At 37.8% G+C, this 72089-nt stretch overlaps 1 long non-coding RNA gene across 1 annotated transcript; it reads left to right on the forward strand.

Annotated features, from left to right (window-relative positions):
* Positions 1 to 41705: 41705 nt before the first annotated feature.
* Positions 41706 to 48367, forward strand: LOC121376964. The gene is made up of 3 exons (XR_005958561.1): positions 41706 to 41799; positions 42521 to 42619; positions 48220 to 48367. It is a non-coding gene; the product is annotated as an uncharacterized LOC121376964 (long non-coding RNA).
* Positions 48368 to 72089: the final 23722 nt, after the last annotated feature.

Here is a 72089-nt window from a genome sequence, read left to right on the forward strand (position 1 = left end):
CTCAACAAAAAAACCCACCTCACCCCCCCCCCCCCCCCCACCCCACCCCCCAAAACACAACCAACCATAAAATCCCCAAAGAAAATCAAACAAACAAATATTTAAATATTAATAGGCGAACTACAACACTGTTATTTCAATTCAGATCAATACATCTGATATAGACTATCTTACTTAGAACACGATAGAGTTTAAATAGTCCAGCGATCCATAATCATAGTTTTCATAATCCGCGGCCGTCTGTCATGCAATATATATATATATATGATGGGGAAAGAAGACAAGTGTTTGATAACCTTCAATTAAACACAATACCTTCTGCAAGTCAATGTCAGTGTTTACGAAATGTATTAACGAATAACGACAAATCGTACAACAGCAAATCGACGTTATTAACAAATCTGAGAAAGGCAATTTAAGTGCGCGAAAGATCGCTGATCATTAAGGTGTAGGACGTTATCAGATTAATTCTATTCTAAGGAAAGCTGGCCGATATATATATATATATATATATATATATATATATATATATATATATATATATATATATATATATATATATATATTGTATATTACTTTCAGAGACTGGCTGAAGAGTGTCAGGTCGCGGGATCTGAAGAGAGCTCGGAGTGTTTAGTAGATCGCAGAGATCAGCTGCGGTGTATCAAACAGGGTTAGTTTTTTACTTTCATTTTAACTCATTGATTAAGCCCCCCCCCCCCCAACACACACACACACACACACACACGCACACACACACACACATTTATTACCCCTGATCATACTGACCATGTCAAGTTTTGGGAGGTTTCAGTCATTAGCTTACAATGCATATGATGTATTTAACGTTGATATAAAATGTTCTTTAATATTGAAACATCTATTTCCAATGTTCTGCTATAGATCAGTAGATGTGCATCGCATATGTTTGAACGTTTTAATTTTCTTCAGATTATTGTGGTAGTGAAAAAAAGGATTACATTAATTTAATTAATCATATATGCCAAAAAAAGATAGAAAAACAAATAGAAGAAAGATTAATATGCATGGCTTAAACCTGAATGTAGATAAGCACAGAACTAGATTGAATTGATACGAAACCTATCTGTTGTCAGGGGCTGGATTTAGTTCAGTCAGTCGAGTGTTTGCTTGAAGTGATTGCGTCGCAGGATGGAATCACCTCGGTGGATCTATCCACCAGATCAAAATCCGTGGTATGTGCTTTCCTGTCTATAGGAAAGTGCATTAAATGAAACCTTGCTGCATTACGAAAAAATGTAGCGGGTTTCCTCTGATGACTACGAGTCAATATTACCAAATGTTTGACATTCAATAGGCAATGTGTTCCAGTGGTATCGTTAAAAAATCTCCTTTTTTAAATTGAAACTAAGTTAAACGAAATGAAATGAAACCTCTCTATTGTCAGTTCAACCCGTTTCAAGATCTGAAGATGAGAGTTCAGACAGCGGTCCGTGTACGTTACCAGGGAAACAGAATACCGACTACAAGTTGTCCAGGTGTAAGCTGGGCTATAGCAAACAGATCAAAGATCAAAAAGCAACGTGTCACAAGTATGTGTGTGTGTATGTATGTATGTATGTAAGTATGTAAGTATGTAAGTATTAATGTAAGCATTGATCATGAATATATATTTATTGTACGTATGTCGACGTTGAGTGTATGTATGTATGTATGTATGTATGTATGTATGTATGTATGTATGTGGAGGTTGACTGTTACATGCATATATATTATCGCACGGGCGCAGGGGATAATCAAATCCTTTCTGGCCTCACAAATTGTCCCGTGCCGTTGCTGGGACTCGAACCTATGGGACTTGCCACGATACCCTGTGAGACGGCTATTATTCATGAGTGAGAAAAACACGTACACAACGTGTACTGGTCGTCTGGGTTGTAGCAAACAGGTCAGATGTCACCAGGCAATGTGTCACAGAAGTATGTATGTATGTATGTATTTAAGAATGAATGAACGCACTGGTTCAGGAATTTTTTAAAAACTAAACAAATATTATTTTCTAATTTTGCCCCAGGGATTCGAAATTGATTTTAAATTGACCGTTGTGATATACAAAATATAACTGTTTTTCGGTCAGTCTTGTTTTAAATTTATTTGGCTAGTACTATCAGACGGATACGATGCATTTAAAAAAAATAAAAATAATAATATTAGGAAAAGGGATAACAACAAACCAACTGCTGAAAAATGGACTGATTTAGAGGCTTAGACGCAGGCTTAGGCGGCGGGTACTCGTGTGGAGACTAAGATATCCCTGGGACTTGGATTTTTTCTGTATGCAATAACCGGACGTGCTGTAATAGGGTTTTTCATAACAGTATGCAGATTTAAAACCTCCTCCTTCATAAGTTTACCAATATCAACGCTACGTCGACTGTAAATTATTGGAAACATTATGTTGTCTCTTTCTACGGATTTACCAGATTAAACGTTGATTCCAAATGTATGTTTTGTCTGTAATGTACGAATCCAGAAGACCTTCTCGTTCAAGTCTCAAGAAGTCTGTTTCGTCTTTTGAACCAAGTATTAGGGGTTGTTCAACTGGAAGTATTTCAAAATGTTTATCAAACGAATGGTCAGGTAGATTGAAGTGATTGGAGACAGGGGTGTCAACTCCATGCCGAATATCATACTTGTGACAAACTGCTCTAATTCTCAGTTGGTTTTGCGTTTGTCCTACGTATTGTTTTTTTTTACATAAATTACAGGTGATTAGATATACTACATTTTACGAATCACAGTTCATATCTGGTCGAATTTGATATTCAATATTGGCTGTTGACTTTTGAAAGTCGACTGCGTTTTAAGTAAGTTGTGGAGTCCACACCTGGTTTTGTCACAAGTAGTAGAGGAGCCAGTGCTTATTTGAGGTGATTGGTTATGCTGGAGTTTGTGTTTTTTATAGTCTTCGGTTGTCCTAAGGGGATTTTCTAATTATCGAACAGTTTCAGATTTAATTTTTCTTAAAAACCGTTTTGAATATCCCCTAAGTTTTAAAGAACTAAATAAAGCCTCATTGAAATTCTGTTTGTTACTCGAATTTCTGTGAAATCTAATAATCTGAGATTTAACAATGCTGTTAAAGGTGTGGCGTGGGTGAAAAGACTTGCAGTGAAGAAGTTGGTGTGTGTCTGTGGGTTTGAAAAAACACTTTGTAGTCTAGGTAACCTGATGTTTCAAACTGTGAACCTTTATAAATTTACGTCCAAAAAGTCAACTGATGTATCTGATATGGTGGCCATCAGTTTCATATTGTCATCCTGTTGAGTTAATAGCTCAAAAAAGTTCCAAAATTCTCGTTTAGAATGTGTATCGTCGATATATCTGAGGTAAAAAAAAGAGAGGTGTTGTACTCGACTTCTTTAAAGCAGACTCGTCCCATTCGGCGACATAGATAGATGCAAAATTTGGACTACAACATTTGTCCATAGCACAACCACACATTTGCTGATACATTTCTCCATCAAACTCAAAACTCATTTCCTTTTAGGCTTAATTCTAACTGCTCAATACTGTTTTTATCTGATCTGTTTGGATATGGGTACTTAACAAATGCTTTCTGAACTGAATCAATGCCCGCATCAATACCTAAGTTGGTGCACATGGAGTCAATATCAAGAGTAACCAAAAATGAATCTTTTGGGATTTTGGTCTATTTGCAATTGGTTTTAAGTGAATGTCTATGTATTCTGAAACATTGTACGATTCTGATCCACAGTTTGAAATGATTGGACGACCGGGTGGAGTGTTAATATCGGTCCATGTATCGACTGGCTTGTGGATCTTTGGAAGTAGATCAAATTTCCGGGTTTGTTATTGTGACCTGGCTTCTAAATGTTTTACTTGTTTTGTATTAATATGTCCCTTATCTTTTAGACATTGAATAATTGCATTGAACGTTTTACAATGCTCAGGCCAAATAGCTTTGTCTAATTGTTTGTAGTACTTTGAAATATTAAGCCGTCCTTGGGCTTCCCGGATGTAGTTCTCCCTTGATAGAATGACAGTGGCTGACCCGTAGTTTGGTGAGAGCACGACGTTCCATGACAGAAAGATTTTGCTGATTTGTGTAGACTGTCATATCACCCACTTTTTCTACTATCCGAGCTTTAATAGATTTCAGGATCTACACTAAAGTTTTGAGGTAACCAGCCGGAGGTTTCTGTGAATGGGATTTTTTCTCCAGCTGAATGCCGAAAATAGTCGGCCAATTTAATTTTGTGGTCAAAATCTGCCGTATCCATTACACTATTGTCAAGTTTAGCCTCTATGCCTGTTTTTGTTGGGTGTGGGAACAAAATTCAGACCCCTGTCCAGAAATGATCTTTCGGCGCATGTTAGAAGATTAGTGTCACCAGTTAGGTTAACAATGTTAGTTCCTAGTCCTAAATCAGGGTGGACATTGCCCTTTCCCGGCCTTAGTTTAAATTTAAGTACCTCATCCAACTGCGATAAAGTTTATTGGCAGTTGTGTCTGTCCAGTGAATGTTGTCCTGTCCAACCTCAAAATCACACCCGTGAAACACAAGTATAATGTTGATGTCCCTCATTGTTTTTGCAGCCAAATTTATTTGGTTGAGGCAGATTTCTTGCTTAGCCAAAAGTTTGTCCGAAAAGTTAAGATCGATAAAAAGTATTTTTGACCTAGGGAAACGTTTCCGAATCGAGCTTATCATGTTTCGCAACTGATTTATTGCACTGGTTGGAGTTTGATCTTTTGAGTTTATTCCAATGTTAAGAACAATAGTTTCAGGTTGAGACTTGCCCTTATAATTTGAGGCCATAGTCTGAAAGTGATTAAAATTGGCGCCTGGGTAACATTCTACTTGCACCTCAGGATGCTTGTGCAAATTAATTCTGGAGAGATTTGATGAGCCCAAAAGAAGAGGTTTTTTTTTTTTAATTCCAGGAAGGTGCCATTGAGATTTGTCTGAAACTTTGCTTGTTGAAAATATGTATCCCGCCCTGAGTTGCGATTCGGGGCGGTGGGAGACTTTAATGCGTCAGCAAAAGACGTTCCCAGACGAGGTACTGAACTACATGAATTAGATGAGATAGGTGGGTGGGTGATGAGTTTGGTAGTGGTGTTAGGTGAGGTACAGTGGACCGTTTGGCAATGGTCGGTGTTGTCTTAAGGTGAGGACGTTTGGAAGGCATGTTAACACGTGGGGATCGTGCTTGTTTTTGTCTTTGTCACAGAGGAGTAGTAGTTTGAGAAGAACTACCCACACTATTCTTTATTTTGGGGAGAAGGTCCGAAAGATAAGGGCAAAATCAGTTAATTTAGTTTTTTCTTCCCCACTTGAAAGCGGTAAATTGAGCAGGATCGATGTCTAAATTTTTAGATGACATGGCCGTAATAATCTTAGACTTCAGTAGTTTTAGAGAGTTAGCATAATACTTATATGTACACGTCCATGGTTTGATTGGCCCAATTCTGATTTGTCAAGTTCAAGTCGAATGTAATATCTAAATTTGGACGTGCTGGTTTGATGAAGGAGTTACGGTCGAGTGCTTGTTTGAAGTGCTTCCGCCGCAGGATCGAATCAACTCGGTGGATCTATTCACTAGATCAAAATCCGTGGTATGTACTTTCCTGTCTATGGGAAAGTGCATCAAATGATACCTTGGAGCCTTACGAAAACATGTAGCGGGTTTCCTCTGATGATTACGAGTCAGTATTACCAAATGTCTCACATTCAGTAGGCAATGATTAATTACTCAATGTGTTCCAGTGGTGTCGTAAACAATTTTTGTTTTAAATTGAAACTAAATTAAACGAAATGCAATGAAACCTCTCTGTTGTCAGTTCAAACCGTTTCAAGATCTGAAGATGAGATGTTCGACTGTGGTCAGTGCAAGTCACCAGGGAAACAGAATACCAACCACAAGTCGTGCAGGTGTAAGCTGGGCTGTAGCAAAAAGATCAAAGATCAAAAGGCAACGTGTCACAGAAGTATGTATGTATGTATGTATGTATGTATGTATGTATGTAAGTATTGATGTACGAATATCTATATATTGTACGTATGTCGAGGTTGACTGTTACATACATAGATATTAACGCACTGGCACAGGGGATAATTAAATCCTTTCTGGCCTCACAAATTGTCCCATGCCGTTGCTGGGACTTGAACCTGTGGCACCGAATCGCCCGCAAATTGCGAGACTAACCACGATGCGCTCTGAGTTATCGAGGCATCCATATTAAAGGATTCTCTTTAACTCAACCACATGCATGGGGCCTACAGTCCGTCACTGACCATGTTGACTATACTACAGTGTTTGAAATAATACATTTTATATACAAACCGCAATTAGCCTACATTTGCTATTCGGCACCGGGTACTAGTGGCTAACCTCTTGTTATTAGCAATTAGATGCACCGTTTATCAGTGTTGGTAGTAGTAGTGGTGGTAGTGGTAGTACAGTCTGTAGGAACCAGCGGTGGGGAGGCACTTCCCATCCCCAGGACGAAAATGTAAGAGGTTTTTTTTGTGTCCTACTCTATTTAAATAAAAGTAACAATATAGCTTGTGCCCCCAAACCCACCCCACAAGGTTGTATTCCCTCTCCAGATATCGTAAGACGTAGCAAAATTATTGGTTTTAAGACTTTTTTAACGTTTTGTATTGAGACACTTACTTGTCTGAACTTTATTGTTAATGAAAATGTTCACGAACTGAAGAAAAACCTCACAAATGAACGATAACAAATCGGATGTTGATTGCGCGAACCGTGCACGAGAAAACAAACCGAACCAAAATGATAACGGTCACGTGGTATACCAACGTCTGTGAGGTAGAGACGGGAAGATCCCTTCTAAAAATAGATTAGACCTTGTCTGCTCAACGGTTTTTTTCTCAGACGCGCATGCGTTGTTAAGAAATACAAAAAGTGCAATTTTACTTCTGAGAAAATGGGTTTAATAGCGAAAAAACAACGGCGTAATGGTTAAAAACTAGGGCGTGTCCCTTTAATATCTTTCGCTTAGCATATTGAGAACACGAGATGCTTAACTTCCTATAATATTTTTACCACCTTGGTGTATTACACCATCTAAAAGTGCGTTTGATCTTGCGCATTTGAAGAAAGATCGTACAGATGATGAGTATACACAGTTTTTCATGGAAATTCAAGACAGGTACCGTGATTACATTCCTGTTTATACAGACGGATCACGGGATGGGAATTATATGGCTTGTGCAACAGTTTTTCCTTGAAATACAATACCTTCCATGAGACTGCCTGACTCTGCACCAATCTTTTGTGCTGAAGTTTGGGCAGTCATTAAAGCCTTAGAAGAAATCAAGGATTCGAATGTATCCAAATTTATTATTTTTACCGACTCACCTTAGTGTCTTCAAGGTTTTCGCAATATGAAGCTGGACCATCCCTTAATTGGGATGGTGATACGAAAGTGTGTATTTTTATCCATTGCCAATAAAGATGTTATATTGTGTTAGGTGCCCAGCCATGTTGGCATCAGGGGTAATGACAAGGCAGATTCAGCTGCCAAGTCTGCTTTGGATTTGCGTCATGCCAGGGTTCGTGTGTCTTATACTGATTTTATAGTATCATCCGATTTATCGTTTTGACTTGGCAACATGATTGGGACGGTGCGGTTGCTATCAAACAAGTCTTGTGAGAGTGGCAGTCATCATATAGGCAGTGCAGGAAGGATGAAATAGTATTGTGTCGTCCTCGCATCGGTTATACTTACTTGACCCATTCATTTATCTTGAAGAAAGATCCTCCACCTAAGTGTGAGTACTGTCAGTGTCTTATGACTGCGTGCCACACTTTGATGGATTGTAGGCATTTCAAAGAAACTAAAAAAAGATATATTTGGACACAGAAATGTGATGGAATCCTTTCGATTCCATCCAGAACCTATCTTACAGTTTACGTGATACCGACTTTTATTCTAAATTTTAATATTATCCACCTGTGATATTTGTATTTTTGGCACAGTTCTTTACACTGTGTTTTTATTTAACTTTTGAATTTTTATATTGCTGTTTCTCATCACATTATTGTTGCATTTACCAAAGTTTGACACCCATATAATATGTCAGCTAGCATATCCAGTGTAATCAAAGTATATACTATTTTTCAGATCACATACCTTCAGAATTTTATAACGTTGCACAACGTTTATTGACATTTGTTAAGCAAATGTACTACAGTGACACTCCATAACTGACATATGCATTCATAGTTATCATTCAAACACATTTTAATAGCAAACTTACACTGAAAGTTCTCCAGCGTTCAGAACAAACAAAACAAAAAACACCGTTTATTTTTAAATACGGATATCCAAAATGATGTCATTCAATGTTGACATCATTTCCATTCAAAAAGATACCGCGTCACATATTCTTACGTCATTTGAATATCTAGTAATGGTAGAAGTTGCGTATGCAGTTTGCAAAACCATTAAGCCTGAGATTATATGGTAAAGAGATTATTACCCTCGTGTGTTTCGGTATCGTCAGTAATATATATTAGGAATAAATATATTTCACTTTTTATTAATATCTTTCGCTTAGCCTATTGAGAACACGTGATGCTTAACTTCCTATAATATTTTGTATTAGCAAAGATAAAATATCAATTATTTAACTACAATAAAACAAACAAACAAACCCACCACACTTAATTATGAGGCCGAAGACCATGTACATTTTTGTATTTCTGTATCAGAAAATATTTTAATATTAAAGGGACATTCCTGAGTTTGCTGCAATGTTTTAAGATGTTATCGACTAATAAAATATTTCTATAACATTTGAACTACAACATTCTTATTTTTACAACTAAATCAATAAGTATATCCGATATAGGCCTATCATAAATCTCGAAGGAACACGATACAGTTTTTGTTACATTTTTGTTCTCCTAATACGTCCAACGGTCCATAATGAGCGTTTTAATAATTCACGGCCGCCTTCTCTCCAGATTATGTTTGGATACTTTTCAGATTTGGTTTTTTTCCTGTGTTCAGGATGGTATTGCCAGTCTTCAGGAGTATTCCAGTATGTAAGTATGACATTGTTTGTGTAGTGAAACTTTGTTACCTCGATTTTTAAGACGTTATTGTTTGTTTTGTTCGACGACATCGCTATATCAGATCGATTTATTAATCACCGGCTTGTGGATGTGAAACGTTTAATAATTCTGAAATGTAGTCTTCAAGAACAACCGCTACATTTTGTTTTTCATTAAGACCAAGTGATTTCGGTGTTGCAGACTCCAAACAATATTTGATCGATATAAACATTGTGCATGTTGGTGGTGGAAAATATATCGGTAGCGTGAGATAAATGTAATTATGGTACATTTTCTAAAATGGAGATATAGATAGTTCGAGATAAACATAATAACTGTAAAACATATATCGTGGCATAATTGTTCGATCTCGGGATATCGGCAGTTCGAGACGAACGTAATGATGGTGAAAAGTATGTCACGTGACAATTGCTCGACCTCGAGATAAGCTGCATTTGCGAGATAACAGAGTTCGAGATAGCGTGCGTGACCATAGTTACATTTTAGATTACTTACATCCGTATGTTGTCAGAGCGTTACCTAATAGGGAGGGGGAATATGCGGAGAGAAAGATACGAAAAATGCCATGTTTAGTGTCATATCCGTTTCTCTGGAAAAGACCCTTTGTCACCGTGCCTTGGTTCGTTTTGTGCTGCCATTGTTTCTATTTTAGTCCAAGTAGTGCGCTGCTACATGTTGGTGCCACAAGCAGTATATACGGAGCCGCAAATGACACACTGATTTGTTTTCAGTTCTGAATAATAGATTTTATACGTTGATTACAGATAAATGTGTAGCTAGAATAACTTTTATTGTATAGTTGTTTGTTATGCATCGCTAGAACAATAGAACAGTATCACATTATCTGGGCTCCGTTTTGAGAAGCAATCTTAACGCAAAGGTTACCTTAAATGCATAGCTACTGTATGCACTTAAGGTGATCGTAATGCTAAGATCGTTTCATGAAACGGGGACAAAGGCCATATATTCGCACAATGCAGAGTCGAATGGGCATTTGGCAAAATAGTGAATGTTTCCATGGATGTCTATCCAGTGCCTCGTCTATAGAAGCACAGCCATTTCCAAGGAAATCCTTTACTGGAAATGCTATCCCTCTTGCACCGCCACAAAGAGGACTGCCACGCCACGACTACTTTACTAATTCAAAACTAGCACCGGGCAGAGTTCATTAGAATACGCACATTTAAACTAAACTTGCTCGTGTAGTCTCCACGTTTGTCTAGACTGCACTGTGTTGTACGATCTGCATATTTCGTCGAGCTGTCAGTGGAAGTCCATGTGCTAATTTGACCGTTGCAATCAACTGTGACATAATTACTCCCAACTCATGTGATAAGCATTTTGAAACCCAACACTTTATTTAAAATCTTCTCGTTTCACTTTGTTCGTTACTTTTGACATTAAAATCTTTTCCCATCATCAGCATTTTTTAGTTTGTTGGTTATATTATTTTCAGTGTTTTAATTTCTTGAATTTGTAAGGTTATCAGCTCAAGAAGTCTGTGCCCACACACCAGTCCCATAATGAAACCTCAGCATGTCGTACTAAACAACAAAATATCTGTAGATTAAGGTAAATGCTAAATTCATAAACAATGTACTATTCCTGTGCTAGATTGATAGGATATTGAACGAGCTTCCGTGTCGTATCATGTTTATGTCCCGAGTGACATAATTTTCAATAGTCATGACCTTTAGCGAGTGACAATGAAAATGATTTCTCGACAGACATAAATATGATACGAAATGGTAGCGAGTTACCCACATTCGATCTTAATTTACATCACTCGACTCGTTTGGTTGACATTTCTGTACTGGTTTCTGTGTTGTAGTGCGCCAATCGATGACGTCGAAGTGTTATGTCTCACGTGGCGTCCTGGTGAGACGTATCACTTTGATATGTACCAAGATAGTTTTAACCATATGGTTAATAATTCGTTTTCTTCTTTTCAGAAGAGATCACTACGGTAGAATATTAACAATGGAACAATGGTGGACAGCGCTTGTGACGATACTGTGTCTAACACTACCAAGAGCATGTTACAAAGAGACAGACGTTCTGACTGAGTACCAGCCAACTGGTCCTAATATGTGTCAGCTGAAATGTCAACTTAATAAGAATTGCGCTGACGTCGATTTTAACCCCCAGACTCTCAAATGCGTCTTGTACAAGAAATCTCGGACCGAAAATGAGGAAAATACAAATGGCGGCGGCAAAAGTAGTCCCGGAAGCAAGAAAGAAATCCACAAACAAATGGAACAAAATATTCCAGCAAATCTCAAGGTATGAATACGAATTACATCACTGCATGTACTATTTGACATACCTGCATGTGAAATTGCTATTGCTACTAAATAGGTGAAGTAGTTCGTGTAATGGAAGTGTGTTCGCTTTTACAGATTGACCTATTAAAATAGCATATCCTAGTTCATCTACACTACGACGCATTTTTGTTTTCACTAATAGAGCCGTTTAGATAATTTATATCATAATTTACATCAATTTTATTCTTTAGAACTCTTACTAGTCATCATGGTGTATGTAATACCAAGAAATACTTTGTTTTCATAATTCTAAAAACGCACGTACCTCCGGGAAGTAACGATTATCGAGCCAAGCTCTTGTCTATTCTTAGCCGGTGTTTTCCCGTTAATGTGCCACAGACTCAGACCTTGCCTTTTAAGGTGCGCGAGTGCGATCGCGCTCGTACAGCGCACGTAATTTCAATCTGGCGAGTGTGAAAAATAACGCATGTTACACTTAACAAACAGCGCACGTAAGATAATTTTGTATATTGATTGCCACTAGTTACCGTATGTAGCTGATAGAAAGTTCCGTTTAATAATAGCAGAAAAAAATGTTAAGAGAACGGTAGCGTCCATGTAAGATTTTACTATATGACTGGTACTTACCGTTGCTATACAAATCGGAAACATAGGTTTAATAGACATCTTCGAAGACGTACCAATCCGATCAAAACTTCTTTGCCTTTTATGATTATTATTAATTAGAAATAATCCAATTTTGTAAGGTAATAGAGCACAACGTCTGATAAGGATAACTCATTTATACTGTTCATATAGTTATGACAAAAAGAGAATTAAAAATAGTGGTTTTTATAGCCTACACAAATGGACTCGTTACAGGTATCGGCGAAGTCGGTAAAATTGTCTCAATTAGTTCATAACTGTTAGCCTACAAAGCTTACGTGAGGACCCGAAGATATCAATCGTGTAATTTTATATACATATATTACATTATATATTATTTTTTTAAAGAAATCAAATTTAGACGGAATAATAAAAAGAAGGAAAAGAAATGATAATAAGTATGTAGCAATAAGCCTAGATATATTTTTACGTCTATTATTTTTCTTTTTTATCTTTAAAAAAATCAAATAAAACTTCATTTAAATATGTGTATTTCAGCCAGAGGTTAATGAATGTGCATATGTTATTTATATATGTACACACTATAGTAACAGTAAGCAATGATCATTGCCGGCTATATAATTTTTGTTTCGTTTGTAAGAAAGTCACAAACCATGTGACTGGAACAGGATTTGATGCGCAGTACTCTGTGGCATATTGACCAATCTGAGCTATCGGGATCAGATTATTTTTACTCTTGGAATTCTGCACGCACTCGCTAGTCTACTTGACAACTTATTACGCATTGATGATGGTGTCTAAAAGTATGTTTTTTAAATTATCTTTATTAGGCATCCCACGTTTGGAATAAAATCCTTTGCAATGACAGATTTTGTCAGACTTTGTATATTTTTTATCAACAACACTGGCGCCGTTCTAAATCAATGACGTAACGCTGTCAGAGCAGTTCGTGACTTGTAGCGGTAGGTCAAATGACGTGTTACAAAATGTTGAGCGAGGAAGACTGGTTGCGTGATTGTTGAATTAAAAATGCCACGTGAATGTCAATGTCCCAACCAACACTATCAATTGAAGTAATTGTAGGCCTACGTTTCACGAGTTATTTAAAAAAAATTTTTTTAATAATATGAGTCGGTAGTACACACCTGAGATCCTTCGGTCGTCCATGAACCACCTCCTTGGAACCAGTGGGGTTTTTCCCATCCCAACTATCCTAATCATGTTCGTTGTACATAATAATGAGATTCAAGACAAGTTGATTCCTACATATGTTTAGCTGCACGTTCATCAAACCATCTAACACTAAAAGGTATATATATATATATATATATATATATATATATATATATATATATATATATATATATATATATATATATATAGATATATAATTGTGTACATCAAATTATCTGAATATTACATATTGTAATTAAAAAATCCAATTTTCTACATCAGTGTATACATGTCATAATTATATTTCTATAGTTTTCAGGGGCAGAATATGGGGGGTTTCCCAGGTTAACGGACCCCCCCCCCCCCCCCCCCCCCCAAGGACTGCAGACTTTAGTTTCACTCTATGGTAACTTCATCCAGATTTGTTACAAGCTTGTAGACTAACCAAACCATTTAGCAGTTCCGTAGTGCACTTCTAGTTGAAATTTAGTTTATTGATTTGAATATCCATTACTGAATATCCGGCGAGTTCTTGGTTGCCCAAATATCTACAAAAACTCAAGACCTTATTGTTTCCTATTGTACCCTATCCTGTGAACCCTTAAACTGAATACGGAATTGACTAAGAGGTATGGGGACTGTAATTCAATATTTCACACTCATTACTAAATGGATATTTGCCACGTTTAGTGAACATTGTAGGCTCATTGGTGAACTATTGTTAAAAATATGCGAAGTCAAAAGCTAAGTGACAGTTTTATCTAACTGTGTGTCTGGCACGGATAATGAAGTAAAGGACAAAATAAGACAGATTTTAAGAAATCGCGTTGGCAGAAATGACACAATTGATTTCCTCGCGGTAAAATCATGTTTGAGGGCAGTCTACGAGGAAGACTGTGGACATATTGTCCTCCTTTTCAAGTAGTAATATGTGTAAAGTTAGTACTAAACTAAACAACATCCGGCTGGGTCAAAGATCGAGGTGCATCTAACTTTTGATAGATCAGTTAATACCACACGTCCTGTCATTGGTGATAAATGTGAGAATGATTGTGGTGATAAAATGTTGGTTCATTTAGCCAGTACTGAACTAGTGTCAGTGTACCAACCACCATTCCCCGTCGGTGGGCCCATTGGGCTATTTCTCGTTCCAGCCAGTGCACCACAACTGGTATATCAAAGGCCGTGATTTGTACCACCCTGTCTGTGGGATGGTGCATATAAAAGATACCTTGTTGCTAATCGAAAGGTGTAGCCCATGAAGTGGCGACAGCGAGTTTCCTCCCTCAATATCTGTGTGGTCCTTAGCCATATGTTTGACGTCATATAACCGTAAATAAAATGTGTTGGGTGCGTCGTTAGATAAAACATTTCTTTCTTTCTTTCCAACTACCATTGTGCTTGAAATATATGCGGGGTCCTACTGAAAATAGCGTGATGAATGTTGTGCAGAACTAGAGTAGTCATAGATGCTTCCACTTATCTCTGAAATGAGGTGCTTACCCCCCCCCCCCCCCCCCCACCCCCATTTTTTATTTATTTACTTTAAGGGTGAGGGATGGTATTTATATACATGGTGTATATGTCGGTAAATACGCTGCATGTAGGAGTTTTAGCGACATATTTTACTATTGTCGTCTATGGGATTTGATCTGGTGGTATGCACCCTAAAATATAGTAATGAGTGTAAAATACTAAAATTGCAGTCCACATACTTTTCAGACAATGCCATATTCAGTAGAGTTATCGTTGCGGTTTTTCGTTGGGGGGGGGGGGGGTTGCGGGTTTTGGCGTCGTATTTTGTGACTAACAATTTTTAATATGTTGCTTTTTTAATAACATTTGACTTGTGAGCCTATTCGTTTCACTGAAACTCTCAATTATCCGTCTAATAATGGTTATGAAATATCAAAGTTACAGTACCCATACGTTTGAAATAATACTATATTCAGTAGGGCTATTGGTGTTTCTTACACACCCGTTGGTGAGAACACCATTCGTTATTTTTGATAAGACACAGTTGTTTATACATGTATCTGTGTTAACAATTTCAAGACGTATGACCGGCCGCCCTTAGGGGATGGCCCGGTCACCGATTCCATGCAGTCAATGAAAAACCAGCACGATCGAAATCGATTACCCTGTGACGTATAGCTAACCTGACAATAATTTGTCTGTGACGCGTAAGATGTTAAAATTTACTTAAAACCTTTTTTTTTTAGGATATGTAAGAAATGTCCGTTAAATAACATTCGCTCGTTACACACGTTTTAAAACAACTCGTTGTAAGATAAATAGTATCTAACAGTGCTCATATATTATTATTATTATTATTATTATTATTATATATATATATATATATATATATATATATATATATATATATATATATATATATATATACACACACACACACACACACACACACACACACTTATTTTGTTTGTTTTTTGTTGTTGTTGATTAAGAGGCTGGCTGAAGCGTGCGAGGCCGCGGGATCTAAAGACAGCTCCGAGTGTTTAGCAAATCGCAGAAGCCAGTTGCGGTGTATCAAACCTGGTTAGTTCTTCACTTTCATTTTCCTTCTTTGCTTACACTCAGATAAGATTCAAGACGAGCCACAGTGGCGTTGAGACTAAGCTACCAGTTTTATTGTTGATAGATACTGGGTTCGTTTCCCTGTCGCTGCACCCGCCTAAAGTGAGTATTAACGCTTAATTTGGGGAGATGTAAAGTCCAGTGCACTAGCTGAGGTATTTGCCCAGAACGGCGTACTTGAAACCTGATACATGGACCAAAATAAATTGAAATCAAGTCAAATGAAACCTCTCTATTGTCACTTCAACCCGTTACAAGATCTGAAGATGAGATGTTCGACTGTGGTCAGTGCACGTCACCAGGAAAACAGAATACCAACTACACGTCGTGCAGGTGTAAGCTGGGCTGTAGCAAAAAGATCACAGGTCACAAGGCGACGTGTCACAGAAGTATGTATAGGTATATGCGTGTATGTGTGTGTGTGCGTGCGTGTTTGTGTATGTATGCATGTTGTACTATGTGGAGCGTACAAACAAGACAGATCTTAAAGTGGTATATTATTTGACATCACATTATGATATATTTTACAAAAATCTTGCAGTTTTTCCATCACAACCAGGTTTTCCACATCTCGTATGTAAACAACTGGTATGTGCTGTCCTGTTTATAGGAAAACACATATAAATGATTGCTTTTTGCTAACTGAAAAATAAATGTCGGGGACTTCCTTTGAGGATTACATATCAGCGTCATCAAATGTCTGACATTCAATAACTGATGATTATTTTGCCAAAAGAGCTCAACAGGTGCTCTTCAAACAAAACGTTTTGTATTATGTTTATATGTGTTTTTTGTATCGTTTTTTTGTTGTTGTTTTTTTGCAGTGTTTGTGTGTATCCCCCCACCCCCACTAAATGGATTTATTTTCAATGTTTGATAAAATAGTTTTATTACAGTGCTGTAAAAGACATATCCGTGCAATAGTTATCGTTTCTTAACATTGTCCAATATGCCTTTCGAGAGGTCATGACCTCTGATCAGGCGATCAGCTGTGTCACAGAGTACAACTCAGCATAGATGTTCAATGCAAATAGTATCCCATGGTTCTTGCGATTCATAGTTTTAAATCGTAAAAAAAAACCTTCCTGTCCATTCTTATAATTAATGTTAGCGGCATAATTTAACACAATATATTTTTAGTCATTTGATTTAGTCTTGAATATGTCTGTAACATAGTTTGTCATTGATAGATGTGTGGCGTATGAATACAAAGTATTATTGATACATAGCTGAACGAAGTGACTACAACATACTAAGCGAAGTGATTTTCCCGGTCTTTTATCTCTACATTTTCATGTCACGTCTAGTTATTTTGGAAATCATTGTGTGCGACTGATGTGCGGTGTAATAAATAACATACTATACTAGTTCCCATGTGAGACGGCTTTGGCTTGTGATGTACAACTGAAAACATATTCGTTGTAGTTGTAAACGGTCTCACACGGAAACTCGTTTAGTATTCTCTATGTATTTGGTATTTGTGTGGGGCGGGACGTAGCTCAGTGGTACAGGGCTCGTCTGATACGCGATCGACCTGGGATCGATTCCTGTCGGTGGACCCATTGGGCTATTCCTCGTTCCAGCCACTGTTGCAACAATGGCCGTGGTATGTACTGTCCTGTGTGTGGGCTGGTGCATATTAAAAGATACCTTGCTGCTAGTCGAAACGTGTAATCCATGAAGTGGCGACAGCGGGTTTCCTTTTTCAGTATCTGTGTGGTCCTTAAACATATATCCGAAGCCGTATAAAATGTGGGGAGTGCGTCGTTAAATAAGATATTGTCTTCGTGTTATTTATCTGCAGGACGTGATACGTATGGCACGTCGTTCACGATGATCCGACATAAGGGCATCAAGGAAAACAACGCGATGTCGATGAGAAGCAAACTTGAATCCTGTAAAAAACGCTGCATTAGTGAGACGAGTTTCAAATGTTTGTCGATCGAATACCCGGTAGTAGAAGACACTGACGTCTGGACCTGTTATCTACAGAACGTCAGCTGGTTTGACGTGCATGAGGAATATAGGGTTTCCAACGATTATGGATGGAAATTGTATCACAGAAACTGCAACTGAGTCTGACACTGTATACAGCACCGGTGAAGCCCGAGTGGACGATATGTGGACTGTCTGTAAACCGGACAGCCATGGGACCAAGGTTTTTTTTCCGGTATTCAGAGGTGTCCGGGTCTCAGGGGTTTGCACTGATACAAAAGCTTTTGTTGTACTCTCTAGAGCCCTTTTCATATTCGCCCTTATATATGTATCGAAGATGTGTCCAACAGATACTAATCCAATAAAGAACCTTTCACTTAAGATATTTAACGTTTGCTTATATACTTTAAAACGTTTAATGACATCATCTAGTTTATCATCTAGTGAGATATCAAGACGGCGAAGTTTAGTATCTTGCATGTTGAAAATTGATATGTTGATGAAACGCGACTGACATCTTTTCCACACAGCAAAGCCAATATTAAATTTACCTACTCTTTATTTTCCTAAATGGGGGCGGGACGTAGCCCAGTGGTAAAACAGTCGCTTGATGCGCGGTCGGTCTGGGATCGATCCCCGTCGGTGGGCCCATGGTTCTATTTCTCGTTCCAGCCAGGGCACCACGACTGGTATATTAAAGGCCGTGGTATGTGTTATCCTGTCTGTGGGATGGCACATATAAAGTAGTTGTGTCATTAAACAAAACAAACTTTAACTTTTATCTTGGTAAATAAATGGTTTTAAAACAAAATAACATTCAAACAGTAGGATAACAGTGGATTAAATTCATTATTGTTTTGTCGATCTTTGAATTAAACTATAAACATGTTTGAGAAGAATATCAAGGCGGCCTCTTTCACTTTAATTGCATTCTTATCATTTGCCAACCCTACCCAGTCATATGTAACGGTGATTACACATATAATTATTGTACCAAAATAGATGCTGGATAAATAAATTGCGTACGTCAAATGTAAGATTACCAATCTAAACTGGCAGATGGTTTAACGTTCCTAGAGAAAATAGAATATGCAAACATTGTAATACTAATATTGGAGATTAATATCATTATTTATTCAATTTTAAAAATAATAATATTGAAAACATTAGAAGAAAATGTATGAAACAATATTATAGAATTGAACCTAGCGTTTTTTAAAAATGAAAGGTATGCTGCCATTATGTAATGCACCATTATTAAAAGACCTAGTTACATTTACTAACATATTATCTAGCCTTGTCAACTGACGTTTCGCCGCACACTATAGCTATTTTGATTTCGTATCTTGTGTTCTATGTTAACTATAGATACCTCTATGTTGACACCTGGTCTTGTGTATTTTAATTATGTATTTGAATTGTTCTCTTGTTACACATTGTAATGTGTCTGAGTGCTGTTTAATAAATCTTGAAATTTTGACATGGCTAACCTGAGCATTTGCATATTGCACTAGCTGTGTTCTCAGGCAGGTAACACGGCTGCAGTCCTCGAAGTGGCAATAAATGCAACAATTAGTGGTCCCATTATGATTGATAATGTTCTGATCGTCCGGTTTTCAGAGCAACAATTTGCTCTAAATAAAGCGTGTACGACTGAATTATTTGTCCGGCGTTCAGGTTCTAGGGGTTTCCGGTTTAGACAATTAAATATTAGTGTTAAAAGATGCGCGAATCACTGAATCGTGGAAAACGTCCGTCTTGTAGAGAATTCCGGTTTAGACAGGGTCCGGTCCTGGGGGGGGGGGGGGGGGGGGGGGGGGGGGGGGGGGTGTCAATGTGTATATACATATATCGACAAAAAACCGATAACCCTATTGAATATGGATTTTTATTAAAATATGGGCCTATAGCGTTTCTACATCTCACCGGCCACACTCGGTGAAAATTATACCCCACAGGTTAAATATGGTTTAAATAGCAACATATTCAAGATTGTAAGTACAACAAAATCATACGGGTGCGTGGCCGTATGTGGCTACTGGAATGTCACTTTAGTTCTGGTTGTTGTGTGAACCTTAGGTCAGTTATGGACAACGAAAACTGTAAGGGGAATACCGCTATGGGCGCTATTAATATGACCGCTATATTAGGAGCCACGGATTTCAGCTATCGTTTATATTTGTCATATTGTATCCATCTAAATTTGTGAACCTAGTCAAATAACGAAGTTTTATTAGTTCCCAGTCAGTCAAACAAGAAGGGACTATAGGATTAGTCCATGTCTGCCCGTCCGCCCGTCTGTCTGTCTGTCCATGTGCCTGTCATATGTTTTTCTAAACTTTTTTTTTTTTTTCCGAATACTGAGCTGGAATTGTATGTGCATTTTTAACATATAGAGTTAAGATCAAGTTTCTATCGTGGGCATTTACCCATTGATGGTCTTTGAACATAGGATACATTAGAACTGTCCCACATATGGTTTTCCAGACGTGTTTTTCGCAGTGCTTCAAGATACTGAATTTTGATTGCGCATTAACTATATTATGTAGAAATGTAAATCAGTTTGAGTTCCGTGCGTGTTTGTCCATTTCTACAGAGTTATGGCCCGTGAATTAAAAACTATAACCATTACTGTTTTCTGGACATTTCTTGTTAATGTGTCAATATATTGGCCTGAAATTGTGCACACAAATTAGCTATGTAGACGTTTTGACAATTTTGACAGAGTTATGGCCCTTGAACGTAGCAGATATTACAACAGTGACAATACTACACTACCGGCCTCGATGGCACAGTGGGTAAGCCATCGGACTACAGGCTGGTAGACACAGGGTTCGCAGCCCGGTACCGGCTCCAATTTCTTAAGGGCTCAATGGGTAGGTGTAAGGCCACTGCACCCTCATCTCTCTCACTAGCCACTAACCAACTAACAACTAACCCACTGCTGATTGCTTTCGACTACATTCTGCCATCTATTAAAATAGTGAACATACACGCAAAAGGTTACAGGTAAGAAATCATTCTACATTAGCAAAAGGGTCAGTTTGTTAATGTCTAATGGCTGAACAAACATCCTGCCATACTGTCGTAAACGGCCTTGGTGGCGCATTGGTTAACCATCGGACATAAGGCTGGTAGGTACAGGGTTCCCAACACGCTGTCCTGGGCACGCACGACAGCTATCTGGGCTGTCTGTCCAGGACAGTGGGTTAGTTGTTAGTTAGAGAGAAGAGGGTGTAGTGGTCTTGCACCTAACCATTGATTCGTTAAAATTTGCTCTGGGTGGGATCCGGTACAGAGGTGTGAACCCTGTACCTACCAGCCTTATGTCCGCTGGCTTAACCACAACACCGCCGAAGCCGATGTACTCTCCGAATGCTTGTTCCATGAAACAATTTTTAAATAATTAATATACTTTACTGAAACATTTTTACACGTAAACATTGAACAGTCATGAAATGATAACCAGCTTATTATAAACATGGGAAGTGATAGTGTATAGAAATTATGACACATTCCGTAAAGTAATTTGTTCGCCAAAAATGTATGAGCATGGCTTGTTACTTGTGTCTGCATACAATTGTCGACTTGTTTGTGGTTGTAAACGAGTGCATGCTTTCTACTTAGGGTTGTACTAAACCAAATACCTTCCGACCGGGTCATAGTGCCAGGTGCACCGAACGTTTGATAGAGAATTTAACATCACAATTCCTGTCATTGGTTACAAATACGAGTGTGTTGGTTGTAAAATATAGTTTCATCTGGGCTAAAAACGTATGCAATGTTATTTCATATAGTACCGCTGTGCCAAGTAGCCTTGTGCTTGAAAATGTATGGGCTACATGTAAAAAAAATACTAAAATTTTGTAAGGTATCATTTTCCTCAGTTAATACTTTGAGGATGGGATTGCAGTACTGATATTTATGGGTCATAGTTTGATTGATATATTGCATATGTGAAGTACGTGTGTGTGTGTGTGTGTATGTGTGTGTGTGTGTGTGTGTGTGTGTGTGTGTGTGTGTTGGGGAGGGGCACAATATTGGTGAAGCCAGGCTGGACAATATGTAAAGTATGTGTGTGAGGAGGGGTGGGTGGCACAACTCTGGCGAAGCCAGGGTGGACAATATGTGAAATCTGGAAAATAAATTGAAAATAGAATAGAATTGTAGATGACAGAAATATTTGATCTTAAAGATCCATGGAGAGAACATAACCGAAATTTACTTAGAGACTGACTACTCCCATGAAACAGACATGCAACGTTTAGACTGCATTCTGGTATCATATAATCTGTTATCATCAGTTGTCTCTTTAAATATTCGATTGGCACGCAATAGCCGATGCATTTTGCGTGCTGGGGTGTCATTAAAAATCGATTTTATTATGTCTTTAAATAGTCATTCAAGTTTTAAACCTGATCATTCAACCCGTGAATTAACATTAAAAATTAATGAAATAGAAAGAGGAAAGACATTTTGAAAGTTTAACCATTCATTACTAGAAGACAATGTATTCGTAAAGTTGATTAAAGAAAATATAAATGTAGCTTTTGAGCAATGTAATCCAAAATATCAAATAAACATTGATATTCATATATAAGTTGTAAAAAAAAATGTTAAAGAGAATTTTGAAAGATCAAAGCAAGATTGGCTAAAAAAGATGAAAACCTATAAACAGTTGTTTTTAAAATGTAAAATCTAGAAATGTTTTTAATAAATCTTGTGTAGAATTGTAAATACTATAGAAAAGTCATTTGAAAGAACTTTACTCCCCAAAAATGTAAGTGAAGTAAATGTGGAACTACTATTTACATGGTGAGTCTGCGACATTAGATACAGAATAAAATTTGTTCTCCATGCTATTGTAAGTGCAGAGAAAAAAACAAAAGTGGGGATTTATATTGGGTAGATTCATTGGTGAGGTGACACGATTGGAATAAGATATTATGAGTTATATTGAAGAGAATAACATCTCAGCTTGCTTGTTTTTAAAATCATTTTCAAAACAGAACCCAATACTAATATAAAAAGAACAAAATTAGGCAATAGTGAATACTTAGTTAAATGTAAAAATAAATAAATTCTGTTTTGACCAATATTAAAATTATTTGATAAAAGTCCAGGTCACAGCACACAGTTAAGAAGGTTGTTGGACAGCCATGATATTTTGACAGGTACGTTAACATCGTCGCGTATTCAATTCCAACACCGGCCAATTAGTGAGCACGTGTTCAGAAGGCGAAATTGGTACACTATTACGGTTTACGTAACGTCGTAAAATCTGGACTACGAAACCTTTATCTGAGTCCAACGTGTATTTGGCTAACAAGTGTTTGATTCCATATATCTATATCTAGAATATAACATATGTTTAACGACACCCCAGCACGAAAAAATGCATTGGCTACAGGAAATCTATATGTAGTGCCTTGTCTATAGAACATATGTTTAACGACACCCCAGCAAGAAAAATTAATCGGCTATTGGAAACCTATGTCTAGTGTTTTGTCTATAGAACATATGTTTAACGACACCCCGGCACGAAAAATACATCGGCTATTGGAAACCTATATCCTGAGTCTTGTCTGTAGACAGCCACTCCTGAAGAGATCCCTTACTTGAGTATACATCCTTTTGACGTCCACAGTTTGGGTTGTTTAGCGACACCAATAGAGCACATTAACGTATCAATGATCAGTTATTGGACATCAGAAATATGGTAATACATCGTTTAGAAGAAACCAGCAATATTTGCATTATCAACAAGGGATCTTTTATAAGCACTTTCCCTCAGACAGGAATGCACATACCGCGACCGTTGATATGCCAGTCGTGGAGCACTGGATAGTACGGGGGGAAATCCCTATCAGAGAATGAGTCGGCTCACATGATTTGGATACTGTAACATGATATATGAGATACCATGACAAAAACGTTCAGCAATTTGGTATTGATGTATGGTAATATAAAACGTTAGGTACTTTCTATCATGTTCAGTTATACATTTTATTTTCTACCAGAAAATCTCCTGTAATTTATACTGACAAATAATGCATCAGCTAAATCCAAGGTCAAATTTCACTTTGAAAGTCTCGAGTTTTCTTTTATTTGAGCGCATTTTGCAAATTGCTAAAACGTTTTGTCTTAGTATTTGATTGTACTATGAATTGAAGTACATCAAGAGTATGGTATGTACTGTCCTGTCGATATGGGAAAGTCAATATAAAAGATACCTTGCTGTTTTAAATGTAGGCATAGCGACAGCGACTCATTCATATACCCCCCCCCCCCCTCTCATCTCTCTCTCTCTCTCTCTCTCTCTCTCTCTCTCTCTCTCTCTCTCTGTCTCCCACTTTCTCTCTCTATATCTCTCTGTTTCTCCCTTTCTCTCTCTCCCGTTCTTTCTTTCTTTCTGTCGTGAGGACATGCAGGCATTAATTTGTCGTGTGTAGAGATGATATTGTACATACTAATAATGCCAGATTCGTAATTGTTGTACACTCTTTCAAAATTCGATATTGTCTATGTGTTTTACTGGTTAGTAGATAGACAAATGGCCGTCAGTCTTCACTGGGGGGGGGGGGGGGGGGGGTGAAGAGACACACAGAGGAAGTCCCGAAACCCCCACCCAAGCAAAAATAACAACCCCTACCCACCCCCTAAACCCCACCCCCAAAAACACGACAACCCCCCACAAAACAAACACCCAAAACAAACGAAATCCATCACCCTTCATTACGAGGACGAACTCCTGTACATTTTTGTATTTCTGTATTATCTAATATTTAAATATTAGTAGACGAACTACAACATTGCTATTTTAATGCAGATCAATAAATCTTTTTCATATAGCCTATCTTACTCGTATATCTAGAAGGAACACGATACAGATTAAATAGTCCATAATGATAAGTTTTAATAATTCACGGCCATGTGTCATGCCAAATATATGTCGAACTCTTTCAGATGTTGTTTAGCTGCATACATGCCGTTCAAGTGTTTTCCTGTGTGTATGTAGGACATTGTTTGTGCAGTGAAACTTCGTTATCTTGATTTTGAAAACATTAGAATTAGTTGGTTCAATAACACCTTTATAACACTTCATTTTTATTGATCATAGACTATTGGATGTCAACCAGTTGATAACTCTGACATATAATCTTCAGATGAAAACCGCAACATGTTTTCCCATTATGAGTAAGGGATCTTCTCGATTCAAATGCCTATCCTAATATTGTGTAAATAACTGCAAAAGTACAAATACCACAAATTTAGAATAAAAGTCGACATCACGTAGAATGAAAGAATTGCATCACATTTCGTTGTCCAAATATATCTTTTCAGTCTATCAAAAATGTGGCGTAGTAAGAAGACACCGACAGTGCTCACACTGAGATGGAGGATTTTTCTTCAACATAAATGAATGGGTCAAGTAAGTATGACCGATGCGAGAACGACACAAGACCATTTCATCCTTCCTGCACTGCCTGTAGGAGGACTGCCACCCTCCCAAGACTGGCTTGATAGTGTGAAGCTTGTTCGCAACCGTACCGTCCCAATCATGTTGCCAAGTCAAAAAGATAAATTGGTTGATACTATAAAAGCAGCATACGGCACATGACATGACGTAAATCCATAGCAGACTTGGCAGCTGAATCTGCCTTGTCATTACCCCTGATGCCAACATGGCTGAGCATCCAACAGAATACAATATCTCTATTGGCAATGGATAAAAATACACACTTTCGTATCACCATCCCAATTAAAGGATGGTCCAGCTTCATAGTGCGTGAACTTTGAAGACACTAAGGTGAGTCGGTAAAAATAATAAATTCGGATGCAATCGAATCCATGATTTCTTCTAAGGCTTTAATGACCGCCCACGCTTCAGCACTAATGATTGGTGCAGAGTCAGGCAGTCTCGTGGAAAGTGTTGTGTTTCAAGAAAAAACTAGCACAAGCCATATAATTCCCAGCCCGTGGTCCGTCTGTATAAACAGGAATGTAATAACGGTACATGTCTTGAATTTCTATGCACAACTGTTTATACACAACAGCATCTGTATGATCTTTCTTCAAATGCGCAAGATCAAACGCAATTTTGGGGGTGTAATACATCCAGGTGGTAAAACAAAATATGAACGAGTTTCCAAAGTGGCAGTTAAATCAATGTTGGAAAGCGACCAAAACACCCCCCCCCCCCCCCCAAAAAAAAAAAAAAAAAAAAAAAACGCTGAATGGGAAGACCAAATGTACGAATAGCATTTGGCCTTGAATCAAACAACTTTATATATTTGTTATCAAACACCGCATTATGTGTAGCATGTTTCGATAATGATTGCATCTTGGTGGCATACCGCAGAGTTAGCTTTGCGTGTCTAGCACCCAAACAAGCTCTCTACGGGAGATGTTCTAAATGCAACAAGACAAAACCGTATATATATATCTGCGTGTGTGTGTGTGCGTGTGTGTGTGTGTGTGTGCGCGCGTGTATATATGTTTGGGTTCTCATTGATGTACAAGGTGGTGTTTACTCTTGAAATTAAAAGAAAAATGTCAGTAAACAAGTAATTTGTGTCCTTTATTGGTACAGACTATAACACATTTTGAACAAAAGTTTAATTTAAAACTGCAAGTTAACTGAGTATTTTGAATTGCAGCATAACTTATTAATTATGATCAGCATATTTAGTGAATATAAATTCAATATAAGTACATTAGACATTTACACAATCTTGCAACCACTTAAAGGTCCTATATCATAGTTATGTGTGAGCATCTGTTTGTGATAAAGATTCTCCAATAAAAATGTATTTTCTACTAGTAGATAAAATTATATTGTTAGAATAATTTATGGGCATAGAGTTGAAGGTGTTGTCTTTAAATTTCAAAGCAAAATTTAATTAAAAAAAAAAAAAATTGCAATAGCTGTGATTATGCAACCTGTACATAGCACCTTTAATATCGGTATAATATATCACACACAGAATGGTTCTTGACAGTTTTGCTCAAAAGTTACTTAGAAATGTCTACAAATATTTTGTTTTAGAGATTGATAGCGGTAAACCGTTACCAGAGACGGTCCCTCGCATATTGCAACAACAATGAAATTAACAGGTTACCAATAAAGAGCACAAATCACCTGCTTACTTATATCTTTGTTTTAGTTTCAAGAGTAAATACCACCTTGTACATCAGTGAGAATCCAAACAAGTAAATGCTAAATTAGGTAGAGTATCATCAAATAGATATTTACAAAATATTTACTTATCAGCTTAATATGAAAGAGATAATCGACAAAAATCAGTTTTATTCCATTTCCAACACTACTTTATGTAATTTAAAGAAATTCAAAGCCTTCTTAGAAGTCGTAGTTGGTTTAATTTATTTTCGAATTTTCACCTGTTCAGACTTCATCAGGAAATCTATTGACTAAATAATATAAACATAATACTACTAGCAAACACAGTTAAGTTAAAAAACAAACTATTTGCAAAATACAGTTATAACTAGTCTTATTAAACACTGACAACTTACTTTAAAAACGTATTATAACAAAACATTATTACATCTACATAATCTGAACGCTTGGAATATGTTGAAAATAATAGATATATATGCATACATATATACATACATACAAACATAACACACATACATACACGCATCAATACATACATACATACATACTTACATTAATACATACATATACATACATACATACATAGCATATACAATATTCCTTGCTACTAATGGAACAAAAATAACTGGGTTTCTCTCTAATACCCTGAAAGGATACACGTTTTCTCACGTAAGCAAATTAACTCATGTAAGTAATTATACTCATGCAAGTATATATGTCATGCGAACGCATTTGCTCACGTAAGTAAAATTATTCCAGGAGTAAATTTGCATGTGGTCCAGAGGTCATGCAAAAGTATATTTACTCATGAACAAATTTGCTCCACATACAATTTTGTCACGCAACCGCTTGGCAAAAAATACTAACATGAGTATTACTAGTTTAATGCACTCGAGTATGGAAGACATTGAACACTGAATAAAGTGCGGATGATACAAAAGTCAACAAGTCAAGCCTTTATAGAACGTTTGTCGTCTGCCCTGGAGGATGTTGGTTTCGAAAAATCCGCAGAACAGTGCAAGATAAAAATGCGTACTCTGAAACGCATCTACCGAAACTGCAAAAATAAACTCAATAAGAGTGGGGTCGGTTGGTTATTGTGCACGCGTTTTGTTTAACTTGATGAAAGCCTTGAAAATTGACCAGTTACATCTCCAAATGACCAGAGCCAGAAGTTATGAATCTGATGAAGGAAGTGATATTGGTGAAGAAAAATAGTAGTGCTAAAACAAAAACCCAACAGCATTTTATTAGCTATGACACGACATGACATTGTGACTGAGCACCTTACAGGTCAAACAGCACAGCTGGCCTCCTTCGGACTCCTTTTTGGTCTCTCCATAGTGCATGGAAAAACTAATATTTACTAGGAACATGTTTCTTGACATTTACTGCCATGGGATATAGTCCATAGCTGATGCCCTGGGGGCAATAATTAAAATACATTGAGTTCTTGATTGCTGTAATTTAGTTTCACTATAATAGGTCTGATTGCTAGCCCCTAATTATCTAAAGAATAGGGCATTGAATAAATACAAGTAACACTATAACACGTAATAGAATTGTACATGAACGGCTAAAATATAAATTACACTTGAATATAGTTGTAAATGTTACACTGTGACGATGTTGCAACCCGTGCGTTTTAATCGTACATCACGAGCGAAAGAACACTCATAATATAAACGGTCTCACACGGGAACTCGTTCATTATTATTTATATAACATATATTTATAAAACATTTGTAGCTGGTGTATGTGTGTGAGTGTGTGCGTGCGCGCGGGTGTCTATGAACCATTTGCCTATCGGGTGTAGAGCCTTTTTTTATTTGCCTATTGTGTGTAACGCCTTTTTGTGAAGAGTGTATACTGTATGACACGGACAGCGGTTCAGTCCTTTCCTACTGAAATGATTTTGTTGTTTTGGGGTTGTTGGGGGGTGGGGGTGGGGGGGGGGGGTTGTGGGGGGCTTTGGGGTTGTTTTGTTTTTTTTGTTTTTATGGGGTCATTTTGTGTTTTTTGGGGGTTAGGATTTTTTAAATGGATTGAGCACAAGGTTTCAAGAATTATTCAAGAAAGAATTTCATTTTCTGGCATGTTTGTAACACGTGATAAAGCATTACAAAAAAAAAAAAAAAAAAATCATACATCTTAACATACCGGTAAAAAAGGTTTAGCATTTTTGGATGGATTATTTGTTGAGTTCCTTCCTTGAGTGTATGTGCGGGTGTGTCTGTGTGTGTGTGTGTGTGTGTGTGTGTGTGTGTGTGTGTGTGTGTGTGTTCATGATTGTGTCCACGCGCATGCGCGCGCGCGTGTGTGTGTGTATGTGTGGTGTCTCCAAATTCCAGAGACGGATCTAGGGGCCCCCAGGGGCCAAAGCCTCACCTAAATTTTGCGACTGTTATAATTTTATTAGATATTAGTTTTCATTTGTTTTACGATCCCCCCTCCAAACCTCCCGGAAAGTCCCTTGGCATTCCGCCTCAAGTCATTGTTCACCCAAAAGGCATCACAGTAGAAAGTCTGCACACTAATCAGAGAATTATAATGCTGTTCCATGCCAGAAATCTTTTGATATACCAGCCGTGGTGCATTGGCTGGAACGAGAAATAGCCGAATGGGCCACCGACGGGAAGGACTCAATCCACACATCAGGCTAGCGTTTTAACACTGAGCTACGTCCCGCCCTTATTAGAAGGGTAAGCGCCAACATGTATAACATAGCATATAATGTTATGGCACCTAATGAATGAAGTAATCTGGGTTTTTTAATTACAGACTTATTTAAAGACCTTATTTGCATATTTGACCGACATTGAACATCAATACTATGATGATCGAATAGCAAGTTATTTACAATATTGACCATAATTGTTGAACATGGAACATGTTGATGGAACATTTAAATTAGAAATTAGTAACATCTAGCACAAATACACCCATATGTAGTGCACCTGTAGATTTGATGACTGGTAGTAACAGAAATCATATGGGTAGACGTTTCAGTGATAGTATACTGGACACTGTAAACCATTCTGCCAGTTTATATCCAACATTTACTAGTAGCGGTTCCAATTCTGGGGTAACTACAAGTCCATCTTTACCAAACATGGGTGGTCAGCATAGATATAGTGAAAGTGATTCTGATGCAGTCCGTGGAAGATCATGTGTTTACCCAACAGCAAGTTCAGCTCGTTACAATGGTCGCTCAAATGCTGATTATATTCCTAATTCGTTTGTGCCTGGTGTGAATGGGATTCGGAGCAGATATAACACAAACCCTCACCCGGATGAACCAAAACCACGACTCCCATTTTTCAATGGAAAAGGAGATTTCGAGTCTTTCTGGATTCAGTTTCAAATGCTATCACGTCGATTTCAATGGGATGAAGAGAGGCAGTGTGAGCAGTTGTTTTTCTGTCTTAGAGATGATGCTCTTAGTTTTGCAGCTCAATTACCCAGAGATACCAGATATGACATTTTCGCATTATACTCGTATGTGAAACAACACTTTCGTGACAATGTACTACCCGAAACTCACAGGTCAAATCTACATAACATACATAGAAATCAAAGGGAGACAATTCAAGATGTTGCTTCAAGAGTTAATGTGTTAATGGAAAAAGCCTATCCAGGATTGAAAAATAGCAACACTAAACTATTTACTGAACTGTCTCTAGAACACCTGGTGAGAGGACTTTCAGATCACAGTGTAGCCTATGATGTTCTCACCAAGAAACCACAAACTTTGGATGAAGCAATCAACATGACCAACTGGCACGAATGCTGTAAAAATAATATTACAAGGAAAACTAGCATCAGGGGAGTAGATATTGAGAGAGATACTACAGAACATGACATTGAGGTAAATCGAGTGAACATGAACAAATTCGTTACAGAGGAAAGACTTCTGCAGTTTGGACGCGAATTGAAAGACTATAATTAAGGAAATGAAACAACTTATTTTTGAAAGTTTGAAAAGGAATTTCCAAATAGACTCAAATAATAAAAAACTGTGTTTTTCCTGTAAAGAGGAGGGTCATTTTGCTAAATATTGTCCTTATCTTAGAGAAGAAAACAAAGCCGTGAAGAAGTGGAATAAACATGAAGATGATTCCAGGTCAGAGCAAAAACTTAATTCATCTAGATTGACGGCAGCTGAAAATTATACCAATGGACCATCTTTAAACATGTAAAGTTGAAACAGACGGCCAAGTTTCAATCTCAAACATGAAGTTAATTAATCGTGATGATAAACAGTGTAATCATAGAAGTGATATTCAGTGTGACGAAGTAAACTGTGTAGGTGAGTCTAGTGACATACTGTGTAGTTTGCCTTTTGAGTTCAGCAAGGGAGAGAACTTTTGCAGGGAATTTATAGGAGATAGTGTTAAACCGAATGCTTGCATGGAAGTTATAAGCCCAAAGGTGTTCCAGGACGAGTGTGAAGGTCTTGGTGGAACGAGTAAGGGTAAGGGGCTTCATGGAGATTCAGAGGGTTTAATTTTATTGGAGGATTTCGGCGCAGATATGAAGGATAAGCTCAAAAACAACAATGATAAAGATATAAATTCCAGTGAACAGGGGAAAAGAGAAAATAAACAGAGGTTATAGAAGTGACTGATAGTTTGAAAAATGATAAATGTTGATGAAGAAATTACTGTTGAAATTAATAGTGTGTTTTTGAAATGCCATCGATGTCCACTTTGTGTATTAGGGATCAGGGTTGTACACGATTTATAGAATTGATTCTTTTTGTATAGATATGCTGTTATAATACTAACTTCCTGAGGGTGTTTTAATCCCCAAGGTCCTCACTGCCATACATTAACTGTATCGATTAAGGGGTACTAGGGAGTGGCTCAAGATAGGCGCAGGGGTACGGCGCAGTGTCGCACCACTAAGTCGCAGGACTATCTGTGAAACCATTGACGACCTCGTCATGTGCAGTTGAATATGGTTTGAAGAAATGTGGCACGACGAATTGGAAAATTGGAAAGGGGTAGAAAATAAAATAAATAAATAAATAAAATTAACTGTATCGATTAAGAGGTACTAGGGAGTGGCTCAAGATAGGCGCAGGGGTAAGGCGCAGTGTCTCACCAGTAAGTAGCAGGACTATCTGTGAAACCATTGACGACCTCGTCACGTGCAATTGATTTGGGTGTGAAGAGATTTTTTGTTTTGTTTGTTGTTGTAATATTATAGGCTATATCCAAGAGTATAGGACTGTGTGTCCAGATTTTTTGTAAGATTGTATATGCAAGAGTTTAAACTGTGTTCAGATTTTTTGTAGGATTGTGTATCCAAGAGTTTAAGACTGTGTGTCCAGATTTTTGTAGGACTGTATATGCAAGAGTTTAAACTGTGTTCAGATTTTTGTAGGATTGTATATACGCAAAAGTTTAAACTGTGTTGAGATTTTTGTAGGATTGTATATGCAAGAGTTTAAACTGTGTTCAGATTTTTGTAGGATTGTATATATGCAAGAGTTTAAACTGTGTTAAGATTTTTGTAGGATTATATATACAAAAGTTTAAACTATTGTTTAAACTGTGTATCCCATTGATTAGAAGTTTGTTTCACAGACCTTATATTGCTAGAGTAGCTGACATTTTATGTTTTGTATTTATTATATCTCATTTCGGGGACGAAATGAAAGCAAGAAGGGGGGAAGTGTTGTGAAATTAATTGTTTCAAAGAGCACGATCCTTTAAAATTAAATTTCAATGTTTCACCGTGGTCAGCTATGTTGAAACTTGACGTTTACCTTTTTATTTCTTCCTTGATTTGAAGTAATTAACGTGTAGATGGACAAGCCAATGTCCGTGATTAAATTATGTATCATTATAGTTCAGTAAATACTTAACTGAATATTTATATTTGAGTATTTCATAAAAACACGTAAGTATTTCTTGTTAAATGTCGTCTGCTTTGCGAGCGGAAATGCACGAGACGAACTATTTTCGGTTTGCTGTAAAGCACTGTTGGTTAATAGACCGGAACCGTAGTGTTATTGCTTAACCTGTGAAAACGATGTTGTTGTTTTGGTTAACGTTATGGATTATAAATAACATTGATATTAGAAATATATGCTTAGATATTCGCTGATGTATGTATCCGTTGTGTATCGTAAGACCATATTGTGTTTTTCTTGAGAGTATATTTGACGTCATACTAGAGATTCAAAAAAGACCAGTGACGTCAGTGTTGGGGTATAAATAGAACTGTTACGTCAGTTGTAAACAGTTGGATCCAAATTTTGACAACTATCAGCTGATCGAGCTAAACTTCGCAGTTATAACGTTTCATTGAATATTTTTCTTACATTTTGGACAGCATTGAGAAGTAAATAGACGATTGTTTTTAGCTTCCTTTGCAATCTTTCTAAATTAATAGGTTATCCAATTTAAATTACTTTAAAGTAAAGTTTTGGGATCCAACTCAATAATTACTCTTTCTTGTTCATTAAATTTAGGATAGATAATTAACTAACTGTTCATTGAGAGCATCTTGAGATAATGGGCGATTGTCTAGTCTCCTGGTGTTGTTAGTCAGTCACCGAGAACACTCAGTTGATAATGGGCGATTGCCTAGTCTTTTGGTTGTTTAAATAAATATCCGTAACTGTAGTTAAATATTATAGTTCTTTGGAGTATAACTCTTAACTAACTGTTCATTGAGAGCATCTTGAGATAATGGGCGATTGTCCAGTCTCCTGGTGTTGTTAGTCAGTCACTGAGAACATTTAATTTATGATGGGCGATTGCCTAGTCCTTTGGTTGTTTAAATAAATATCCGTAACTGTAGTTAAATAGTATAGTTCTTTTGTGTATAACTCTTTAATTAACTGGTCATTGAGAGCATCTTGAGATAATGGGCGATTGTCTAGTCTCCTGGTGTTGTTAGTCGGTCACTGAGAACACTCAATGGATAATGGGCGACTGCCTAGTCTTTTGGCTGTTTAAATAAATATAGATTTTTAACTGTGATACTTGTAATTGACATCACTGGTTAACTATATGTTTTCATAGTTTAGTGTTAATAGTATTCTTAGTTCATAACTTTGGTTGATATCTGCATAATATTTCATGTATAAAATTCCTGTGTTTTCAATGCAATAACAACCCGTCTTTAAAGTGACATCTTGTTGTCTTGTTCATTTTAACTATTATTTATGTGGTAAACGCCTTCATGGTCACGCGTGCGTTCGAGCGTGCGGTACGCACTCCTCGTCGCTTACCCAGTACGTAGGTCCAGAGTAGTTGCACGACACACGGGCACACAACTCGCACGCACGAAATTCTACTAGAATTTCGTGCGTGCGAGTTGTGTGCTATAGAATCATGCTTTATAGATATAGTTTAAGGAGTTTATTCACTGTGACAAAACATTAATAACCAAACATTAAAAAGATATAGCTATTTATCTTTGACTATGCATTTAAAAAAAAATCAATTGAGTCATTTAACGTGATATTTAAAATATTGTGACTATCTTTGGTTATAGTTCACGAGTTTGCAATAAGCTATATGTAGCAATCTTATGAAAAATATTACTTTTTTTTATTTAAACATCTGTTTTAGTTTATTTTTGACATTATATGATATTTGTTTCCTTATATAGTAAATATTTGATATTCAGGATTCATTAAATTAGAACAATATTTACCATAATTGTTGAACGTTACTTGATCATAAAAAGAAGGGAAAAGGTGTAGCTGTTTATTTGGAACTATGCAATTTTGCACCTGACATGATTTACCTAGCATGATGACCGCCACATCAAGGTTTATAACAAACAATATATAATAAGGTTTCTAATGACTTATGAAGTGAGCATATTACTTTTGGGTTAAGTTGTCAGAAAAGAAAATGTAAAAATGTCGGAAATTGTTGTTGTTGTGTGGGGTTTTTTTGTGTTTTTGTTTTGTGGTTTTCATAAATATGCCTACGTGGTTTTGGCGTGCATATAGATATATTACGCGCACACAGGCATACTTTTAGGTGACCCAGTATATGAAAATGATTATATATATAGAGTATATATAAGTTTGCATATCTGCCAAGGTTTTTATTTTAAAAGTGTTTGTCACAACTGTGTTTTTACTGAAACCAGAGTTATACACATGCAGTAATAAAACACATTTTAAGGTAGGCATTTTCAATTTCACAACCGATTACCTACTGTGCGAATTAAATTGATCTTAGTTGCAACTTTCAACATAGTCCAGCATCTGAAAACAAATTATAGACTCCCTTCACACTCGTTAAAAACAGTGTATTGGCTCTAACGTCCACAGCCAATATCAGTTCAACATGATTTAACGTGACCCCATATTTGAAATCGATCTATATAACATATCCATGTTTTGTGCTTTTATCACAAAATGCTCAGTTATGACATTTGGCCACCACACCAAGGCGTATAATAAACAAGATGTGATAAGCTTTCGTATGAACAACAAATGTAGTCACATGACGTTTGAGACCAGCTTTCAGAAAAGAAAATTAGAAAAGGCCAGAAAAAAGTGTTTTCTTTAAATTTGTTTTTCATGAATAAGCTAATTTAAAAAAAAAAAATTGTGTTGCAAATATACAATTTTCATGATTATTGGAATTCAACGTTACATTTAAAAGCTTTTGCTGATCATAAAAAGATAAACATTTAGAGATATAGCTATTTATTTGGAAGTATTTGTTTTAAAATGTACTGTGCGACGTGACGTAATTTTCGAAACAAACGCAAGCATATTTGGCCACCAGACCAGGGCCTATGATAAACTAGACATAATAAGCTGCTAACCGATCTATAATATAGCCGTGTGATTTCGGAGGGTATTAAACCAGGGGTGGGGGACGTGTTTGGTCTTAGAATATACTAACACAGTTACAACGTGTGGTGCCATCAGATGGTGACACATTTTGGTGTGGCTCGTAGACTATGATAATAGTATTACTACATGATTTAGTAAACTCTGGCAGTGGCAGTCTGAATGGTGCAAGATGTATTTGTCAGTAAAGGATAAGTGACTGTCCTCAATTAGATGAGGCACTAGATAGAGATTCACGGAATCAGCCACTATTTTGCCAAATGCCCATTAATAATTCATTCATTTCAACTTATTTTCGTGCTTATATCCAATTAAGGTTCAAATACGCTGTCTTGGCCACACACCTCAGCTATCTGGGCTGTATGTCCCGTGCAGTGGGTTAGTGGTTAGTGAGAGAGAAGAGGGCGCAGTGGAGTTTAGTCGTTAAATATCGCTCTGTGGATGGAAGCCGGTACCGGGCTGAGAACTCCTGAAATACCAGCCTTAAGTTCGATGGCTTAACCAGCACCATCGAAGCCGGTGATGCCCATTCAAGTCTGTTTTGAGCAGAGATACGCATTTGATCATGGATAACAGTTTTGTGGTTTTGATGTAAAACACTTATAACTTAAAATGACAAAACCTACTAGAAGTTTAGTTTCTTAATTATATAAGGAAGTCTATGATTAAATGAACACGAAGAACGACGTTTCAGAGGAAGCTACCCTTGAAGCTGAGACTTTCATTTTGTCTGCACTTATAGTCAGTTTGTGTCTTTATTAAGAAAAGCGTCTGCCTGATGCGCGGTCGGTTTGGGATCGATCCCTGCCGGTGGGCCCATTGGGTTATTTCCCTTTTCAGCCTTGCACCACACCTGATATCTCATTGGCCGTGGCATGTGGCATCGTGTCTGAGGAATGGTTTGTTTGTTTTGTTTAACAATACCACTGGAGTACCATAATTTATTATATTAATCATCGGCTATTGGCTGTCAATCATTTGGTAATTTCGACATATAGTCTTAGAGAGGAAACCCGCCACATCTTTTCGATTAACAACAAGGGATCTTTTATATACACTATCCCGCAGACAGGATAGCACTACTACTAATGGAGAAAAATGTGGCACGTTTTTTCTCAAAGATTATATGTGACAATTACCAGATGTTTGGCATCCAGTAGCCGATGATTAATAAATCAATTAATGTTCTGTAGTGGTATCGTTAAATATAACAAATTTTAACTTCATTTCAAAACGTATGCATAGCTATTTTGAATTATGTCTGTATATTATATTCTACGAAGAATCGTTGTCATTGCTGTAAATAACCTTTGTACAATAATTCCTCATATGATGTCGTTTGATGGTCTCAGTGTACCGAAATAAGGTTTCAAGTTTCAAAGTCAAAGGGGAAACAATGACTTACATATAACTCTGTAGGTAGCACTAAACCAAATAACTTCCGACTGGGTCAAAGTTCCAATTGCACCGAACGTTTGATAGAGATGTTAACACCACAAGTCCTGTGATTGGTGAGTGTGTTGGTTGTGAAAAAAAAGAAGAAATAAATGTGTGTAATTTTATATTTCATCTAGTACCACTGTGTCAACTAGTCTTGTGCTTGAAACATGTATGGGGTACCTGTAAAAAAACAAAACCCCTCATTGATGTTACCCGTCATCTTTGAAATGAGCAGCTTAACCCCTATATTTTTTTTATTCACTTGATGTGTGAGGTGGTAGTATTTACGCTCGTGGTGTTTATCGATTAATACGCTGCAGGTAGGAGTTTTAGCGGCATATGTTACTATTGTCGTCTGTGGGATTTGATTTGACAGTATATGCCCTATAATGCACATTACCATTAAATTATATAGACCAGTCTAATCTTTAATACAGGGGTGAAGCTGAAATCCTAGAACGGCCAAGTAATTGAGAGCACAGTACAAAGAGACTAAAAGTAGAACTGCACGTGTTTTACTTGGGCTGTTCCGTCAGCTGTCTTCAAATCTTTATTTAAAACAAACAAAAATAGATTTAAAGACATATTGTCACATAACATTGACCTATTTAATGACTCAACAAACAAACATAGATTTAAAGACATATTGTCACATAACATTGACCTATTTAATGACTCAACAAACAAAAATAGATTTAAAGACATATTGTCACATAACATTGACCTATTTAATGACTCAACAAACAAACATAGATTTAAAGACATATTGTCACATAACATTGACCTATTTAATGACTCAACAAACAAACATAGATTTAAAGACATATTGTCACATAACATTGACCTATTTAATGACTCAACAAAGAATTAACTGAAAATATATACAATTGATCTGTCCTTAAAAGTAATTTATTTAATTTTCTACAAAACCACCACATCCCTCTTAATGATAATGTTTTGTAAAAATAATTGACTTATGGCGACGGTTCATAATTTAAAAACAACATAATTGCCACGGATTTATCTCCATTGTGGTTCAAGTTGGGTGATACAACAGCGAGGTTTGGGATCCCAAATGAATGTAGTTTTCATTTATTATCAAGGTTTGGAGAAATAAGGTTCTTACATCCGTGACAATATTCCTTTAACATTTGCAATTGTATAGTCATTTGTAAAGAAATGTTTTATTTACGCAGAGGTTTACAAAAAGAAAGAAAACCACATTATTCGAATTGGTATGGATTTAAAACTTAATAATATATTTTATATGAATTTTAAATTTATTCATTATAATTATATAGGTTTGAACTTCTTTCCATTTAACAGAAATGCACATTTTAATATCCCTTTTTCGAAATATATAATTCGCCGCATAGGACTGCATACACGATTCAAAATATGTATTACATGTGAAATGTATTCAAGTACACGCCTGTTTGTGACATACGTAATATATTCAACAACATAAATATTTATCATATGTAGAAACAGAATGTAATATTTTTGGCGTGTAAAATATATTCATTAATTTACATATTAAATCTCATAATAATGATATGCTTTCACGACCTAACTGGCGTGCGCTACAACAGCTTGCTCTGAATGTACACGTAAAGCCCTATGACCTGACCTAAGACCTAACAATGACATTTGTTTAAAATGTGCATATTTAGTACGTTTTAAAACCGAATATACATTTTTAGAATTTACGTATTTATTACATGATAACGATATGCATTCAAGAATGAATGATGACATTTATTTAAAGTATGCATATTTATAACATACTAAAGAGTTTCAGCAATATGCATATTTTCCCTTCAGTGCATGTATATTGATTAGTTTCATCATAGTTTTCCCTAATCAACCTGGCATGTACATACTAAAGTATATACTGTCATAATGGGACATTTACAATTATATTAAAATGTAAAATATATATATATATGTGTGTGTGTGTGTGTGTGTGTGTGTGTGTGTGCAGGTATAATTCAAATAATTGTTATTGTATCACTTGGTGCCGAATTTACAAAGCCTGTTTTAGACTTACGCGCGTGTAACTATATACATTTACAATTCTTAAACACCTGCGTTTAAGAAAAACAGGCTTCGTAAATTCGACCCTTAGTCTTTAATTAATTAGTGTCTACAATCAGATCAATTAGTTTGAAATTAAATTATAGCAATCAAGAATGATGTGGATTTTAATGTTTGCTCCAAGCTGGTACCCAATCTGCCAACAAACTTTCCTCTTTATTATGTCAGAATCGGCAGCAGTTAGTAGATTACAACTGATCTCTTGGCAAAATAATTGATATGTGCCGACTAACGACACAATTGACAAACGAGGTCTTAGCCCCAGGGAAACTTATTGACAAGAAACAAATTCCCAAGGAACATTAACACGTAACCATTTGAGCCAGATCATATGAAATAGACCCAGAGAGACCTAAGTAGAAGTGAAAGTTATAGACCCAGAGAGATCTAAGTAGGAGTGAAAGATATAGACCCAGAGAGACCTAAGTAGGAGTGAAAGATATAGACCCAGAGAGACCTAAGTAGAAGTGAAAGATATAGACCCAGATATACCGAAGCGGGTACCCAAGGAGGACATCTCTGCTGTTCATTCCATTGGGGTTCTCAGTCGCAGTGTCAACTCTACTGTTCACCTAAGAGCTTACACTTATATATTATCTGTATCATCATTTTGTTATCTTGTTAATCATGTTTTATCTTGGAAAGGAAAATAGAAAATACATCATCAATGTGTGACTTCTATCCGTCATATACAATCGTCAGAAAATAAAACGAAACCAAAACTTGCTCTGTGTTAATAGTATTACAGATACACAAACTACATATTTCTTTAGAACAATAGGTACATTTATATGTGAACTCGAAGTTCTCCTACGATACGATGTTTGTTGTCGTCCTAATATTTGTTATAGGTCAAGCAGGATTTTATCTTCCAATAATATATATATATATATATATATATATATATATATATATATATATATATATATATGTCTGTGTGTGTGTGTGTGTGTGTGTGTGTGTGTGTGTGTGTGTGTGTGTGTGTGTTGGTGTGTGTGTGTGCCTGTGTGTGTGTGTGTGTATGTGTGTGTGCGTGAGGGCAGAGGTTTACCTTAAAAAAAACATGCTGTCCCGAGGGTTGGAATTGCATTATCTATACCTCACAGCGGTGATTGATTCTTTTTCTTGCCCATTTAATTACACTAACAAAACATTAATTTTAATATTATAGAACGATTCGTAAACATTTTACATACAAACTATTTTAATCATACGCAGAATAAATATAGTCCACTTGCAACAACTTTCCAATAAATATAAAATTGAAAATGTTAATTTTTACAAATATTTTTAGAACAATTATACAACGTGAAATGGCAGACGGAATTTTGAAAACATGAGTTATGACGTCAATCATCGTAAAACACGAGTTATATCGACTCGTGTATGTAGAAATCGTCCAGCACTGGGATGCTAGACAGATTTATCGAGCATTGAGCAAAACCTGGCCATTTCAATCCTGTGGGTAAGAACTATATATATATATATACCTACATACCTACATACCTACGTATATACATACATGCATACGTACGTACATGAAACGGTCTAGGTTAATATCAATTTCTTCGGTCCATAAAAATTGATATTACCCGAAATGTGGTCAATAATTGTTTTATTACATAATGTCATCCATAAGACAGTCCTGCTTTTTTTTATTAGAATCGAAATACGCCAACGCTTATAATTTCTCGCAATGCGTTAAAACTGATGGTATTTAGTGACGTCACGTAATCCTATGACGTTGTATGACACGCAGAGGAATGCAGAAATAAACAGTTCAAACATTACCAAGACAGAAAATCAAATTCAAGACATTATAACCAGCAACAGTATCAAAATCATATTAATAGCAAAAGAAAACACAAAATGTGATAAATCAGAACAAACATTTATACTGAATAGTTACCGATTACCTCCAAATGCATTTTGATTTGTAATATAAAATCCTGAGAGTGCCGATTCCAACTACATGTTGATGTATCATGCACGTTTCTAAATCAGTGATATATTCCCTGCACAATTCGACGATTACTGAACTTGTTTTTATCGTATTTGCCAAATTAATCTCAGTATGACTAAAGATGTTATCTTTTCGCCAAAGGACAGCAAAGCGTTTTGTCACAAGTTTGTGCTTGCTTACATTTGAATTAGCAGTTGATGTTGCAGTACGTTACTCACTCTTTAAGTAGATAGAATTTTGCCTCATCTTTATTTTCATTGGTCAGGGCAATATCACTTTTGATGGACCGGTGGGACCGTCTCAGGCACATATCATTGTTTACGTATGGTCACGTGACTGGTTTTTGACCAATAATAATACAGATATATTTTCATTATGCAATATATATATATATATATATATATATATATATATATATTAAAATAGATACTTGAAATACTTCACGGTATATTTTAAATTCAAATGTTGCACAGGTGTTTGTTTTGTCGTATTTTCATATAATCGATAGAACACGTTGTTTCCACGTACTGTGCATCGGTACATGTTTTCTAATAACCTCTTGTTTTGTTCTCCACGTTTTCATCACTGTGTCTTTAACCTAGCCGTAAAGGTAAGTAGTGTTGCAGTTGTTGTTGTTGTTATTTTTTTTTATTGCTGTTGCTCTTGTTATTGTTGTTATTATTGTTGTTGTTCTTCCCGTTTTTGTTGTTGTTATTTTTATTGTTGTTGTTTCTGTCTTTGTTGTTGCTGGTGATTTTATTGTTGTTGTTTCTGTTTTTATTGTTGTTGTTATTTTTATTGTTGTTGTTTCTGTCTTTGTTGTTGCTGGTGTTTTTATTGTTGTTGTTTCTGTTTTTATTGGTGTTGCTGTTGTTTTTATTGTTCTTGTTGTTGTTAGTGTTGTTGCTGTGTTTTTTGTTGTTGCTGGTGTTTTTGTTTCCGTTGCTGTTTTTACTGTTGCCCTTTGTTGTGGTTGCTATTTTATTGCTGTTGTTTTTATTGTTCTTGTTGTTGTTAGTGTTGTTGCTGTGTTTTTTGTTGTTGCTGGTGTTTTAATTGCTGATGTTTTTGTTGCCGTTGCTGTTTTTACTGTTGCTATTTTATTTTGTTGCTGTTGCTGTTGCTTTTATTTTTATTATTTCTACCGTTGTTGTTGTTTTTATTGCTGTTATTGCTGCTGGTGCTGCTCTTTTTTATTGTCGTTGTTGTTGCTGCTGTTGTTTTTATTATTTTTGTTCCTGTTGTTGTTGTTGCTCCTTAACGTCTTGTGACTAAAGTAGCTAACAATACACTCTGGTGTCAACATATACTAGTGTTTACCTTTATTTCAGTACAAGACAGAGTGAAAAAGATGAGAGAACACTTCACCAGTGGTTGTCTTCTCTTACTTTGCTTTATTAAAGGGATGATTGGGGAAGGCTCTAGGACTGGTATGCATAACCAACGATATGTAATGCACATTACTGCTTAATATCAACACATATATTGGTATATTAATTAATAATGCGGTACGATTGTGACGGCTATTTTATAATATGCCACAAATTGTCCATTTTGAAATACCATTATCCCCACACATCTCACCCGTTTAGCCACTTTTCCACGGTAGAGAACGCAAAAATTGGGCATTGCGGAAACCCACCTACCAGTCTTCGACAATGGACAACTATACTTCCGATCGCGCAGTCGACGGAAGTCTGTCCAACGACGCCATAACGTCTCGCTCCTGTATGCACACACACTTTGAGTCACAACCATGGTGGATGGTGGATCTTCAAATGGTACGGGTGGAGAGGTTTGGGGTGGGTTAGACGTCAAGTTGTGTGTGTGTGGGGGTAGGTCTGATGGTGTAGGGTAGGGTAGGATAGCAGGGCTTATGCCAGGGGGTAAAACGGGTATGGCGCCATGAATCTTTCTGGCAGTCAGAGTGGAATGAATAGATGTTAAGATACAATGTATATGAAACTAATGTTATATTGACAGTCCGAGTAGAAGGAAGGATTGTAATCAAATGCCTCAGTCACACATAGCTGAAAAAAAATATTTTACGACCAACCTTCTTGCGACCAAAAACAAAACACTTTGACACTGTTCGCCGATTGGTTGCTGGCGTTTGTCAGTTTGTGCCACGGTCGTCGACCAGTAGGCGAACAGTCGGCGATCAGCCTTCTATGGTCCCAAAGGGAAGAGTGGGGTAGTGTAGGTTACAGTAGGGTAGAGTAGAGTAAAGTCGAGTAGGGTAAGATAAGGTAGGGTAGGTTCAGGTAGGGTAGAGTAAGGTAGAGTAGGGTAAGGTAGGGTACTGTGGGGTAGTGTAGGCTACAGTCGGGTAGAGTAAGACAAGGTAGAGTAGTTAAGGTAGGGTAGAGTAGGGTAAGGTAGGGTAGAGTGGGGTAGTGTAGGCTACAATAGGGTAGAGTAAAGTCGAGTAGGGTAAGATTAGGTAGGGTAAGATTAGGTAGGATAGGATAAGGTAGGGTAAAGTGGGGTAGTGTAGGCTACAGTAGGGTAGAGTAGAGTGAGATCGAGTAGAGTAAGGTAAGGTAGGGAAGGTTAAGGTAGGGCAGGGTAAGATAGGTAAGGGCAGAGTAGGGTGGCATAAGGTAGGGTAGGGTAGGGTAGACTAGTGTAGGGTAGAGTAGGGTAGAATAGGAGTAGTGTATGGTAAGGTAGGGTAGAGTAGGGTAAGGTAGGGTAGAATAAAATAGAGTAGGGTAGGGTAGGGTGGGGTAAGGTAGGGTAGGGAAGGGAAGGGTAGGGTAGGGTAGGGTAGGGTAAGGTTGGGGTAAGGTAGTGTAGGGTAGGGTAGTGTAGGGTAAGGCATAGTAGGGTAGGGTAGAGCAGGGTAAGTAAGGTAGAGTAGGGTGAGGTAATATGTGTTAGGGTAGAGTATGGTAGAGTACGAGTAGGGTAAGATAGGATAGGGTAGGGTAGGGTAAAGTAGAATAGGGTGGGTAGGGTAGGGTAGGGTGGGTAAGGTAGGGTAGGGTGGGGTAGGGTAGGGTAGGGTAGTGTAGGGTAAGGCAGAGTAGGGTAAGGTAGGGTAGGGTAGGGTAGTGTAGGGTAAGGCAGAAGTAGGGTAAGGTAGGGTAGGGTAGGGTAGGGTAGGGTAAGGTTGGTTAAGGTAGAGTAGGGTAGGGTAGGTAAGGTAAGATAGGGTACGGTAGGATAGGGTAGGGTAGCGTAATGTAGCTAAGGTAGGGTAGGGTAAGGTAGAGTAGAGTAAGTTAGGGTAGAGTGGGGGTAATGTAGGCTACAGTAGGGTAAAGTCGAGTAGGGTAAAACAAGGTAAGGTAGGTTAGGGTAAGGTAGGGTAGTGTAGGCTACAGTAGGGTAGGGTAGAGTAAAGTCGAGTGGGGTAAGGTAAGGTAGGGTTGGTTTAGGTAGGGTACGGTAAGATAGGTAAGGGTAGAGTAGGGTAGGATAAGGTAGGGTTGGGTAGGGTAGGGTAAGGTAGGGTAGGCTAGACTATGGTAGGGTAGAGTAGTGTAGGGTAAGGTAGTGTAGGGTAGGGTAAGGTAGAGTAGGGTAGGGAAGGGTTAGGTAGGTAGGGTAGAGAGTAGGGTACGGTAGAGTAGGAGTAGGGTACGGTAGGGTAGAGTAGGGTAAGTTTAAGTAGGATATGTTAGGGTAGGGTAGGGCAGGGCAGGGTAAGGTAGGGGATGGTAAGGTAGAGTAGGATAGGGAAGGGTAAGGTAGGTAGGGTAGAGTAGGTTAGAATAGGAGTAGAGTAGGGCTGGGTAGGGTAGGGTAATGTAAGGTAGATTAGCGTAGGGTAAGGCAGGGTAAGGTAGAGTAGGGCAAGGTATGGTAAAGTAGAGTAGGTCAAGGTAGGGTAAGTTAGGGTAGGGTAAGTAGGGTAGGGTAGGGTAGGTTAGGTTAGGGTATGGTAGAATAGGAGTAGGGTAAGGTAAGGTAGGGTAGGGTAGGGTAGGGTAGGGTGTGGTAAGGTAAGATAGGGTATGGTAGATTAGGAGTAGGGTACGGTAAGGTAGGGTAAAGTAGGGTAAGGTAGGGTAAATAGAGTAGGGTAAGATAAGGTAGGCTAGGTTAAGGCAGGTTAGCGTAAGGTAGGTTAGGGTAAGGTAGGGTAGTGTAAGGTAGGGTAGAGTGGGGTAGTGTAGGCTACAGTAGGGTAGAGTAGAGTAAAGTCGAGTATGGTAAGGTAAGGTAGGGTTGGTTAAGGTAAGGTAGGGTTGGTTAAGGTAGGGTACGGTAAGATAGGTACGGGTAGAGTAGGGTAGGATAAGGTAGGGTTGGGTAGGGTAGAGTAGAGTAGGGTAAGGTAATGCAGGGTAGGGTAAGGTAGAGTAGGGTATGGAAGGGTTAGGTAGGTAGGGTAGAGAGTAGGGTACGGTAGAGTAGGAGTAGGGTACGGTAGAGTAGGAGTAGGGTACGGTAGGGTAGAGTAGGGTAAGTTTAAGTAGGATATGTTAGGGTAGGGTAGGGCAGGGCAGGGTAAGGTAGGGGATGGTAAGGTAGAGTAGGATAGGGAAGGGTAAGGTAGGTAGGGTAGAGTAGGTTAGAATAGGAGTAGAGTAGGGCTGGGTAGGGTAGGGTAATGTAAGGTAGATTAGCGTAGGGTAAGGCAGGGTAAGGTAGAGTAGGGCAAGGTATGGTAAAGTAGAGTAGGTCAAGGTAGGGTAAGTTAGGGTAGGGTAAGTAGGGTAGGGTAGGGTAGGTTAGGTTTAGGTATGGTAGAATAGGAGTAGGGTAAGGTAAGGTAGGGTAGGGTAGGGTAGGGGGTAGGGTGTGGTAAGGTAAGATAGGGTATGGTAGATTAGGAGTAGGGTACGGTAAGGTAGGGTAAAGTAGGGTAAGGTAGGGTAAATAGAGTAGGTAAGATAAGGTAGGCTAGGTTAAGGCAGGTTAGCGTAAGGTAGGTTAGGGTAAGGTAGGGTAGTGTAAGGTAGGGTAGAGTGGGGTAGTGTAGGCTACAGTAGGGTAGAGTAGAGTAAAGTCGAGTATGGTAAGGTAAGGTAGGGTTGGTTAAGGTAAGGTAGGGTTGGTTAAGGTAGGGTACGGTAAGATAGGTACGGGTAGAGTAGGGTAGGATAAGGTAGGGTTGGGTAGGGTAGGGTAGAGTAGGGTAAGGTAATGCAGGGTAGGGTAAGGTAGAGTAGGGTATGGAAGGGTTAGGTAGGTAGGGTAGAGAGTAGGGTACGGTAGAGTAGGAGTAGGGTACGGTAGAGTAGGAGTAGGGTACGGTAGGGTAGAGTAGGGTAAGGTTAAGTAGGATAGGTTAGGGTAGGGTAGAGCAGGGCAGGGCAGGGCAGGTTAAGGTAGGTAGGGAAGGGTAAGGTAGATCAGGGTAGGGAAGGGTAAGGTAGGTAGGATAGAGTAGGTTAGAATAGGAGTAGGGTAGGGCTGGGCAGGGTAGGGTAGAGTAGGGCAAGGTATGGTAAAGTAGAGTAGGGTAGGGTAAGTAATGGTAGGGTAGGGTAGGGTAGGTTTGGGTATTGTAGAGTAGGAGTAGGGTAGGGCAGGGTAGGGTAGGGTAGGGTAGGGTAGGGTGTGGTAAGGTAAAATAGGGTATGGTAGAGTAGGAGTAGAGTACGGTAAGGTAGGGTAGAGTAGGGTAGGGTAAAGTAGAGTAGGGTAGGGTAAGTTAGGGTAACGTAGGTAAGGTAGGGTAGGGTAGGTTAGGGTAACGTAGGTAAGGGTAGGGTAGGGTAGGGTAAGGTAAGATAGGTTAAGGTAGAGTATGGTAGGGTAGGTAAGGTAAGATAGGATAGGGTAGGGTAGGTTAGGGTAACGTAGGTAAGGTAGGGTAGAGTGGGGTAGTGCAGGCTACAGTAAGGTAGGGTAGGGTAGGGTAGGGTTGGGTGGGGTTGGTTGTGGTATGAAAGCGTAGGGTAGGGTAAGGTAATGTAGGGTAAGGTAGGTTTAGTTAGAGTATGGTATAGTAGAGGTAGGACAAGGTAAGGTAAGGTAGGGTAGAGTAGGAAAATGTAGGGTAAGGTAGGATAAGGTAACGTAGGGTAGAGTAGGGTATGGTATGATATGGTAGGGTATGGTATGGTAGGATAGGGTAGGGTAGGGTAAGGAAAAGCAGGGTATGGTAAAGAAGAGTATGGTAAAGAAGAGTAGGGTTGGGTATGACAAGGTAGGTAAGGTTAGGTAAGGTGAGGTAGATTAGGGTAAGTTAGGGTAGGGTAGGGTTCGGTAGAGTAGGGTAAGGTAAGGCAGGTAAAGGTACTTAGAATAGGGTCCTGTAGGGTACGTTTGGGTAGGGTAGGTAAGATAGGCTATGCTTGGGTACGGTAAGGTAGGGTATGGTAGGTAAGGTAGGTAAGGTAGGGTAGAGTAGGGTATGATGGGATAAAATAATAATAATAATAAACTTCAACAAAACACCCAACAAAACAAAAAACAAGATCACCAACATAATATAGTTTCTCCTGTTTATTTCACGGCGGTGAGATATATCCATGTGCTATTTTTCGTCTCTTCACATTGTGGAATATGCCTTTTGAGAGGTCATGACCTCTGATCTGGTGATTGACTGTGTCACATAGCACAAGACCGCATTGATATTCATGCAAAAACTGTGTGTTTGGTTCTTTCGATTCATATTTTAAAGTCGGAAATATACTCGGTGTCAATTCATATAATTAATGTTTGCAGCATAATTCAATACAAAATGTGTTTATGTTTTTGTTAGCCATAAATATCTTTATAATATTGTTTGTGTAAACTCCGTTGATAGATGTGTGGCGTAGGAATTCAAAGTTTCCTTAATAAATATATAACTAAAGTTGCGTCATTTTCCCGGTCTTTAATCTGTGCATTTCATGTTTTGTTAAGTCATTTTGGAAGTCATTCTGTGCGGTTTTGTCCATTGGAGTGAGTGTAATAAATAAAATACTATACTCGTTCCCGTGTGAGACCATTTATACTACAGCTCGTGTGTTTTTAGTCGCTGATGAAATTCGACCGAGAACACACTCGTAGTAGTATAAACGGTATCACACAGTAACTCGTTTTATTTATTTAGTATTCTCAATGCTTGACCTTGTATCTTCAACAGACCTTGCTTGTCAAGGAAGTCTACATCATGAATCGAGGCGACTGCTGTGGTGAGTTTTGTTTACTGTGTTAGTCAGGCATGGCTCTACCCAAAAAAACAAAAAAAAACCCAGCAAACAACAACAACAGCAACAACAAAAACAACCCAGCACCCCCCCCCCCAAACAAAAAAAAAAAAAAAAAAAAAAAAAAAAAAAACACACAAAAAAACACACACAAAACCCCCCACACAAAACAAACAAACAAACAAACAAACAAAAACAACCCACAAAACCCACAAAACAGAAACAATTCTGAATAAAAAAAGTGTTGGTAGTAAATCTTGAGGCAGAGATGAATTGTACTGGTAGAATACAAGAAATTACATTTTCCGACCCCCCTACAAACTTTACTTTGCGACCTCCATCACAGCCCTCCCCACCCCCAATGTATATTTCCTTCCGCCGTGCTTGTTGGTGTTGTCATTATTATAGCTTTAATCTCCGTCCTTCTACCTGTGTGTATGTCTGTCCGTCTGTCTGTCCTTCTTTCCGTTCTTCTGCCCCTAATGCCTTGTGATTTTGACATAATGTTTTTTAACATGCTCCTATACCACTAAGGTTTCGAGCATATCGTACCGTCACACGTTTTCGATCGACACGCGTTTCTGATCGCTCATTTGTAATTGCAATAGTGCGAGAATGCGCGAGCATTGACGTCACCACAAGAACGAAAACGAACACGGAAGTCACTGCTTTTGCGCGAGAAAAAAATGCTGCGTGTCAAGTTTCCAATGGTAAGTTTTAACTCAAATATCTACAACCATAGTATATTTTATCAGTTTTCACTAATGTACATATTTGGTATGAAGAAAATGCTTTACGGAGCAATATCTAGTTGTCAAAAAATGTTGTAAACTTGTCGGCTGCTACACTGACGTCACATCTGTCAAACGTCACGTGATACACCACGTGATACTCATGCAACCATAAAAATATATGGAAGACAATTTGGGGGAAATCTTATGTTGTTTTTGACGTTACCTTGTTTTGGACATATTTTAATTAAGGGTTTTTCTCATAAGCTAAAATTTGCCACAGTTATGGGCAAATTTAGAATTGATATTCAATAAATTATGATGTATTTTATATAATTATAAATAAATTTTTATATTTAATAAAAAAATAAAATAAAATATTCCTTTAAAAATTATGTACCGTTGATTTAGGAGTTTGATTTTTTTTTTTTTTTTTTTTTTAAAGACCGTGATCACACCGACCCAAATGTAAATTACAGACAATACAATCACCAGTCTTTAGAAAATGCAAATGAGGCGGTTTTTTAAAACTCGGGGAATGCCGATTAAAAAAGCAGCTAGGATTTGTTCAGTGCCATACTCCACCTTGCACGACCGTCTAAGTGGAAAAACGGACATCGATTGTGTTAAGTCAGGACCAGACCCATTGTTGTCTCAAGAAGAGGAGCAAACTTTAGTGACACATGTTGAGTTTATGTCATCTGTGGGCTTTGGGTATACCCGCACTGAAGTCCTTAATATTGCCACAGACCTTGCTGTTCATCTTGGCAAAAGAGAAAAGGGTGAAAAAACCATTTTCCCGGCGATGGTTTTATGGGTTTATGAAGCGATGGCCCGAGCTTAGAGTTCAAAAACCACGATCACTTGAAATCATGCGTGCCAAAGCAACATCAAAAAGATACCATCAACAAATACTTTGATAGCCTGGAAAAGATTTTAGACAAGTATGGTTTACGAAACAGTCCAGAGTCCATCTACAACATTGATGAAAAAGGCATCGTGGAAAATCACAAACCCCCATCTATTGTTGGCATCACGTTCGAATGTCCCAGTTGCTGTAACAACGAGCAGGTCCAACACTACTACGGGTATTGGGTGTGGAAATGACCTTGGTGTTGCCATACCACCGTATTTTGTTTTCAAGGGAAAGCGCATGCGGGAGGAATTGTTAGCAGGTTGTACGGCAGGCACAGCAGGAACCGTTGGTGAAACGGGTTGGTCGAATTCTGATATTTTTCAAAAGTATCTTAAAGAACATTTTTCAAAGTATGTTCCAGCAGCATCTTCTGACAAGCCTGTCTTAATTCTTTATGATGGTCACACGTCACACATAAATGTTTCCCTGATCCAGTGGGCACGAGAGAGGCACATAATATTATTTGTATTACCTGCTCACACATCGCATGTTCTTCAGCCAATGGATGTGGGATGTTTCGGCCCGTTCGAACGCATTTACAATGGCATGAGACATACGCGAACATGCAACATCGGGTATTGACAGACATTCCCTTTGTGAGACTGTCTGCAAAGCTTACTGTGCAGCACTCACACCCGCCTACCTGCAGTCAACGTTCAGAAAGACCGGGATTTATTATCCATTTTGATAGAGACGTGTATACAGCCTTCAACATTCCTGCCTTCAGCTGTTTTAAGCAACAACATGGAGTCAGAAAATGAATCACAAACCAGGGCAACTGTCAGCTGTGAAGACAATTCATCAAAATGCAAGAAGTTTTTCACAACTGCACAAGAAGTGATCACAAGAAAACCAAAACCTACTAAGAAGAGGAAAGTACTCAGTGCTGTGGTCAGTGGTAAAGCCATCACGGAAGATTTGGTTTTGGAAGATATCGGGGAACATCAAAAGAACAAACAAAACTAGAAAAGAAAATGTACAAAATCAAAGAAAACTGAAGATTCACCAAAACCAAGTACGTCCAGGAATTTTTCTCCCACCCAGTGCTAACACAAAACAGCAGCTTGAAGACGAAGACGATACATCGAGAGGAATCTGACGACCCTAGCGATTTTTGCTGCAAGTGCAAGAAGAGCCCAACCACACGAATACAAACACTGTGTTTCCACTTTGCTTCGTTTTGTGGGCACAATGCACCTATCCGGCATGTCAGCATTGGGTACATTTAAAATTTTGCACTCCAGTTAGGGTTGTACGGGGACCTTCCGAATTTTGGTGTCCTTGCCATAATGAAATGGAAGAGTAATAATCACTGGAGTAAAAAAAAACTGAAAAAAAAATTATGTAAAATATGTTAAACGTTCAGCCTAAAAAAAAAAATATTCTGAAAGTTAAGTAACACTGATTGAAAGTTACACACATTTTTAAATCAGTTATATAACGTGGAATTAAGTGTAAAATATGACATCAATAGTGCTCCATACAACGCAACAGCGACCGAGAAAATAGCCGACCAACGAAACGATCGAAAACATGTGACGTTACTAAAATACAGAGGAAATTCCTTTACGACAAAGCAAGACGTTTTCTCCAAGGATATTATGGAATTCATTGCGGATTACTGGTGTTTTATGTGGTAAACTATTGTGGCAACAGGTAGGTAAATTATTAAATACTTACAATTTTTTATTTCTATTTTATTCATATATTTCGCTTAAACGATCGAAAACACGTGACGCCAGGATATGTGATTTTGAGCTGAAATTTTATATAAAGCTTTAGCATGTACTGCTACAGATCACGTTTGACTTTCATGGCGATTTGGGGCGAGACGTAGCCCAGTGGTAAAGCGCTCGCAGGATGCTCGGTCAATTTGGGATCGATCCCCATTTGGGCTATTTCTCGTTCCAACCAGTGCACCACGACTGGTATATAAAAGGCCGTCGTATGTGCTATCATGTCTGTGGTATGGTGCATATAAAACATTCCTTGCTACTAATGGAAATATGTAGCTGGTTTCCTCTGTGAGACTACATGTCAAAATGACCAAATGTTTATCATCCAATAATTTAGTACATCAATGTGCTCTAATAGAATCGTTGAAATAAACCAAACGCAATGGCGATTTACTCATTTTTTATGGAGAATTGTATATTTCAGTTTAATTATTCAGGATAAAAGTTATTATTGAACTAAACATATACATTGTGTTCAGTATATCATATTATTAACTTAACAATTGTTTACAGAAACCCCTTAATTTATTAACTTAATTAGTCTTATTGATAATCCAAAGTAGTGATATTATTATAGTTTGGTTAACTCTAAGTTGACATACAAGTATGACATGACATGACCTGACAGTAACCACATGACTGACCGGGGTCATGCATGCTTTTCCTGCTCCTTGCACTTCCCAAGATCTTAGAGAGAGGAAGACATCTTTTGTATATGGTCAACTTAGCTACAGGCTGTGTTTTTCGAGGTTGGTGAAAACCACTTTGAGATGTTGCTGGTTTGATGGAACGGAACGAATAAACAACTTGTAACAATGTGAATCCACCAGGCGTTGTTTTATTTTTGGACAACCATCCCGAGGTTACATTTGGAGCCCAACGTATTAAACTTCTGTCAAACCAGCACATCAACAGGAACGACGTTAGGACGACGACGTCAAGAGGCTCGCAGCCAGTTTGCCGAACCGACACGACCTGTTTCCTGGGTGTCAGTCACGACCAGAATTCTTTGGACGGTTGGGACCAGTTTCTTCTCGCGGTTAGGACCAGCGTTTCCTATGGGTGAAGATCGGTGTGTCTCGTGTGTTTAACCCTATTCTCCAACCTCAGTGCGTTGCGAATAGCGCCGAGTGGAGATATTTTTTTTTAAATATTTGTGTGTGTGTGTGTGTGTGTGTGTGTGTAGGCCTACAAACACTAAGAACCTGTTTACAACTGTGCACGTCGCGAACAAGCCACCAATGTGTCACGTGTGAGTGATTGACGTTCAATGTGTAGAACTGTTGTGCTGTGACAGTGTGAACTTTTCATGCGCCGTAAGACTTTCTAGCCTTGTAAATATGTATGTATGTAATTAGTTTGATCTTTAATGTTTAAAATGTCATTTAGTGTGTCTTAACTGTTGCTTATTTTAATATTTGCCGGAGACATATAGAATACCTATAACCACATTTTCATTCGGAGTGTTCCGATTGTAGTCGGGAATTTGGGATTAATCGGGGTGTTCCGGGGGAAAATCGGAAAGTTCCGAAGATATATAAATATTTTTTTTGTTAAGGTTAAGGTCACCGGAACGAAGGTAACTTCCTGTTTGTTTTTTTCTCAAAGTTTTATTTTTAGTCGGTAACTTTATAACTTGATCTGTGTTGGCTGAGATTGAGTGAATTGAGAAGTATTTTGAACCATGTGGTAAGGTGTTACAGTTTAAAGACACACTTGCAGTTGTGATACAATAGTTTTAGACAGTTGGAATTTTGTAGTTATTATTTGAGTCGGGTGACGGCTAGATACGAATACCGTAACTAGGTGACACCGTGTGTAATTATTATTATTATTTTTTTATATGGTAATTGGTTATTAATTAACCGGTTCTAATTATTTGAAATAACAATACTGTTACTAGACTGGTCTTTGACTGGTTTATTATTATTATATTTTTTTTCTCTTTCTCGTATGGCTATTTAAACAAACTTGTTTTGAAATAAGTTGGTATTTAGCTGTTGGAAAAAAATGTTTTTTTAAATTAAATTGGTTTAAAATTTAAATTTAAATTAAAAAACAAAAAATTATTGTCATAGTTTATTTTGTCTTAAATATATTTAATTTTTTTTCTCTCTCAACCTTTCTTCCTAAACGTCTATTCCTACTTAGTAATTAGGCACATACCCTGCACTCTACTGTTTTGACTGATACTCGTTGGACAGATACTCATTGGACAGATTAATATACATTTACAACATTATGATACAATTTGTTTTCAGTTGAGGAGTTGCTAATCCGTCGATAGTCAGTTTCAATACTAGATTTACGACCAATTTGGTTAACAAGTAGTATAAACCATTTATTGTTATTATATATTATTTTATGATTATGTCCGAACATTGAAAATTGTTTTGTTTTCAGGTGGAGAGTTTGCATCGACACTTGAGTATTATAAAGACTGAGTACATGTATGTTTGCATAATTTATTTTTTATTTTCAGTGTACATGTACATTCAAATTTATAGAGTTTATAATTCTATTCATTTGTGATTTGATAGTTCATTGCCTATAACTGACTGATGACTTTATTTCAGATTGTACATTTGAAAAGTGGCTAGGTAGTGCTGTAACTGATAGTTAATAACTTTATTTCAGGTTAAGCTATTGAGATTTGGTGTTTCACTATTTAGTTGTTTACAAATGAAATCACTTTAGAAGTGGGGATAAATACATGCATTACAATTAATTTATGCACATGAAGGTTATTAGGTTGTATATGTAGTCTATCATATTGTGTTTATAACCAAATGTGATAGTTGGTATACCTACATCTGTTTCCTGTTTGATGAATTATGGTTTAGCTAGAGCTTTCAAACTGTTATAGTCAGGGTGAAACTAATGTTATTGGTATTGAGTGTTGGAGATTGACAGTTTTGTGTTTCTTCCAGAGTTGATTGTTTCATGTGATTGGATGTATTTTATGAGCATTGATTACTGTCGTTAGTAATCATAGTGTATTTTATTTTGGATTGTGACACTTGTCAAGATTATTTTATTGTTTATATTGTTGATAAACTGTAACAATGGCGCGACGTTTGTCTGAGGCAGACATGGTAGATGCATTGAATGCTAGTGGAAAGTACAACATTGAGTACAAGGGTACAATTACATCTACTCCAAGTCTAAAGAAAGAAAGTTATGTTTTGAATATGCCTCATATGGGAGGATCAGATAGTCAAAGGGGTCAGCATTTAACATCGTCGACTTATATTCCTAAGATTTCTCCATTTTCTGGTGATGATCCACCTCAGAAGGGAGATTCTTCTTTTATGGTATGGTGTTTTGAAGTCAGATGGTGACAGATCCTGAGATGCAACCTCCTATGGTGTTGCAAGCAGTCCGGAAATCACTGCGTGGTACTATGCTAACTTGGTGAACGGGAGTTACAGTACAAATGGCATGATCATGCAAGAATTTTTTAATGCTAGTCAAAAGTCAGGAGAGTCAGTTACTGCTTTTGGATGCAGATTGGAAACAATGTTGCAAGCAGCAATTAATTGTGGTGATTTGGATAGGCATTCAAAGAATGATTTGCTGCGGCATAAGTTTTGGACATCATTGAATTGTGAGAAGTTGAAATCACAAACTAGACACAAATACGATACCATCAGGGAGTATGATGATTTGTTAAGGGAGATAAGGAAAGTTGAAAAAGAACTTAGTATGACAACTGTAACAAATATGTCCAACAAGAGGGTTCATCAACAGGCGATGCCAACGGTTGGGGTTGATAAGGTGTGTGCATTAGAGTCGCAGTTCGATAGGAAGTTGGAGAATTTGGAAAGGAAGTTAGATAAAAAAAATAGATGATAAGTTTGATCTTATTTTAAAGAAGTTGGATCGCTTGAATGTCGAGGGGCCTCAACCAGATCATTCAGCTGGCCAAGAATTTTCTTGGGGAAGGCAAAACCAGTTTCGTGGTAGAAGGGGTTACAACCTACAACGTGGTAGAGGAACTTCCAACAACAATAGAGGGAACTTCTACAATGATAGGGGAAATGACTATCATGGTAGAGGGAATCGCTATCAACGTGGTCCAGGATATGATGGTCGACGCAATGGTAACGAGAACAATGGCGATTTAAACGCACAATGATCTCTGATAATGGCCAGTCAGAGATCAGAAGTTATCAGGTTTCTTATGATGATCAAGGCCAAAATTTTATGAAGAGACTCGTTGGTTCATCCAATGAGGGGATGATCGTTGTTAATGGACAGACAACCAGAGCTCTAATCGACAGTGGGTCAATGGTGACTACTATTGCAGAGTCATGGTATAACAACTTACCAGATAGTTGTAAGCTGACTTTGTTTCATTTGGACACTTTGGGGTTGCAAGTATCCGTTGCTGATGGTTCTAGTTTGAATTATTTGGGGTACATAGAGTGTATAGTTGTTGTTCCATTTATGTCTGAAACAGAGTTGTTTGTACCAATTTTAGTGGTGCCTGACACTGAGTTTATGCGAGATTGTCCTGTGATTATCGGAACGAATATTATTCGATTGTGCAAGGATATTTCTTCAGGAGAAGGTGATTGTGATATTCCACCTGAATGGAAAACAGCTTTTGACAGTATTACATGCAACACTGTTAAGGTGAAGTCTCTAAATAGAAAACCCTTAGAAGTGGGTCCGTATGAAACAGTTGTCATTGATGGGATTGTGAGAGGAGTTGACAGGGATGTTTTAGAAGTGGTTACAGAAGATTTACATTCTTCAGGTTTTACAGTATGCCCTCGAGTGGTCAAATTAAATCAGTCAATATCTACTTTGAGGATACCTGTAAAACTTTGTAATATGTCTGCCAAGACAATCACTGTTAGACCCAGATCTGAAATCTGTAGCATTCAAGAGGTTAAAGTGGTGGATAGTCTTGCTTCAGAATGTGATTTACCTGATAGAGGCCAGGAAATGTCTAACCCAGAAGAGTTGGGAGTAAAGATTGGCACAGATAACCTTAGTGAAATTGAGTTATTTGAAGTTCGACGGGTACTTGAAAAGTGGAAACATGCTTTTTCGACAGGACCATTAGATCTAGGAAAGACGGATTTGGTGAAACATAAGATTGAGTTGGAAAATAACAAACCTTTCAAACTTCCTTATAGAAAGATACCCTCAGGTATGTACGATGAAGTACGTCAACACGTGAAAGAAATGCTTGATGTCGGGGTGATTCGAGAGTCCAGCAGTCCCTTTTCTTCAAATATAGTGTTGGTCAGGAAAAAGGATGGGTCTTTGAGATTTTGTTTGGACTATAGAATTCTAAATTCTAGGACACATAAGGATAGTTATATGCTTCCTCGCTTTGATGACGTGATTGATACTTTGCATGGCTCACGATTCTATTCAAAATTAGATCTGCGGTCAGGGTATTGGCAAGTAGAAGTAGAGGAGCAGGATAAGGAGAAAACAGCTTTTTCAGTTGGAAAATTAGGATTCTATGAATGCAACCGGATGGGATTTGGTTTGACCAATGCACCAGCAACGTTTCAACGGTTAATGGAAAAGTGCATGGGTGAAATGCATCTGAAGACATGTTTGATTTTCATAGATGACATCTTGATATTTTCCAAGACTTTTGAGGAGCATGTCAAAAGATTAGAGGCTGTGTTTGGCAGGCTTGTGCAGCACAATTTGAAACTGAAGGCATCAAAATGCGAATTATTTAATACATCTGTTACCTACCTTGGGCATGTTGTTTCGGCTGATGGAATATCAACGGATCCAGGGAAGACGTCAGCTGTGAAGGATTGGGCTGTGCCTCAAAATATCAAAGAGCTTCGTCAGTTTTTGGGTTTTGCGGGATATTACCGTCGTTTTATAAAGGACTATGCAAAGATAGTAAAACCATTGAATGAACTCCTGGAAGGACACGGTACTAACCCAGCAGCGAAACGTTCCACGAAGAAGAAGAAGAAGAAGATTGCTGAGTACAAATGGGAAGATAGACAGCAGTTTGCATTTGACAAGGTGAAGGAATTATTAACGGAGCCTCCCGTTTTGGCATATGCTGACTATACTTTGCCTTTTATTGTACACACCGATTCAAGTGGAACAGGATTAGGTGCCATTCTTTATCAAAAGCAACAGGGTGTGGAAAGAGTTGTTGCCTATGCCAGTCGTGGTCTCCGCCCCAGTGAACTCAACTATCCTGCTCACAAGTTAGAGTTCCTTTGTTTGAAGTGGGCCATTACGGACACATTTCATGATTACCTTTATGGTAATACTTTTCATGTTTTGACCGACAACAATCCACTCACATACGTTTTGACTAAAGCCAAGTTGGATGCAACAAGTCATCGATGGGTAGCTGCTTTGGCAAACTACAACTTTACATTATCTTACAGAACGGGAAAACTCAACATGGATGCAGATGGCCTTTCTAGAAAGCCTGACGTCTTTGCTGATGTAGTCAAAGCAGTATGTCAAGCAGCTGTAGTTTCAGTTCCACTAGTTGATTGTGTATCAGACCATACTATCACTCATTCGGCCGGTGATGTGATAGGTCATGGGGATACCATCAGTTGTATAGACTGGAAAAGAGAGCAGAATGGTGACAGAGTGATTGCTAGAGTCATTTTTATTCTCAGCCATGGTCTTTTGCGAAGAGGGGAAGGAATCCACACAGAGCTGCCAGCTGTGAGAAAGTTTATGAGAGAGCGGAAACGTCTCGAATTAATAGATGGAGTTCTGTACAGGAGAGTTATCTTGGAAGGACAGACCATTAGGCAGTTGGTGGTACCCGAAGTACATAAAATGACAGCAATACAGGGTGTTCACGATGAAGCGGGTCATCAAGGTAAAGAGAAAACGCTTTGGTTAGCCAAGCAACGTTTTTATTGGCCAGGGCTTGAAAAGGACATAAACAGAAAGGTAGAGCATTGTGGCCGTTGCATTCGAAGAAAGATTCCAGTGAAGCCAACCGCCAAATTAGTTCCCATCGAAACTACAAGACCAATGCAGTTGGTTTGTATCGATTTTCTAGGTCTGGAGCGATCCAAAGGAGGTTTTGAAAACATACTGGTGATAACGGATCACTTTACCAGATATGCCCAAGCAATTCCATGTCGTAACCAGTCAGCACATACTACAGCAAAAGCCTTATATGAGCATTACATCTTGTATTATAGTTTTCCGGAACAGCTTCACAGCGATCAAGGAAGAAATTTTGAAAGCAAGGTGATTAAAGAATTGTGTAAGCTTGCAAATGTTCAGAAGACTAGGACAACACCTTACCATCCAATGGGAAATGGATCAGCAGAGCGATTCAACCAGACTCTTATCAAGATGCTAGCTACATTGGATGAAAACCAAAAGACAGACTGGAAGTCATATGTCGCACCTTTAGTGCAGGCATATAACTCAACCAAAAGTGATGCTACTGGATATTCTCCACATTATCTGATGTTTGGGTGGAATCCCAGGTTGTCTGTAGATGTTTTTCTTGGAACAGATTCACCTAAAGGAAAAACGGAGGATCACAGCAGCTATGTTCAGAAATTAAAGAATAGATTGGAGTATGCCTACAAAGCGGCTGCTGGACAGGCTACTAAATATTCAGAGCGCAATAAGGAAAGATATGACAAGAAGATCAGAGAAACAAAACTAGAAGTTCGGGACAGAGTTCTAGTCAGGAAAGTAGGACTGAAGGGGAAGAATAAGTTAGCTGACAGGTGGGAACAAGACGTCTACTTGGTAGTACAGGTGCCCCACAAAGATATGCCAGTCTACAGGGTGCGAAGGGAAGTGGGAAATGGGCCCATTCGAACACTTCACCGGAACATGCTGCTACCATTTAACGCCATTCCTTGTGATGAATTAAGTACCGGGTGTAACTATGAAGTTAGACCGAGGCAGCGAGTCAGATGTCATTCAAGAGTTGAATCGACCTCTGCATCTGAATCTTCCGATTCAAGTGAGTCATCACAGACAAGTGTGAAATACATTATTCCACAGCGTAGACATCCAGGACAGAGGGCGTTACATCCGTTGTCGGTTTCTTCACCAAATGGAGAGCATTCTACGACCTCTGTAGTGGAAACTAATCACCCAACACCTGCAGAATCTACCCCTACTCCTCAATTAGATGTTGAAGCTTGTTTTGGAAGCAATGTGAAAACTACGGTTGACACATCTCCCATTGATAGGTCAGTTCTTTCAGAAGACCAAGTTCATGATATGAATTTGGAGCCTGTCGAGTTACTGGAGGAACGTCCTAAGAGAACTCGGAGACTACCTGACCGATATGGTCAGTGGGTTTGTACTCAGCTGGTTTCCAGTGAAGAAGTTTTTGTGTAACTTTGAGCAGTTATGTAAGTGGTATATATTTTTGCATTGTTTTTAAAAAAAAAGCTCTTTGCAGTTGGGAGTCTTAATAGCTGTCATGCGAGTTGCACAATACAGTTTCCTGTAGCAAAATGGGATGCAGTTAGAATCTACATGGTGTATAGTTGCAATTACTATATAACAAGAGTGTATAGTCTTCAGACTCATATTTGAGCTAATTACAGATTGGCTTTATAAATACACGTAGTTCTCAAAAGAGAATGACTTAACTTCTTTTTTAAAAAATATATTTTTATGTACGTATATAATATTGTATTGGTTTCTATTTCAGGCATATGGAACCAGTGCCATGCTACGATGGTGTGGTTATAGGGTTCAGTGTGTAATCACTATCCATATTACTTACCAAATGTTTGATACATGTATGCCAGTATTTAACTCATGTTCTTATAATATTTAGATGGTGATTGACGAAATGCCAGGAAACATTTTCAGCAAGGGGTGGGGGGGGGGGGGGGGGGGGGGGGGGGGGGGATATGTAACCAGGTGTTTATATAGCCGTTCAACTAATTGTATATTTTCAGTTTAATTATTCAGGATAAAAGTTATTATTGAACTAAACATATACATTGTGTTCAGTATATCATATTATTAACTTAACAATTGTTTACAGAAACCCCTTAATTTATTAACTTAATTAGTCTTATTGATAATCCAAAGTAGTCATATTATTATAGTTTGGTTAACTCTAAGTTGACATACAAGTATGACATGACATGACCTGACAGTAACCACCTGACTGACCGGGTTCATGCATGCTTTTCCTGCTCCTTGCACTTCCCAAGATCCTAGAGAGAGGAAGACATCTTTTGTATATGGTCAACTTAGCTACAGGCTGTGTTTTCGAGGTTGGTGAAAACCACTACGAGATGTTGCTGGTGAGTAACATTATAAATATAATAATGTATATATGTATTTGCTTATACCACCTATATATAATCATGTCGGCAGTTATCGCTTAAGAAGTTATCGCTTGAGATAACTTCAGTATTTTTCCCTATTTTTTATGATGATATATTCTTGTTTTTAGATTTGATGGAACGGAATAAATAAACAACTTGTGACAATGTGAATCCACCAGGCGTTGTTTTATTTTTGGACAACCATCCCGAGGTTACAGTAATTTACCCATTTTCCACAGTTATGGCCCTCGGTTCCTAGGAACAGTAGTCCTATCGGACCTCCATAGCTTAGGAACCATAGACCTACGCAGACTTTCATACCTGATTTATTTTTAAGTTGTTTTTATCCTAGGACTTACATTCCTACCGGACTTAAATTCCTTCTACAGCAATGACAGGAATACTAGTCCGGAAAATTAGATGTCCGTTTGTTATACTCTGCAGTTTCCACGAGCTGCCAGAAAGACACGAGAAAAAAAAAGTGATGTTTTGGCAGCCTTCCCTCGTAGTGTGATGGACAAGTGTACGAGTCTTAAGATTAGTGTCGGTTCAAACCTCTACGTCAAAATATTATTTTTAAGTTTGAGTATCGACGTAATTTATATTTTTTTTACGTCATAGACTTGTTGATCAGATACGTGAGTTAATTTTTGTAATCGAGTTACATTTTTGTCAGCATATTGAAGTAGGACGAATATCTTGCTTTTTTCAAAAGTATATAATGCAACTACAGATATAAAGTAGGTTATGTGTTCATATGTTTAACACGTAGAAATATATATCTAAAAAACAATATGTAGCCCAAAATTATAGATTAACATAATATTTAATAATATGTTTTATAAGTTTATATTTTGACGGTAAGTCACAATCTGATTATTTGTGATTTTCTTAATCTTTGTCCGATAGGACTTCCATTTCTCGGAATCCTAGTCTGTGGGACTTGTATTCCTAGGAATTTAAGTCTGTGGGATGTGCATTCCGAGGAATGTAAATCCGTGGTACGTTTATTTCTGGTATTCCTAGTCCACAGGACTTTCAATCCTAGTATTCCAGTCCTCTGGAATTTATTTCCGATATTTTTCTTATTACACACACACACACACACACACACACAGAACACACACACACACACACACACACACACACACACACACACACATATATATATATATATATATATATATATATATATATATATATATATATATATATATATATATATATATATATGATTCCTGAAAGTCCCTGAAATAAAACTTTGAAAACTGTACTTAGTTCTAGTAGTTAGTACTAATAACTAGTATTATAATGACCAGTTAGGGCTTACTACAATATACAAATAACGGGGATAATGAGCATGACAAATTACCTTTTACTGATGAACAATTAAAAAAATAGCATCAAAACACTTGCAATTAATTATCACTGACTGTCTTATGGCAGTTTTGACCATCATAAGCATAAGAGATGAGTTGGAGAAAGGGTCTCTGTATTGTTATACCTGGCCGTTAGGAACATCATAAGCATTCGAGACTGGGTGGAGGTGGGGTCGGGCGGGGTGGGGGGGTGGGGGGGGGGTCACTCCCCCAGTGCTGGGGGGGGGGGGGAGGTCAATGGACACTTTCGGGCAAAATGAGCTGGCCTGAAATCTGCACCATGTATTTCCATCATTCCATTCACAACTGATTTGTTTGAAATCCTATATATGCGTCTTGGTAGTAATACGAATGTAAATATACGTTGTGTTCCAGATTCCAAAAGTGTCATGTGTAGTTAGTCTGTTTAAAAAGAGAGCCTGAATGCCTATTGTGACCAAAACTGTCAGGTGTAAAAGTGTTATGAGTAGTTAGTCTATACAATTTTGAAAGTATCTTTGTAAATTGTGTGTGCATATTATTGACAGTATGATAATTGTTCAGGGGTTACTGTTTTGTCTTAGTCAGTGTAGTGTTCCATTGAGCTGATAAAACCCACTATTTCTATTAACTGATAAACCTTTATGAAAACCATTTAACATAGTTTGTTATCGATGGTATGATTGGTTGGGACAAAGGTATCATAGAGCCAAGAGTCTATAAAGTCATATGCTAGACCAAATTAATTTTTGAAAACGAGCAAAATTGACAAAGCAGGCACATTAGTAAATTATGCAGGTGGAGATCTAGAATGTGGCAAGTAGAAATTTGTTTTGAAAAGGGGTGTTTAGACCACGCCACCCCACAACACACCCTATGTACACGCGCCTGCAACATTACTGACAAAAATGCACAAACTTCAATATTATATAATAAGATAGTTTATAATAATTTATATAACGCAAATATCACATTTTCATAGTTGAATTATTATTATTATTATTATTATTATTATTATTATTATTATTATCAAATACCAGTATATAATGTCTTAACAGATAATTATGTTGGTATATCATATGGGCAAGTTATACTTATTTGCGAGTACTAATACATGCTTCGAATTATGGAACGTCTTTTCGAGTCACTTTTAAATGCTTAAACATTTATTAATTGGAACAACACGCAATGAATAAAGATCTTGGTTCTGCTCGTGTAATAAGGTCTACTCTTGCAAATGATATAAATGGAAAATATCGGAACACATAGAAAATATTTAAAAACAGAGAGGCAGCAGTATCCTAAGTTAATTAAATAAACCAGAAAGGAATCTGCTGTTCGTTTTGTTTACATTTATAATTTAATTTTTACGTGTACCACCGGACTTCAATTTTTATTATCCAGGAATGCAGTCGGACCAGTATTCCTAAGGAACGTACGTCCTAGGACTTGCATTCCTAGGTATATTAGACCTAGGACATGCATTCCTGGGAGATTACACCGGTCAAATGATGATAGAAACATGAAAGTTGGCACAGATAATCTCCATGGGGAGTTCGTGACACACAGTCAAAGAAACACTTGAATTTTCAAAACGGCGGCCATTTTTCAAGATGGCCGCTATACTGCCCTACAAATGTTCATTATTTGTATGTATTTTAATAGAGCTTTTTGGATATTAGTCATTTTATATTATTTTATATGTTTAAAAACATGCTGGACCCAACGTCTGATATGTAAAAAGAGCCTCTTATGGTGAGAGCGGCAAATATTGGTGGCCAATATATGACAATCTCCCCTAAACATCGGGACCTACCACTAGGACTATTGGCAGAGCAAACAACAGAAATGACATTTTAAATGGTGATACAAAAATTAAACATTGCACAGATGATCTCTTTGGTGAGTTCTTCAAATTCAATTAATGATCAACTTGAAATGTCAATATTGCGATAATTTTTCAAGATGGCCGCCATTTTTCCCAACCAATTGTCCGTTATTGGCATGATAATAACAACGTTGTCCGATTTTAGCCATCTCGTGACCTCTTATGTACTAGTATTTATAAGCATGTTGAAAGTTATTCTGATATTTAAAATACTATCACAATTAACGTTTTTATTCAAAATGGCTGCCATATTTCCTGCAAATATAGTCACCAGCTACAATACAAAAACATAAGCTGGTACTAATATACCTTATTCCGTAACCAAACCATTTTGTTTCTTCTCAAAACACCCACATACAATATCCCTGGGGCGTTCTTCAAATCCAATCAATGAATGACTTGGATTTTCAATATGGTGGCCATTTTTTCAAGATTTACGCCATGCTGTACTAGAAATGTTCATTATTAAGATGTATTTTGATAGAGGTATTTTATATTAGTCATTTTATATGATTTGCATAATATGCTTAGAAACATGTTGAACCTACCGCTAGATATGTGAAAAAAAAACTGTGATGGTGGAAGCAACAAATATTGGGGGTCAGTGTATGGCAACCTCCATAATATATAGTCATCTAATATTAGCATTATTTGCAGACCAGATAACAGAAATCACCTTTCAAATGGTGATATAAGCAGGAAACTTTGCATTAAATATCTCATTACGGAGTTCTTGAGTTCCCATCAATGATTCACTTAACTTTCTAACACAGAGACCATTTATTAAGATGGCCGCTATATTATTCCACCAAGGTCCATGATTAACATTAATTAAGTTGTCAAACGTCTATCATATCAGTGTCGTTTTACAAATTTAAAACTATGCTGAACCTCTTTCTGATAATTATAATACTATTAGAATATACTTTATTCAAAATGGCTGCAATGTGTCCACGAACCACAGGCACCAGCTACCAGCATTATAATATTAATTGAAGAGCATAAGCAAGTACACGTGCTCCTTATTCTATAACCAAATCACTGTACTATATCATAAACATTAACCGAGCCTATGCCTTATCAATATCATGTTTAATTAGCTTGTCAATTAGCTAATTGCATTATTAATATACTACTCAAAAGAATTTAAGGGTCAGACAATATTTTCGACATTATTTTCTGAATGTCAATTATATTAGCTAGACCATAATGTCACGCATGGTATTGTTCCATTTTGACGAAAGTGGGTCTAAGCAACCCAAAAATGAATTAAAATCCACTGTCATTGACACTGTCGACTAGTTCTAATGGCGAAAACATGCTTACATTTGCACGTAAATTAGGGCGAAAGCGAAATGTCTGCTAAGTGCCCATAACTTGCTTTTTCACAAAGCGCTTCATTTGCACGCTTTGCACGTGTATTCCATGTTCCCAATGCTGAATTTCCGTATAATTGGAGCTTGCGTTCGTGTACGGTGCACACTCCAAATTCGACAATGGTACCACTTCAACTGACTATCGAAGATCGAGGAAGGGCTATTGCTTGGCTTCAGGATGGCAATACGCAAAGAAATGTTGCTCTGAGACTTGGTGTCAGTCATAGTGTCGTTGGCCGACTGTGGCAACGGTACCAAGCAACGAATTCTGTTCGAAATCGTCCACTACAAATAGAGAGGACCGCTACATCACCAATATGGCTCTACGTCAACGCACAACCACTGCACGCCGATTACGTGACAATCTGCGGACTGCGACTGGAACTCGAGTGTCTGATCAAACCATACGCAATCGTCTGAGAGCCAGTAATCTACGCTGCCGTCGCCAGGCTGTTCGACAACCACTCCTACCACGTCACAGAACGGCCAGACGTCACTGATGCACGCTTCATCTGTGGTGGCAACGTGATCAGTGGGGTCGAGTGATGTTCACTGATGAGTCCAGGTTTAGTCTCCAGTTCAACGACGGTCGGGTTCGTGTCTACAGACGTCCTGGGGAGCGCTTCGCTGACGTTAACGTTAGACAACGTCACCGGTTCGGTGGTGGCAGCGTCATGGTGTGGGGCGGCATCTCTATCCACCACAGGACCCCCCTCTATGTGGTGGATAGCAATCTGAATGGAATCCGCTATCTGAATGAGATTATCCGGTCGTTGGTTCTCCCAGGCCTTCAGCAGATTGGCGGCGGGGCAGTTCTGCAGGATGACAATGCCAGACCCCACCGCGCCAGGGTGGTAACGGACTTTCTCAGACAACAAGGTATCGCCAGGATGGATTGGCCAGCATATTCGCCTGACTTGGCCCCAATAGAGAACGCCTGGGACGAATTAGGCAGGAGAGTTCGGGATAACCATGCCCCTCCGGCCAACCTTCATGATCTGGGTCAACTTCTTATGGCAGAGTGGCAGGCCATTCCCCAAGAGTTGTTCAGACGTCTGATCAACAACATGAGGCAACGATGTGTCGAGTGTATTCGCGCCAGGGGTGGATTCACACACTATTAAACGAATGTTCTAATGTGTAAAATCCATGTTTGACAACCTTCAACTTTGACAGCATGTCATGTGACTTTCTTGTATACAGTGAGTAGTATATATCTTTCAAAGGTATTGTTGTTGTTTTTACGAATATTTGCCTATACCTCTGATATTCAATAATAATAATCTGTAATACGAATACGTTACTCTGTAGTATCTTTTTTTTTGAACTCAAAATATATAGAAAAAAAACCCATTGATGAAAGCTACAGACACTATTCAGGTAGTACTAAACCAAATAACTTCCGGCTGGGTCAAAGTGCGAGGTGCACCGAACTTTTGATAGAGAAGTGAACACCACAAGTCCTGTGATTGGTTATAAATGTGAGTGTGTTGGTTGTAAAAAATAATAGTTTCATCTGGGTAAAAAAAAATTGCAATTTTATTTCATCTAGTACCAATGTGTCAAGTAGCCTTGTGCTTGAAACATGTATGGGGTACCTGTAAAAAAAAGTACTCGAATTTTGTGCGAAACTAGGGTAGTCATAGACGCTACCCGTTATCTCAGAAACGAGCAGCTTGACCCCCATTTTTTTCTGATTCATTTTAAGTGTAAGGGGTGGTAGTATTTATATCCGTGGCGTTTATGTCGGTTGATACGTTGCAGGTAGGAGTTTTAGCCACATATGTTACTATTGTCGTCTATGGGATTTGATTTGGTAGTATACACCCTTCACTTCTCCCCATCATCATAGCTATCACGGGAATACGATTTCTTCAAAGATACCCAGAGGGCAAATATAGGTGGACTGATCTAGCGTGTTATTATTAGCATGACTATGTGGGTAATCTCGATTGCACCCTAGTATTAATATAGCCTTGTATAACCTCTGGGTTTTTTTTTGCCATAACTCCAATATGTCTGCCAATTCATCAGAAATATCAGCATTTCAGGAGCAAAGAGGATTTGTGGTTGAATTAGTTGTAAGCCTTCACCCGAATGCCATTAACCACCACACCTGATTTTGCTGAATACATGTATAGAAGATTTGCTTCAGTGGTAGGTGTCATAAAATATATAATAAAGTAGGGAGAACTGGTAACATTTAAATATCTTCTTGGAATCCTCTCTGGATAGATATATGCTTTGATGTGTTCGGGTGATTTGGTGAATAGTAGTTATGACTTCATCTAAAACAAAGAAGACATCTACCCCTGGAATATTAATACTGAATTAATACTATTTGCCCCTGGGTATAAGATTTCGTTTAAGCATACCCAATGGGGTGACGATCAATGAACATGGCACCGCGAAGGTGAAAGTGCTACAAGAAAATGCTATTGTAAGATATGAACGTTAACCTGTTCCAAATATTTATATGGTTGTTAACGCTATGTATTCTACCAGGAAGTAGTATTTGATCAAGTGTGAAAACATGAGTTCAGTAGCACATTGCCGATTTCAAAAATTGTACAATGTGGAACAAAGAGTATGAAGTCAGCACACACCATTCTGTTTCAGAGGCAGCTGATTTCTTGTCCCTCAATGAAAACGAAGCTGCTAATTAGTTAGCGAAACCTCACAAACCCTCTAAAGTATAATAGTTTTATCTAGGGAAGATTCCAAGAAGAGACCAAAAACAACTTGCCCCCAATCATTCAACAGGTATTATCTGTTACTGTACTGTACTGAATTAGCTTATTTTACACCATCCATATCATGTAAAATGGATTACAACGTGTAGTCAGTCATGCCAATGACATCGTAATGACTGTACTAAGCATATATTGTGCATAAACATTCACTAGCAAGTCTGCATACATTGATGCACGTGCTGGACTGTCTCTGTTCACACACTGCCAGTTTTATACAATATCAGTAGAAGTTATCTAACAACCTGTAAATATCATAGGAGAAAATGTTTGGTTTCAAGAAATGTAGTTTATGAGACTTCAGTCATAAATTTATTGTCGAACATAGCAAACAACTCACTGAAGATGTAGTCTTAGACCCCCACATTTGCCGCACCCACCATCGGAAGCCCGTTTACCAAAACCTTTTTGTTAATGTGTATCACGAGGTATACACAAATTCAGGTCTACATAATGGCCTTTAACGGTGGCACTTAGCTCATTCTGAAGCCGGTCTATATCGTCACTGTTAGGACATCATTATCATTACACTTCTCCTCCCCCCTCCCTCCCTCTCTATCTATCTCTCTCTCTCTCTCTCTCTCTCTCTCTCTCTCTCTCTCTCTCTCTCTCTCTCTCTCTCTCTCTCTCTCTCTCTCTCTCTCTCTCTCTCTCTCTCTCTCTCTGTGTATATGTGTGTGTGTGTGTGTGCGTGTGTTTTTTTTTTCTTTCTTTCTTTCATTGCTCGTTTAATTTGTTCCTCCATTTGCTTGTAGTTCGTTTATTTTATAAGGATAATTTATAGCTTGATTAGATATCAATCTGAAATAGTGGTACTTTCTCATCAGTTTAGGTCAGTAGGAGGGTGTAGAGAATTAAAGACATAGGAAAGTTAAGTTTTCAGATGTAGAAATGGCACGTTTTCCCTGCATTTTGTATAATTTCAGTTTGATAACAATTTATTCTACCTTTATTGTTGAAAACAATTTGTCGAGTCAGTTGGACGCAGCGCTGATTAACACGAGATATGCGTTGTTTCCATACTATTAATTCTGTTTGAATGTGGCTCGGGGACCGTTATGTAGTCTTAGGTGTGATGGTTCAGTTGTTTCTATACTATTGTTTTATAGTATTAATTGTGTTTTAATATGGCCCAGGGCCATTATATAGTCTGAAATGCGATAGTTCAATTGTTTCTGTACTATTAATTTTGTTTCAATATGGGCAGGGTCCGAATGTTTGAACGTGGCCCGGGAGCCGTTTGCCTTATAGTCTGAGATGCGATAGGTCAGTTGTTTTTATACTATTAATTGTGAATTTGATAATTTTACAAATTAGACGTAAATTAGTCGAGGTCTCGGCACTAGGTTTATTGACATTTAAGCAAACGTACTTGGGTGACACTCCATGTTTGACGTATACATTCATAGTCATCAAATAGAAACATGTCCAGCGTTCAGAAAAGAAAAAAACGTTAGGCATAACTTTATTTTGATGTAAGGACATCCAAAATGACGTCCTTTGAGTTTGACGTCATTTCCATTCACAAACACACCGCGCCACATATTCTTACGTCATTTGAATAACTAATAATGGCCGACTGGAATTAAAGTTGCGTGTACAGTTTACAAAAACACGTTGTATTAAGCTTGAGCTTATATGATAAAGAGAGTATTACTCTCGTGTATTTCGGTATCGTCAATATCATATATCAGGAATAAAAAATAATGCCCACTAAATCCGTCACTGGATGCCTTTAAGCTTGAGACTATATGATAAAGAGATTATTACCCTCGTGTATTTCGCCAGACGCTCGCATAATACAATTTGTATTCCTAATAATATTATATGATATTGACGATACCGAAAAACACTCTGGTAATAACCTCTATATATTTAAAACCAAAAGTCTTCGTCTAAAACCATCCACTTTTAAAAAAACACAACATGTTACCGAGTTGTTATATGAGAGGAAAATATGAACAACTCGGCAGGGGCTTAGGGTTTATTCTTGATCATCAATCGGGTGGGATATGAAGATCCCGGGTTTCAGATATCACTATAACAGACATACGCACACAAATACCCTGAAATAACTAAAAGGGAATACTTAAAACCACACACACACACACACACACATTCTATATATATATATATATATATATATATATATATATATATATATATATATATATGTGTGTGTGTGTGTGTGTGTGTGTGTGTGTGTGTGTGTGTGTGTAAGGAATCATGAAATAACTGAGAAATCACTGATTACACACATAACACTATTTAATACATTGAATGTTCCATTCTCAAGAAACACTATAAAATCACTTATAACATATTTCATAAATACAAAGCTAATACACCATAGCCTGTCTAAAAATAGTTTACCTACCGACTGTGAGTCGGGTCCTTACAGAAGAATAATGCTGGTTGTCGCCTACATGATTGTGGCACCTAATAATAAAATAAAGTCAACTAAGTACACATAAATCCATACATGTACATATACTAATTAAACAAATACCTCATAATAACTTAGTTATTATGTTACTTTATTAAATACTGTAAATTAGATATTATAATAATTTATGATGGAAAATATACACTCTAACCTATTCTACTAACTATTATATAAATATAACGTAACCATTTAATAAAAAGCTAATCAAGCTAGGTCACAATTTTATATTTAACATAACTACAATACTATTGCTATATTATTAATCACTAAATCTCCTAATCTCGTTTCTTGATTACGTAATTGAAACAGGTAGTTAAGGTGTAAATTATGTACAATATGTACTTACCTTTAAAATTATCTGTCAACGTTAGTTGTGCAGTTGCTGTGAATAGAAAAAGCTTTTCTTCTCATAAAAGTGGTCTGTTCTCCTTGAATGTCATAAAGCTTCCGAACAAGAGAACACACAAACAATGACACTGGGCTTGCAAGAACTGAGTTGTCAGTGAACACAACCCAAGACCAGAAAACTAGAGAACATAGGAAAAAAAGAAAGTCTGCACAAGTATAACCTGACAGAATAAAACTATGTGAACAGTGTTTTAAAATAGTATGTGTGTAGTGAATGTAGTTTAAAACACCCGGTTACAGACTCCCCTTCCAAATAAAATGATGCCCTCATCATTAATCAGTGGAACGTTCCACCTTCCAAATACAAGATAAAAACAAAAACCTACATGTTTACAACTTCCCCGCCAAACAAAATGATGTCCTCATCATTTGTGAATGGCCTTAGCCAAAGTTGAAATACCGAGCATAGCTCTGCAAGTTTCCTTCGGCATCCGAAAGTAAAAATCACTTTGCGCCAAACTCTGCAGGTACCTAGCTCTTTCCCTCCAACCATAATCTGGGCTGCTCCGTGTTGCTTGCAGCAATACATATTCCCCCGTTCTATATCTACTTGGGGGACATCTTTATCTGTTAGACCTTCGCAGCAAAGGAGTAGATGTTACATTATCTACACCTTCTGGTTCATTGTGAGATTCTTGAGAAGAATTATCGGATGTGACACCATCTTGCTCACCACTGAATCCCTCGGACTATTGATGCGAATCCTGGGCATTGTCCTGCTCCAATCCCTGACTCAGTGGTAAGATATCTGTGTCTGCCGATTTCTCGTCTGGTTCCTCTACCTCTACCACCTCACTGATCTCATTGTCAGGTTGTCTTTGGGACAGCAATGTCTGGGACGCTGACCACTGGAGATGTCCTAACCGGGGAACCAACCACAACCACAGCGAAATCTTCTTTCAATACA

Source organism: Gigantopelta aegis, chromosome 7, assembly GCF_016097555.1.
Source record: "Gigantopelta aegis isolate Gae_Host chromosome 7, Gae_host_genome, whole genome shotgun sequence".
In the NCBI taxonomy this organism is placed as follows: Eukaryota; Metazoa; Mollusca; class Gastropoda; order Neomphalida; family Peltospiridae; genus Gigantopelta; species Gigantopelta aegis.